This window comes from Balaenoptera physalus, assembly GCF_965194825.1.
Source record: "Balaenoptera physalus genome assembly, chromosome: 7".
NCBI classification, from domain to species: domain Eukaryota; kingdom Metazoa; phylum Chordata; class Mammalia; order Artiodactyla; family Balaenopteridae; genus Balaenoptera; species Balaenoptera physalus.
This window is the reverse complement of record NC_138886.1, coordinates 120,470,705-120,526,202: the sequence shown is the minus strand read 5'-3', so window position 1 is coordinate 120,526,202 and position 55,498 is coordinate 120,470,705. Positions and strand designations below refer to the sequence as shown.

The following is a 55,498-nucleotide window of genomic DNA, read 5'->3' as shown; positions in this document are numbered from 1 at the left end:
ATATACAATTAGTGACAGGCCTCACATAGGAAGACAAAATATGTTAAATATCTTAATGGGAAAATCAATGTTTAAATATATTACTTCTCCCCGCTATGACTTAGAATGGCCTAGACATTATGCATTACATGGAGTGTGCAGAAATGTCTTGACAGTTAATTCACTTAATACCTACATGTATTATCTTGTATTCTTACAGTTAATTGAATGAACAGATTCAGACATTAGTCATGAAACTCAAGGCCATAGTATGATTAAACAGTGCTGCGTTCATAATTCCTGCTAAATATGAGATATATTTGGATTTTTGTGATGGTATCACTCAGAATCAAAAATTTACTGTCATCCTTTCTGTAAGCTTTTGAAGTCATCATGAGGCAAGCCTGCCACCTGCTGGTCAAGGCTTGTTACTTCAGTCTACATTTCAGATAACCTGGGCATTTTCCACTACAGCCAAAGAATGTAATGTGGGACTTACCGGGTGGCGCAGTGGTTAAGAATCCGCCTGTCAATGCAGGAGACATGGGTTCGAGCCCTGGTTCAGGAAGATCCCACATGCCACGGAGCAACTAAGCCCGTGCGCCACAACTACTGAGCCTGTGCTCTAGAGCCCGTGAGCCACAGCTACTGAGCCCACGTGCCACAACTACTGAAGCCCATGCGTCTAGAGCCCGTGCTCCGCAACAAGAGAAGCCACCGCAATGAGAAGAAGCCTGCACACCTCAACGAAGACCCAACGCAGCCAAAAATAAATAAATATAATTTAAGAAAAAAAAGAATGTGATACAATTTGAAGCAATCCTACATATGGGCTTCTGAGATTTCCCAGGCTGTCATGAATTATTGAAGCTTGAACATCCTAACCATTGTCATTCCCACAAGCCTTTCATGTTTATTCTTCCCTTCTGATGACCACTGATGATAAATCTAGGTCTGTATGTTTCTGGGCCTTTGACACAGTCCACGTTCCAATCAGGCTTCTTTCTCTTGAGCAGTTGTGTGCCAAGTCGGCCCGTAAGTGTGGCCAACCCTCCGGCAGAGTCTCACTCCTCTGCCTTTTCTTTCCTGACCACATCGCACACACACACTGGTGCAGCCGCCGTGTCCCCGTGGAGGACCCCAGCCGGACTTCCCCGACTCCTCTGTCTGGCCCTGAGCCCAGCCCAGGGTCGTGCATCCCCCAGGTGTCCCAGAACCTCAGCTTCTTCATCTGTGAAGTAGGGCCGATGACTCCTCCGGGTTGCCTTGAGCATTAAGTCAGGTAATGTGGGAAAGCACTTAGCCTCCTGACTGTAAGACTCTCCTGTGCGTGTCCATCATCAGCAGGTTCAAAGACTCGCCAAGATACAGCCCTGTGACTTTTCACCTCATCTGTGTCACCCAACCCGGCTTTTAGTCCTCTTTTTCTTCCCTGTTGTACTTTGAAGACCCGCTTCGTGGGAGGCAGACTGCGGTCCCAGGGACTGGATGTTTAGGGCCTCACCATGAGCAGCACAGAAACCGCCTTGAGGCTGGAGAGAGACGTCGGTGGGTCCTGCGAGCATCTGAAGCTTCTCCATGTTGTTTCGGCTGTTGATTCGTCTGCACTCATTAAACCTGACTTTGTATTTGCTAGAAAGAGGGGTAATTGTTATGACTCAGGAGAGAGAGCAAGGGAGATAATTAGTGCAATAAGTGTTAATTAAGTGATAGCCATACACAGTGACCGGGGGAGGTGCTGGGAGCACGAGGTCAGGACAGGACCCTGTCCAGAGCCCTGTGAGAAAGTCCCCTGACCGTGTCAACCCCAGGAATAAGGTCCCTTCCGCGGCTGTTTTATGTGTTGTGTTACAGCTGGATTTCCCCAGGTTTTTTACCTTTTTAGGTCTTCTGAGCTTCAGGTGCCTGCAATTTCTGCTTTGCCTGCTTCTCAGTGGCGCTGACGGGCGTGGGTGTGGCTGGCGCCGTGCTCATCCTGGGTAAACGTGGCCACAGTGTAGAGTAAGCATTCGGCGACCCCGTTCATCTCCTTAAATGTGGCGTTTAGCGCGTTCTTGCCGCGTGGAAAAAGGGTTCTATAAACGTCTGTTTGAATTACTGAAAAGAATCTTCAAGTTGTCAGGGGCCTCATTAATTTCACAGTGCTCCATCACTGGAGTTAGGGAACAGTAGACCGGGTGTGCGTCTTCTGGTCTTCTTGGGAATCAGGAGAAGGTGGGCACCGCCTGGGGACTGTTACTTTGCAACAGTTGAACTGTTATGTACTGGACTGTCCTATGTACCGTTGAATTTGACCTACACTTTCTACAGCTCAGACCTGAGCCCCCGGGACTCAGGCCAGCGCGGGCTGCTGGTGGTTGAAGCATGTAGAGGGGCATGTTGATCATTGTATTTTCATTTATTATAGACGGATTTGCATGATCATTTTAGCTCCCCAGTAAAGAGATACAGCGGACGGGACCTCACCTGGAACCTCCTGACAAGGGCACACTGCCTGCTCACATTTTCCTGCACGTCGCCAGGTGTTTACAGTGAACACAGCCGTGTGGAGTCTTCCCCTCCCACTCTGTCCCAAGCCCCCTCCAATCAGCTGTTCACGCCGCCTCTACGCCATGGAGCTGCCTTTGTCCAGGTCACCAGGAACCCTACCCTGCATGACCCACGGGTCGGTCCTCGGCCGCGGCGCCACCTGACCTCAGCAGCGCCGGGCACAGCGGGTGTTCTCTCCTCACCTCTGCCCTTTGTCCTCTGGCTTCCAGAGCGCACACTGGCCTGGCTCTTTGCCTCATTACTCCTCCTGATCTGACTTGGTCGCCCCCTCACTGCAGCTGTCTGTGTTGGCTTCCCCAGGCTCAGTTCCTATCTTTCCTCTCTATCTGGTAGTCATTCAAGTTCAAGGCTGTTTAGATGCTGCCATTTGCTGACGGCTCCCACTGTAAGCAGCTCTTTGTAGGAAACCGCCCTCAGCAGGAAGCCCCTTTCCTTGTCACTTTAGCAGAGCTGTACTGTGACTTTTCACCAGGCTCCCCATGCTCTACTCATCTCCGGCCCAAGCACACCTTTCAGGTCTTCTCATCACACAATACTTTGCCTGAAGTTGTCCGTTCTTTCTGTAGATCAAAGATGTAGCAATGAAGAATCAGTAATTAATAGGTGGCCGGATCTCTTCCCTAGCGTCCCCTCCAGTAATCTCCTGAATGAACTGTGTGACCAAATTTGTGAACAAGAGAACATCTAGAGGAAGATCACGAGGAGTCCACGAGCCTGCACACAGTGGGGGACGGCGGTGACCCTGACCCCCCATCTCAGTGATTCACTGAGATTACTCCCCTCCTTCCCTTTACAACTTCCATGGCCGAGCAGAATCTCAGATGTGGTTTTTGGGAGACATGGAGTCCACCATCTCCCCACGTTGCCAGCATCCTGATTAAAGGAACTCTTTTTTCTAGCAACATTTCTCTCTCTCGAGTGTTGATGTTTGAGTGGTAAGCAGCCGGACCTGATTGGGTAACCCCACGTCTCACCTCCAGCCCCAACGTCTCTCCAGACTCCAGGTGGACACTTCCAGCCGCCTCCTCCGTGCCTCCATCTGGGTGTTCTGTCAGGAAAGGAGACGGTGCTCTCTGCGTTCTGAGTACGTAGAGTTTGTTCAAGGGATTGGGACTTGAGACAATGGGGAGAAGGCCTCGCGGAGGGACGGTCAGCCAAGCTGTCACTCTGTTTCACCTGCAGCAAGCACACATTGGAAGCCACCAGGTATCAGGGCCCTCCCGCCAGCTCCCTCAGGCTCCCGCAGTATACTGTCCTGAAGGTGATGTGAGTATTCGAGCCCTGGTACGGGAAGATCCCACATGCCACGGAGCAACTAAGCCCGTGCGCCACAACTACTGAGCCTGCGCTCTAGAGCCCGCAAGCCACAACTACTGAGCCCACCTACCACAACTACTGAAGCCCACGTGCATAGAGCCCGTGCTGTCTGCCCTCTGCTGGGTCCGAGCCGCCATCCTCCCGGGCCTGGGTTACTGTAGTAGCCTTTGGACAGGCCTCCCTGCCTGTTCCCCTCAATTCCACAGCCAGAGCCACCCACTCAGACTGGAGGTCCCCTCTGTCTTGTGGTCGAAATCCCACCATGGTTCTCCCCCTCGGAGAGTGAAAGCCACCGTCTTCACCTCGGCAACAAGATGCTCCGGCCACCCCACCCTCCTCTCCCAGTGGGTCCCTCTTGTTTGCTCTGCTGCCGCCACACTGGTCCCCTGGCTGTCCCCTGAACCGAAGAGGCTCAAACCTGGGGTCTTGCTGCCCCCTCAGGCACCCGCTTGGCTAATGCTCACTTGAGTCTTTGCTCACCTTCTCAAGGACCAGGCTAGCATCTTAATTTCAGGCTGCACCTCGCCAGCACCCCAAACCTCTCTGCCAGGTGACCCCCCGTGGCCCGTTGTCCCATCTAACAGGCTATATGATGTACTTGTGTATTGTGCTTATTATTTGTGGTAAATCTCCTGTGCTAGAATGTAAGCCCCATGATAACAAGTGTCTTTATTCACTGATGGGTCACAAACACTTATAACTGTGCCCACAAATATGGGCATTCAAAAATACTGGTTAAATATGTGGATATATCCTTTTGTTGAGCAAAAAAACCCCCAAAAAGCAAACAAACAAAAAACACCGGGGTCATATTGTATAAATAAACTGCTTTAGCAAAACTCTTTTGCATGGTGTTTCTTGAATATTTTCCCATGTCAATAGACATGCAACTCAAACTCTTTTTCTAACTACATTAAATGCCATCCTATGGTAATTCTCTTTAGTGTTTAATGAGTTTACTTGTTTTAATGGTAGTGTCTTTTTTTAATAGCTTTGTTGAGACGTAATTCACACACCACAAACTTCCCCATTAAAAGTACACAATCCAGCGGCAACGCATATTTACTGGAGGCCTGCCCTCAGCCAGGCTCTGTTGCGGGCCCCGAGGACACAGCCGTGAGGAGCATGGCATAGCTCCTTCCTCAGAGATGAGGGCTTGGGAGGAGAACATCAATTAACAAGTGCACAGAGAATTACTTCTTACCGTGGGAGGAGCTACAAAGGAAAAGAGATCAGGCTGTATGGTGCCTGCCAGAGGCCCTGGCCTGGCTGGGGGGTGTCCGGGCCTCCTCTCCAAGTGTGTGGGACCCAAGTCCTCAGGGTGAGTGGGGATGGGGGGGCGGGGCAGGGCGGGGGGGCACTAGAAGGAACTCGAACCCCTCGAGTTTGGGTTTTTCTTTTTTTTTTTTTTTAACATCTTTATTGGAGTATAATTGCTTTACAGTGGTGTGTTAGCTTCTGCTTTATAACAAAGTGAATCAGTTATACATATACATATGTTCCCATATCTCTTCCCTCTTGTGTCTCCCTCCCTCCCACCCTCCCTATCCCACCCCTCTAGGTGGCCACAAAGCACCGAGCTGATCTCCCTGTGCTATGCGGCTGCTTCCCACTAGCTATCTATTTTACATTTGGTAGTGTATATATGTCCATGCCACTCTCTCACTTTATCACAGCTTACCCTTCCCCTCCCCATATCCTCAAGTCCATTCTCTAGTAGGTCTGTGTCTTTATTTCCGTCTTACCCCTAGGTTCTTCATGACCTTTTTTTTTTTTCTTACATTCCATATATATGTGTTAGCAAACAGTATTTGTTTTTCTCTTTCTTACTTCACTCTGTATGACAGACTCTAGGTCCATCCACCTCACTACAAATAACTCAATTTCGTTTCTTTTTATGGCTGAGTAATATTCCATTGTATATATGTGCCACATCTTCTTTATCCATTCCCCTGTCGATGGACACTTAGGTTGCTTCCATGTCCTGGCTATTGTAAATAGACCTGCAATGAACATTTTGGTACATGACTCTTTTTGAATTATGGTTTTCTCAGGGTATATGCCCAGTAGTGGGATTGCTGGGTAGTATGGTAATTCTATTTTTAGTTTTTTAAGGAACCTCCATACTGTTCTCCATAGTGGCTGTGTCAGTTTACATTCCCACCAACAGTGCAAGAGTGTTCCCTTTTCTCCACACCCTCTCCAGCAGTTATTGTTTGGAGATTTTTTGATGATGACCATTCTGACCGGTGTGAGATGATATCTCATTGTAGTTTTGATTTGCATTTCTCTAATGATTAGTGATGTTGAGCATTCTTTCATGTGTTTGTTGGCAATCTGTATATCTTCTTTAGAGAAATGTCTATTTAGGTCTTCTGCCCATTTTTGGATAGGGTTGTTTGTTTTATTGTTGTTGAGCTGCATGATCTGCTTGTAAATTTTGGAGATTAATCCTTTGTCAGTTGCTTCATTTGCAAATATTTTCTCCCATTCTGAGGGTTGTCTTTTGGTCTTGTTTATGGTTTCCTTTGCTGTGCAAAAGCTTTTAAGTTTCATTAGGTCCCATTTGTTTATTTTTGTTTTTATCTCCATTTCTCTAAGATGTGGGTCAAAAAGGATCTTGCTGTGATTTATGTCATAGAGTGTTCTGCCTATGTTTTCCTCTAAGAGTTTCATAATGTCTGGCCTTACATTTAGGTCTTTAATCCATTTTGAGTTTATTTTTGTGTATGGTGTTAGGGAGTGCTCTAATTTCATACTTTTACAGGTACCTGTCCAGTTTTCCTGGCACCACTTATTGAAGAGGCTACCTTTTCTCCATTGTATATTCTTGCCTCCTTTATCAAAGATAAGGTGACCATATGTGCGTGGGTTTATCTCTGGGCTTTCTATCCTGTTCCATTGATCTATATTTCTGTTTTTGTGTCAGTACCATACTGTATTGATTACTGTAGCTTTGTAGTACAGTCTGAAGTCAGGGAGCCTGATTCCTCCAGCTCCATTTTTCTTTCTCAAGATTACTTTGGCTATTCGGGGTCTTTTGTGTTTCCATACAAATTGTGAAATTTTTTGTTCTAGTTCTGTGAAAAATGCCAGTGGTAGTTTCATAAGGATTGCATTGAATCTGTAGACTGCTTTGGGTAGTAGAGTCATTTTCATGATGTTGATTCTTCCAATCCAAGAACATGGTATATCTCTCCATCTGTTTGTATCATCTTTAATTTCGTTCATCAGTGTCTTATAATTTTCTGCATACAGGTCTTTTTTTTTGTTTCCTTAAGTAGGTTTATTCCTAGATATTTTATTCTTTTTGTTGAAATGGTAAACGGGAGTGTTTTCTTAATTTCACTTTCAGATTTTTCATCATTAGTGTATAGGAATGCCAGAGATTTCTGTGCATTAATTTTGTATCCTGCTACTTTACCAAATTCATTGATTAGCTCTAGTAGTTTTCTGGTAGCATCTTTAGGATCCTCTATGTATAGTATCATGTCATCTGCAAATAGTGACAGCTTTACTTCTTCTTTTCCGATTTGGATTCCTTTTATTTCTTTTTCTTCTCTGATTGCTGTGGCGAAAGCTTCCAAAACTATGTTGAATAATACTGGTGAGAGTGGGCAACCTTACCTTGTTCCTGATCTTAGTGGAAATGGTTTCAGTTTTTCACCATTGAGGATGATGTTGGCTGTGGGTTTGTCATATATGGCCTTTATTATGTTGAGGGAAGTTCCCTCTATGCCTACCTTCTGCAGGGTTTTTATCATAAATGGGTGTTGAATTTTGTCGAAAGCTTTCTCTGCATCTATTGAGATGATCATATGGTTTTTCTCCTTCAATTTGTTAATATGGTATATCACATTGATTGATTTGCGTATATTGAAGAATCCTTGCATTCCTGGGATAAAACCCACTTAATCATGGTGTATGATCCTTTTAATGTGCTGTTGGATTCTGTGTGCTAGTATTTCGTTGAGGATTTTTACATCTATGTTCATCAGTGATAATGGCGTGTAGTTTTCTTTCTTTGTGACATATTTGTCTGGTTTTGGTATCAGGGTGATTGTGGCCTCGTAGAATGAGTTTGGAAGTGTTCTTCCCTCTGCTATATTTTGGAAGAGTTTGAGAAGGATAGGTGTTAGCTCTTCTCTAAATGTTTGATAGAATTCACCTGTGAAGCCATCTGGTCCTGGGCTTTTGTTTGTTGGAAGATTTTTAATCACAGTTTCAATTTCAGTGCTTGTGATTGGTCTGTTCATATTTTCTATTTCTTCCTGGTTCAGTCTCGGAAGGTTGTGCATTTCTAAGAATTTGTCCATTTCTTCCAGGTTGTCCATTTTATTGGCATATAGTTGCTTGTAGTAATCTCTCATGATCCTTTGTATTTGTGCAGTGTCAGTTGTTACTTCTCCTTTTTCATTTCTAATTCTATTGATTTGAGTCTTCTCCCTTTTTTTCTTCATGAGTCTGGCTAATGGTTTATCAATTTTGTTTATCTTCTCAAAGAACCAGCTTTTAGTTTTATTGATCTTTGCTATCGTTTCCTTCATTTCTTTTTCATTTATTTCTGATCTGATCTTTATGATTTCTTTCCTTCTGCTAACTTTGGGGTTTTTTTGTTCTTCTTTCTCTAATTGCTTTAGGTGTAAGGTTAGGTTGTTTATTTGAGATGTTTCTTGTTTCTTAAGGTAGGCTTGTATAGCTATAAACTTCCTTCTTAGAACTGCTTTTGCTGCATCCCATAGGTTTAGGGTCATTGTGTTTTCATTGTCATTTGTTTCTAGGTATTTTTTGATTTCCTCTTTGATTTCTTCAGTGATCTCTTGGTTATTAAGTAGTGTGTTGTTTATCTTCCATGTGTTTGTAGTTTTTACAGATCTTTTCCTGTAATTGATATCTAGTCTCATAGCATTGTGTTTGGAAAAGATACTTGATACGATTTCAATTTTCTTAAATTTACCAAAGCTTGATTTGTGACCCAAGATATGATGTATCCTGGAGAATGTTCCATGAGCACTTGAGAAAAATGTGTATTCTGTTGTTTTTGGATGGAATGTCCTATAAATATCAATTAAGTCCATCTTGTTTAATGTATCATATAAAGATTGTGTTTCCTTATTTATTTTCATTTTGGATGATCTGTCCATTGGTGAAAGTGGGGTGTTAAAGTCCCCTACTACGATTGTGTTACTGTTGATTTCCCCTTTTATGGCTATTAGTATTTGCCTTATGTATTGAGGTGCTCCTATGTTGGGTGCATAAATATTTACAATTATTATATCTTCGTCTTGGATCGATCCCTTGATCATTATATAGTGTCCTTCTTTGTCTCTTGTAATAGTCTTTATTTTAAAGTCAATTTTATCTGATATGAGTATAGCTACTCCAGCTTTCTTTTGATTTCCATTTGCATGGAATATCTTTTTCCATCCCCTCACTTTCAGTCTGTATGTGTTCCTAGGTCTAAGTGGGTCTCTTGTAGACAGCATATATACCGGTCTTGTTTTTGTATCCATTCAGCCAGTCTGTGTCTTTTGGTGGGAGCATTTAATCCATTTACATTTAAGGTAATTATCGATATGTATGTTCCTATTTCCATTTTCTTAAATGTTTTGGGTTTGTTATTGTAGATCTTTTACTTCTCTTGTGTTTCTTGCCTAGAGAATTTCCTTTAGCATTTGTTGTAAAGCTGGTTTGGTGGTGCTGAACTCTCTCAGCTTTTGCTTGTCTGTAAAGGTTTTAATTTCTCCATCAAATCTGAATGAGATCCTTGCTGGGTAGAGTAATCTTGGTTGTAGGTTTTTCTCCTTTATCACTTTAAATATGTCCTGCCACTCCCTTCTGGCTGAGTTTCTGCTGAAAGATCAGCTGTTAACATTATGGGGATTCCCTTGTGTGTTATTTGTTGTTTTTCCCTTGCTGCTTTTAATATGTTTTCTTTGTATTTAATTTTGGATAGTTGATTAATATGTGTCTTGGAGTGTTTCTCCTTAGATTTATCCTGTATGGGACTCTCTGTGCTTCCTGGATTTGATTAACTATTTCCTTTCCCATATTAGGGAAGTTTTCAACTATAATCTTTTCAAATATTTTCTCAGTCCCTTTCTTTTTCTCTTCTTCTGGGACCCCTATAATTTGAATGTTGGTGCGTTTAATGTTGTCCCATAGGTCTCTGAGACTGTGCTCAGTTCTTTTCATTCTTTTTTCTTTATTCTGCTCTGCAGTAGTTATTTCCACTATTTTATCTTCCAGGTCACGTATCCGTTCTTCTGCTTCAGTTATTCTGCTATTGATGCCTTCTAGAGTATTTTAAATTTCATTTATTGTGTTGTTCATCATTGCTTGTTTCCTCTTTAGTTCTTCTAGGTCCTTGTTAAATGTTTCTTGCTTTTTCTCTATTCTATTTCCAAGATTTTGGATCATCTTTACTATCATTATTCTGAATTCTCTTTCAGGTAGACTGCCTATTTCCTCTTCATTTGTTAGGTCTGGTGAGTTTTTACGTTGCTCCTTCATCTGCTGTGTGTTTTTCTGTCTTCTCATTTTGCTTATCTTACTGTGTTTGGGGTCTCCTTTTCGCAGGCTGCAGGTTCATAGTTCCCGTTGTTTTTGGTGTCTGTCCCCAGTGGCTAAGGTTGGTTCAGTGGGTTGTGTAGGCTTCCAGGTGGAGGGGACTAGTGCCTGTGTTCTGGTAGATGAGGCTGGATCTTGTCTTTCTGGTGGGCAGGTCCATGTCTGGTGGTGTGTTTTGGGGTGTCTGTGGCCTTATTATGATTTTAGGCAGCCTCTCTGGTAATGGATGGGGCTGTGTTCCTGTCTTACTAGTTGTTTGGCATAGGGTGTCCAGCACTGTAGCTTGCTGGTCGTTGAGTGAAGCTGGGTCTTGGTGTTGAGATGGAGATCTCTGGGAGATTTTTGCCATTTGATATTATGTGGAGCTGGGAGGTGTCTTGTCGACCAGTGTCCTGAAGTTGGCTCTCCCACCTCAGAGGCACAGCACTGACTCCTGGCTAGGGCACCATTATTATGAAAAAAATTTTAAAAAGTAAAAAAAAAAAAAAAAGAAAAAAAGAACGGATGGACAGAATCCTAGGACAAATGGTGAAAGCAAAGCTATACAGACAAAATCTCACACAGAAGCATACACATACACACTCACAAAAAGAGGAAAAGGGGAAAAAATAATATATCTTGCTCCCAAAGTCCACCTCCTCAATTTGGGATGATTCGTTGTCTGTTCAGGTATTCCACAGAGGCAGGTACATCAAGGTGATTGTGGAGCTTTAATCCGCTGCTTCTGAGGCTGCTGGGAGAGATTTCCCTTTCTCTTCTTTATTCGCACAGCTCCCGGGGTTCAGCTTTGGATTTGGCCCCGCCTCTGCGTGTAGGTCGTCTGAGGGCGTCTGTTCTTCACTCAGACAGGACAGGGTTAAAGGAGCAGCTGATTCGGGAGCTCTGGCTCACTCAGGTTGGGGGGAGGGAGGGGTACAGAGTGCGGGGCGAGCCTGCAGCGGCAGAGGCCGGCGTGATGTTGCACCAGCCTGAGGTGCACCGTGTGTTCTCCCGGGGAAGTTGTCCCTGGATCACGGGACCCTGGCAGTGGCGGGCTGCACAGGCTCCCGGGAGGGTCGGTGTGGATAGTGACCTGTGCTTGCACACTGGCTTCTTGGTGGCTGCAGCAGCAGCCTTAGCGTGTCATGCCCGTCTCTGGGGTCCGCGCTGATGGCTGCGGCTCCCACCCATCTCTGGAGCTCCTTTAAGCAGTGCTCTTTATCCCCTTTCCTCGCGCACCAGGAAACGAAGAGGGAAGAAAAAGTCTCTTGCCTCTTCGGCAGGTCCAGACTTTTTGCCGGACTCCCTCCCAGCTCCCCGTGGCGCACTAACCCCTTCAGGCTGTGTTCACGCCGCCAACCCCAGTCCTCTCCCTGCGATCCGACCGAAGCCCGAGCCTCAGCTCCCAGCCCCGCCCACCCCGGTGGGGGAGCAGACAAGCCTCTTGGGCTGATGAGTGCTGGTCAGCACCGATCCTCCGTGCAGGAATCTCTCCTCTTTGCCCTCCGCACCCCTGTGGCTGCGCTCTCCTCCGTGGCTCTGAAGCTTACCCCCTTTGCCACCCGCAGTCTCCGCCCACGAAGGGGCTTCCTAGTGTGCGGATACCTTTCCTCCTTCACGGCTCCCTCCCGCTGGTGCAGGTCCCATCCCTATTCTTTTGTCTCTGTTTTTTCTTTTTCCTTTTGCCCTACCCAGGTACATGGGGAGTTTCTTGCCTTTTGGGAGGTCTGAGGTCTTCTGCCAGCGTTCAGTGGATGTTCTATAGGAGCAGTTCCACGTGTAGATGTATTTCTGATGTATCTGTGGGGAGGAAGGTGATCTCCATGTCTTACTCTTCCACCGTCTTCTCCTCGAGCTCGAGTTTGGGGTTTTTAAGGCATAAGCCACCCATCTCCTTGCATGGCCCTGCAATAAACCTTTCTCTGTTCTAGACTCTGACGTTTCAGTATTGTTTGGCCTGTCTTGTGTATCAGGCACATGGACTTGCGTTTCAGTAACAATTATGGCGAGCCACCCAGGAGGTCTGTGCCAGGGGCAGGTGGACCCCAGCCAGGGGCAGCCCCCTTCCTGAGTTCCCAGCAGCTGCTGGAGCTCATTTTGCTCCAGGGAACTGGGAGGGCCTCTTCCTGATAGAGGTCGGCCGCCCCAGTGCACGAGGCTGTTGGGAGCAGAGAAACGTACGGAGCTGTGGTCCACATTTGGTGTAGCTTGGGGGTAAGTCACTCCAGCTTGCGCAGGCTGGGAATTCTCTCCACTCCGTTTGGGCTGCTTCTGTTGCAGCAAATGAGCCACTTTGGGTCTGTTCTCTTGAGAGCTGGCCTACTCTATTTGGAGGCCTTCGTCTGGGAGTGGAAGTGGAATTTTAGACTACACTTCCTCTGATTTTCTGTCTATGCGACTGTAGCTTATTTGTTGTTTGTGTTTTTGTATATGTCATTTTGGGTGAGCCACTCTGGCTTGTGCTTTTGTTTGTGGGACCATGTTTGTTATTTGTATATTGTATGTGTGTGAATCAGTACTTGCATTGGCTAGTTGAGATGTCTTTGGTGAAAAACGGAGCTCAACTGTGATGACACCAGGTATCCTTCCCCATTGTGTTGGGTTTTGCCTGTGGTGGAGCTTTGGTTGGGATTTTCCCTTTGCAATGGGTGGGAATCTCCTTTTTGGTGCTAGGGAACTGTGATCCTGAGAGACCGTTTTGCACTGCATTTGTTTGTTTGGTATTTGATAACACCTGCCGTGATAATCAGAGCTCTATTCCATCTTATAGTCCCCCTAGGGTAAAAGAAAGATTTTTTTTAACACTGCATGGCCACTATATTCTTTAGACTCTAAAGAAAAATTGGTTAAGATGAAACTCTTTTGGAATTCCAAAACTGTTTTTTTTGCATATGCAGTTAGAGAAAGCTGGCTTGATGAAATATATTTTTTCAGAATTCTGACCCTGAGAAAATAAAAATATTTCTAGGAAAAAGCTTGAAGTTAACTAAGTAAACTTAACTTATTCCAACTGTTATTTTTGGTTTTGCATTTGCCAGGTGAATTGCCATGACACTTGTAGTCACGATTCCCTATCTTTCCATTTGCTTGTTGTTTGTTGTTAAAAAGAGGGATCTTTGTTTGAAAAAGTTGAGGAAATTGTTGAACTTCACCCTTTTGTTTTTGTCCTGCAGGAAGTAGACTTTGTTCTTTGTGTGTACGTTTGATTTGGTCTTGTGTGTACGTTTGATTTAGTCTTGTGTTTAAGTGTGCTGGCTATGGGAAACTCAGATTTGTTTCCCAAATGCAGCCCCTTGAGGGGCATTCTCCAGATTTGGACCATTTTTGGTTATGATACTGCTGAATTAACTTGTGAATGAGCTCTATTTAACTGACTCTAAAGTAAGTGCTTACAAATTAAATACTTCCTAATACTTAGAAAATTGGCCAAAATGAATTTCAGGTCCTCATGATCTGCGTTGATATGTGGTATTGAAGCTAGCTTAAGCTTGTTGGTTTGTTAGGTTAAGCTTAAGCTTGTTGGTTTGTTAAGTTGTTAACACTTCTGTTGTACTTAGGTTTATTAGAAATCAAATAAGCCCTTATATCTGTTGCAAATTTGTCAGCAAGGAAAATAACTTGATATGATGAAACTTTAAGTCTATCTAGAATAGCCTCTCTAGATTTTGGTAACTTGAAACTGAACTAAGTTAAATGACAAGAATTCATTGACTGTCTGGGTCATTTCAAATAGGATAAAGTATTTGAACGCTGGTTGCTGGGTAAATCTAACTTTATCTACCTTTGCCTTCTTAGGAGAGGAAAACTAAAGCATAAATTTCCAATCAGAAAATGCTGGAATGACAAGCAGTTCACAATTACTTGCCTCTTGGTTTTCACTAAAAATTAAGGTGTTTAAGAGTTGAGGATTCTAATCTAAATATGTACTAAAAGCTACTAAAAATAATCGAATGAAAAAAATTTTCAGTATAAAGTGAGAAAGTAGGATCTATGTTTTGAGTAAAAACGGAGTTTTATGCACGGTTGGGCTGAGATTAGATTAAATTTAGGTAAATGGATTTTGTTATTAAAAGTAAGCTGGTGCAAGACTAGATTTGGTTCCTCTCTGCTAAGAGAACAAGTTTACTTAGAATGCTGCTTTTGATAAGAGGTCATATGAACTTCCTTGCCTTTAAGTGATCTGTATTTGCTTTTAAGATCTCTTCTCACTTTGGATAAGAAACAAGTATTGTCTTACAGTGACCGATGATCTTATTTGACCAAGTGTTTTGAAACTTTTTGACAAACTTCCCAAATATCAAATTTTAATTAAGGTTCCTTTGACCTCCAGCTAACTTTGGGATTCGTTAGGGGGCCCTTAAGTCATGTCAAGGAGGAATATTTAATAAGTATTATTTGGTGTATTGAATTACATGGGAAGCATTGTCAAAGGAGTGATAAGCCTTCTAAGATTATCCAGTATGGATAAACGTTACTACTGTAGATATTCTAGAAATTATATAAAGTGTCAGAAATGTAGATATGCCCTGGTATAATCTATCAGCCATAAGTCTGGTTATATCACTGCAACTTGATTAAGCTTCTTTGTCAATCCATTGTAATCAGATCTTTAACTTTGCTTTTTTAAGTCTTTAATAGACAGTTAAGCTGATGCTTTGCAAAAGTGCTTCATCTTCAGAAGATATAACAATTGTAACTATTTATGCACCCAACATAGGAGCACCTTAAGACATAAGGCAAATACTAACAGCCATAAAAGGGGAAATTGACAGTAACACAATCGTAGTAGGTGATTTAACACCCCACTTTCACCAATGGACAGATCATCCAAAATGAAAATAAATAAGGAAACACAAGCTTTAAATGATACATTAAACAAGATGGACTTAATTGATATTTATAGGACATTCCATCCAAAAACAACAGAATACACATTCTTCTCAAGTGCTCATGGAACATTCTCCAGGATACATCATATCTTGGGTCACAAATCAAGCCTTGGTAAATTTAAGAAAATTGAAATCGTATCTAGTATCGTTTCCGACCACAGCGCTATGAGACTAGATATCAATTACAGGAAAAAATCTGTAAGAAGTACAAACACATGGAGGCTAAACAACACACTAATAACCAAGAGATCACTGAAGAAATCAAAGAGGAAATCAAAAAATACCTAGACACAAATGACAATGAAAACACAATGACCCTAAACTTATGGGATGCAGCAAAAGCCGTTCTAAGAGGAAAGTTTAAAGCTATACAAGACTACCTTAAGAAACAAGAAACAGGGGCTTCCCTGGTGGCGCAGTGGTTAAGAATCTGCCTGCCAATGCAGGGGACTCGGGTTCGAGCCCTGGTCTGGGAAGATCCCACATGCCGTGGAGCGACTAAGCCCGTGAGCCACAACTACTGAGCCTGCGCGTCTGGAGCCTGTGCTCCGCAATGGGAGAGGTCGCGATGGTGAGAGGCCCGCGCACCGTGATGAAGAGTGGCCCCCGCTCGCCGCAACTGGAGAAAGCCCTCGCACAGAAACGAAGACCCAACACAGTCAAAAATAAATATAAATAAATTAAAAAAAAAAAGGAAACAAGAAACATCTCAAATGAACAACCTAACCTTACACCTAAAGCAATTAGAGAAAGAAGAACAAAAAAACCCCAAAGTTAGCAGAAGGAAAGAAATCATAAAGATCAGATCAGCAATAAATGAAAAAGAAATGAAGGAAACAGTAACAAAGATCAATAAAACTAAAAGCTGGTTCTTTGAGAAGATAAACAAAATTGATAAACCATTAGCCAGACTCATCAAGAAAAAAAGGGAGAAGACTCAAATCAACAGAATTAGAAAGGAAAAAGGAGAAGTAACAACTGACACTGCAGAAATACAAAGGATCATGAGAGATTACTACAAGCAACTATATGCCAATAAAATGGACAACCTGGAAGAAATGGACAAATTCTTAGAAATGTACAACCTTCTGAGACTGAACCAGGAAGAAATAGAAAATATGAACAGACCAATCACAAGCAGTGAAATTGAAACTGATTAAAAATCTTCCAACAGGGCTTCCCTGGTGGTGCAGTGGTTGGGAGTCTGCCTGCCAATGCAGGGGACATGGGTTCAAGCCCTGGTCTGGGAGGATCCCACATGCCGCGGAGCAACTGGGCCCGTGAGCCACAGCTGCAGAACCTGTGCGTCTGGAGCTTGTGCTCTGCAACAGGAGAGGCCACGATAATGAGAGGCCCACGCACTGCGGTGAAGAGTGGCCCCCGCTCGCCGCAGCTGCAGAGGGCCCTCGCGCAGAAACGAAGACCCAACGCAGCTAAGAATAAATAAATCTGGAAAGAAAAAAATCTTCCAACAAGCAAAAGCCCAGGACAAGATGGCTCCACAGGCGAATTCTATCAAACATTTAGAGAAGAGATAACACCTATCCTTCTCAAACTCTTCCAAAATATAGCAGACGGAGGAACACTCCCAAACTCATTCTACAAGACCACCATCACCCTGATACCAAAACCAGACAAATATGTCACAAAGAAAGAAAACTACAGACCAATATCACTGATGAACATAGATGCAAAAATCCTCAACAAAATACTAGCAAACAGAATCCAACAACACATTAAAAGGATCATACACCATGATCAAGTGGGGTTTATCCCAGGAATGCAAGGATTCTTCAATATACGCAAGTCAATCAATGTGATATACCATATTAACAAATTGAAAGAGAAAAACCATATGATCATCTCAATAGATGCAGAGAAAGCTTTTGACAAAATTCAACACCCATTTATGATAAAAACCCTGCAGAAAGTAGGCATAGAGGGAACTTTCCTCAACATAATAAAGGCCATATATGACAAACCCACAGCCAACATCGTCCTCAATGGTGAAAAACTGAAACCATTTCCACTATGATCTCGAACAAGGTAAGGTTGCCCACTCTCACCAGTATTATTCAACATAGTTTTGGAAGTTTTTGCCACAGCAATCAGAGAAGAAAAAGAAATAAAAGGAATCCCAATCGGAAAAGAAGAAGTAAAGCTGTCACTATTTGCAGATGACATGAGGCTATACATAGAGAATCCTAAAGATGCTACCAGAAAACTACTAGAGCTAATCAATGAATTTGGTAAAGTAGCAGGATACAAAATTAATGACAGAAATCTCTTGCATTCCTATACACTAATGATGAAAAATCTGAAAGTGAAATTAAGAAAACACTCCCGTTCACCATTGCAACCAAAAGAATAAAATATCTAGGAATAAACCTACCTAAGGAGACAAAAGACCTGTATGCAGAAAATTATAAGACACTGATGAAAGAAATTAAAGATGATACAAACAGATGGAGAGATATACCATGTTCTTGGATTGGAAGAATCAACATTGTGAAAATGACTCTACTACCCAAAGTAATCTACAGATTCAATGCAATCCCTATGAAACTACCACTGGCATTTTTCACAGAACTAGAACAAAAAATTTCACAATTTGTATGGAAACACAAAAGACCCCGAATAGCCAAAGCAATCTTGAGAAAGAAAAATGGAGCTGGAGGAATCAGGCTCCGTGACTTCAGACTGTACTACAAAGCTACAGTAATCAATACAGTATGGTACTGACACAAAAACAGAAATATAGATCAATGGAACAGGATAGAAAGCCCAGAGATAAACCCACGCACATATGGTCACCTTATCTTTGATAAGGAGGCAAGCATATACAGTGGAGAAAAGACAGCCTCTTCAATAAGTGGTGCTGGGAAAACTGGACAGCTACATGTAAAAGAATGAAATTAGAACACTCCCTAACACCAGACCCAAAAATAAACTCAAAATGGATTAAAGACTTAAATGTAAGGCCAGACACCATCAAACTCTTAGAGGAAAACATAGGCAGAACACTCTATGACATAAATCACAGCAAGATCCTTTTTGACCCACCTCCTAGAGAAATAGAAATAAAAAGAAAAATAAACAAATGGGACCTAATGAAACTTAAAAGCTTTTGCACAGCAAAGGAAACCATAGACAAGATGAAAAGACAACCCTCAGAATGGGAGAAATATTTGCAAATGAAGCAACTGACCAAGGATTAATCTCCAAAGCTTACAAGCAACTCATGTAGCTCAATTTCAAAAAAACAAACAACCCAATCCAAAAATGAGCAGAAGACCTAAATAGACATTTCTCTAAAGAAGATGTACAGATTGCCAACAAACACATGAAAGAATGCTCAACATCATTAATCATTAGAGAAATGCAAATCAAAACTACAATGCGATATCATCTCACATCGGTCAGAATGGCCATCATCAAAAAATCTCCAAACAGTAACTGCTGGAGAGGGTGTGGAGAAAAGGGAACCCTCTTGCACTGTCAGTGGGAATGTAAACTGATACAGCCACTATGGAGAACAGTATGGAGGTTCCTTAAAAAACTAAAAATAGAACTACCATACCACCCAGCAATCCCACTACTGGGCATATACCCTGAGAAAACCATAATTCAAAAAGAGTCATGTACCAAAATGTTCACTGCAGGTCTATTTACAATAGCCAGGACATGGAAACAACCTAAGTGTCCATCGACAGATGAATGGATAAAGAAGACGTGGCACATATATACAATGGAATATTACTTAGCCATAAAAAGGAACGAAACTGAGTTATTTGTAGTGAGGTGGATGGACCTAGAGACTGTCATACAGAGAGAAGTAAGAAAGAGAAAAACAAATACCATATGGTAACACATATATATGGAATCTAAAAAAAGAAAAAAGAATGGTCAGAAGAACTTAGGGGCAAGATGGGAATAAAGATCCAGACCTACTAGAGAAAGGACTTGAGGATACGGGGAGGGGCAAGGGTAATCTGGGACAACGTGAGAGAGTGGCATGGACATATATACACTACCAAATGTAAAATAGATAGCTAGTGGGAAGCAGCTGCATAGCACAGGGAGATCAGCTCGGTGCTTTGTGACCACCTAGAAGGGTGGGATAAGGAGGGTATAAGGGATGGAGATGCAAGAGGGAAGAGATTTGGGGACATACGTATATGTATAACTGATTCACTTTGTTATAAAGCAGAAACTAACACACTATTATAAAGCAATTATACTCTAATAAAGATGTTAAAAAACAAAAAGTGCTTCATCTTCAAGAAGATTCATAGGAAGGACTTTTTGGCAAACACAGATCTTGAGTAAATTTCAGATTATACCGCTGAACTGGGTAAGAAATTTAAAATCCTAATGGAAGACCTGATGGCTTCATAAAAAGTAAAAGGATTGGTTACTGAGTAAACTGGTGTATATGGTTATGTTTATGGGTTTTGTCTGGAATATTACTGATTTTGATCTGTGTTCTCCAGATATAGGGAAGCCCTTCCCCTCAAGTTACTCATGACTTACAGCAATTTGGTAAATTATACTTATGTGAGTCTGGCTATCTGGCAACAAGTCTCCCCCAGAGTGCAAGATCCAGACTGGTTTTCAGTCTTATTTTCCTGAATCCCTTATGTAAGGTCTTTCTTATACAAGACTTGGATCCAGGACTTGGAACTTGGGAATATTTCCAACTTGGTATCCATTCCCCACATCAAGGTAGGACTACACCCCATTTCAGCAGGAATTAGCTAGAGCAGTCATCGTCCGATTCCCTGAAAGACTTGGGGAAGGATGAAACAGGATTGGAAGTGGAGACCAAGTCCCCCAGAAACCGAGTTCCTCTGCCGAGTTTATGATTAGCCACTCTGTCCAAAACATACCCACGTGTTCTCCTCAAGACTGAGGAGTATCAAAGAAAACGGGGGAATTGTAGTAGAGCACAGCAGCGTGAAGCCCTTAGCACAGCCATTGCTGCATGCTGTTATCACCCACGCCCCCACCCTGTCACCAGGCAGTGGTTACCGGGAGACCACAAACACCATGGCTAGAGCTGTGTCAGAGGTCCCACTCAACCACTGGTCGGCACCGCAGTGGGCACCTCCCCCAAGTGACCAACTGTCAATGAGCCACTGTTAGTGGGCCCATTCAGCCAGTGGTCCATGGAGTGGTGGTCCTCAGGCGAGAGTGAGGTAAGAGGCGGATCCTGGCCTTCTCCCCGGGGCCCTCCAGCTACCCGGCCTCGGGCCTGGCAGGTGAGCTGGGGGGCCCAGGGAACAGACTGGGGGTGTGTCCTGCAGGGCTCCAGAGCCCTCACCAAGGCCACCCACTGGCTGGGCCCAGGCCCTGAGGCGGCAGTGACCCTCTTCCCCATCCCCGCCACTGTGACCCAATGGCAGCGGCAGTTTGGATGGGACACAGTCTGTAGGACCTGACCCTGCCATCTGGGTGGCCTGAGGAGCCTGAGGGCCAGTTGGGTCCTGGGCGCCTGGCTCCCTCAGTGATGATGGCTGGGCAGGGTCTGGGGACCCGGCCCTGAGCGTGCCGCCAACTGAGATCTGCCTATTCAGCAGAGCCTGGGCACTGGCGGGAGGGCCCAGACCTGTTGCTGGACGAAGGCTCCGGGGCAGGGTACACACGACCCCCCCAAGCCCCCCGCAGGGACCCCTTCCTCTTAGCCAGGGCCTGGACCTCGGAGGGCGAAAGTCGAGCCTTGGGACCTTGCCCTTTCTTATCAGAACAGAGATAACATTTGTTTAGGGGGAGTTTTACAGGAACATTGTGACTTGACCATGACCCGACCTCAACAACAGCGGATCTGACACCAAGAAGTCTGCAGCAACTAACCACGCCCCTCCCTCACCTTTCCTGTAAGGGGGCTTTGCTGAAAGCTTTCAGGGACATAAGGGTTTTTAAGGCTTGAGCCATCCATCTCCTTGCGGTGCCCTGCAGTAAACCTTTGTCTGCTCCGAAGTCCAACGTTTTGGTATTGTTTGGCCTCACTGTACATCGGGCAGTGAGGTTGTGTACACTTTTATACCCTGACTTTTCATCCCATATAATCATTTTACCATACTGGTGTTTAGTGGGGGCCTAAAGCTTAGTTAAGTGGGTGAACCATAATTGACGTACCATCTTCCTATCGTGAGACCTCTAGTCACCAAACCTCTACTCCCACCCCCAGCTTTTGGCTGTTTTAAATTACAATTACTATCTTTGTAGTCTTTAGTGTCTTGCATATTTTGGGTAACTCTTTACCTGTCCAGAAGTGGGATTCCTGGTGGGCAGGAGAGGGTTAAGGCAGCAGCTCTGGGTCCCTGGGACCGTGCACATTCCCAGGAACGGGCTGCTTCCATGTCTGCCCTTGGCTGGCTCCTGGGGACCGAGCTCTCGGGGTGCACGTACTGGAGGAGTGTTCTGCATGCCCGGGGGCTGATGCCTGCTGTCATGGTTTCTCCAGGTGGTTTATGCTGAACACCTGCTCTCCCTCTGCGGCAAGTGGGGCAGTCTTGCAGCCATGGCGTCACCCATCATTGCTGAAGGAATTGAGTCCCGTGGCGCTGCTGGGAGGGGACTCTCGGAAGCTTGTGTCTGGTTTCCCCCAGACTTTGCCCACGTGACTTTCCCTTTGCGATGTTGCTCTATCCTTCTGCTATAATAACCTGTAACTGTGAATAGAACAACTTCTGGTCCTCTGAGTCCTTCCAGTGACCCATGAAGCCCAAGGGTGGTCTTAGAGACCCCGACACACCTGGCCTGGTGGGCATTCAGTTGCAGATAATGGAAACTACTCTGGCTGGCTTAAGCAAAGAACATTTTTATCACGTATCCCGTGGTTTCCAAATGGTTGGCATGACTGAAAATGTGGATGGAGCATTTTCCAGAGAGCTGGGGACAATTTCTAGCCCCACATTTCCCTGTTTCTGCCAGAAGAAGCAGACCCACCCAGCCGGGCAGCGGCCTGCTGTGAGGTCCTGCTGCCTTAGCTGTGCCAGGAGACGGGAGCCCCATATCCTGCCCGCTCGCCTCCTGACTCAGTTCTGAAGCCAGGCGTCTGGGGGACAGAGCTCACACCTGGGGCTGTGTCTGCAAGGCCATCTGGAAATGTGGCATTTCACCTTCCAGAGCTCAAAGACACAGGAAGGAGCTCAAGACTCTGAGCCAAGGGAGCCAAGCCACAGCATCTGATATGCTGTGTCAAAGACTACAAACCTGTTAGTGTCTCTGGATCCTGCCAGACAGCTTTCCCAGCTTGGAAAGAAGCTTGGAAAGACGCACAAGGGCAAAGGCATCAGGCGAGGCTCCTGTTTGTGGTGCTTTAACGTTTGAGAGGCAGGAAATCTCTGGAAATGAAAGTGAACCCTGAGTGATAAGGGGCAGCCTGCCCATCTCCTGTGCGTCGTGTCTCTGCCTTTCTGTTTTCCTATGAAGAAGCAGATTCCCATAGACTGTCGTTAGATTGCACGTTTCCCGGCTTGAAAGGGGGCTGTACATCAACTCCCCTATGTCGGGGACTTAACAAGAAAAACTAGGCCCTCCTGTATATAGCCCAGGCTGAGCAGTTTGGCTCTTGTTGGAAACTACTGAATAAAATACATGGAAGGCCGGTTTTACTTTTACGAATTAATCTGCACTTTCCTCTCTCTTGTCCCACTTCACAGGCTTGTCAGCTCCCCCATCTCAGCTGTCTTCTGCTGCCTGCGTGTCTCCAGTCTCCCAAAGAACCACCACCGCTTGTCCTAGAAGGGGATCCAGGCTTGGAGCCAGCTGATTGGATTTGAGCTTTAAGGTAAGATTTTCGTTCAAGAACTTTAGCTGCCAGTGGTATAACATGTCATTCAGATGCTGGGAAAATAATAATCGTGATGGAGATGTTTATATACACAAGGATGGTGGAAATGATAAAGAGGTAAATTTCCTAATTCCTCAAAGGACCAGATAACTTTACAAGGACTGGGTCTTGGAATGCTGGTAAACTGTTCTACAGCAATAGAAAACGGATACAGGGTATTTATGATACTGTCCTAATGAGATCACATTCTTGCACATATTACATGTACATGCATAGAAAACATCTAAATGGATAGATATAAATGCTGGGGGTGAGATACCCAGTGGCTTTTACTTTCTTCCTTACACTTACTGGGTTGTTTGAAAAAAAAATTAAGTGAGCATATATTTAATAATCAGATGAGAAAAATAAAGACGTTAAAGGTGAGAAAAAAAAGCATTAAAAAGTATATCCTAAGTACCTCAAAGGAGTCTAGTAGATTGAAATTACAAAACTGATAAGAATGCATTTTGAAAGTTGTGTAGTTTCATAAAAATACAATGTAGTACATTTTTCTCAGTCCTTAATCTCTCCTCCTTACTTAGAATTAATAGGGAGACTTTATGTATGTTTAGATTCAGAATTTTATTTTAAATGGATTTCTGTGCCATAACATAATATCTGTGATACTCTTACTAAAAATTATGTATAACAGTCAAATTCTAACAATTTTTGCAACAAGCTCTCATTACATTTTCTTCAAAATAGGAAAAGTTCACATTACATACCATTTTGAACATGATTGTTTGTTTACAAATAATTTACTGTAAAAATGTTATTTTCAAAGAAAATTTATGGGAAATGATAAAGCAACTACAAAAATCTTTACAAGAAAATCCAGGATAAAAATACTTTTCGGGGGTTGAAAATTTATCAACATGTACAGGTGGATTATAAATATATTTTGGCAATCTGATGGGTTCAAGGGCACTTTAAAAGTTGTCTAGTTAAATTACTACAGATATGACGTGTTTGGTGAAACCCAATCTGTAAGTCTAACACCAACAATCATTTCTTCCTGGTAAAACATAGAAATAATTTATCTGAAAACCGTGAGTGCTATGAAGAGCTCGATTTCTTCATAAAGATTCCTTTATAAATTGGGCTAATCCCTGGAAAGCCTAAAAGCGAACAGAGAGAAGAATTAATAAAATTAGAATGCTGCTTAGGAAAAGTCTGTCATAACTTTAGAAATTTAAACAAAGAGTATCCGTCTTAGGTTGAGATCAGACAGTGAAAGGTCAGGATTAACCTCAGTTTTATCTGGGTCAGAGGCCATCATGTCCACTAATATAAGTAGACGGAAGCATATCAGAGCCCCAGGAAAATTTTCAAATCCTTATTCCCTCAAGATCATCATATTCTCCCAGAACTCGAATTATTTTTTTCATATACTCTCTCACCTGCACGTGCCTTCTGTATAGTTTCAGTTGTCCAGCTCTACGCATATATAACTTATGAAAAGCATATTTAGTGACATGAGAAAGCAAGTCAATCAAGAACACGCCCGGAGACAACCCATCTCCAAGGATAAGTATACACTCTTCTTACACTTACTGGACTCTTCAGTTTATGGCTCTTCTGTGGGTTCCCGACACACAGTTCTTAGGAACTTGCTTCTTGGTTTCCTGTAATCCTGGTTAAAGCTGGACTTTGTGATTAAGCAATTACTTAACTCTAATCATTAATATTATTCTATTTGACCCTTCCCCCAGAGATAGAGATGGATGGCTTCATGAATTTGTACTATGGCTCATGTTAATTCCATGAAGGAGCGAAAGAGGTTCTCTCTGTAACGTGTTGATAATCTGCCAACACTGTTGAGCAGGTCTGAAATCTATTCAACTCCAATTTGGTCGCATCATTTGTCTATAGAAGCCTGGCAACTTCTTTGAATGGTAGTTTGTGACTTTCCAACTAATACCCATTTTGCAGAAACCCAAGAAGATATCAAATAATGTTGTAACTCCCAAAATGAACACAAAAAATAAATGGATATCTAGTTTTACTCTAAAGAGAATATTGTACTCACCATGTCCATCTGCTCTGGAGAAGCTAAAGAGAAGGATGCTCTGAAGTAGGGGCAAGGAGCTGAACTATCAAGGTAGAAGTTATATCCAGGAAGCATGAATATCTAAGAGAGTTTATGGAAAACACGTGATGTACCATTAAAGAAAACTAAAAGGAAATATAGGTGAATCTAAGCTCAGAGTGGAGGATGACTTTTAAACTTAGAAAGCAATGAAAGAAATCACAAGAGAAAAATCAATTTATATAAAATTACTGCATGTCGTACAATAAAACTAAAAGCATAGAAACCAGTGTTTACAATAAATACAGCAATTCTACCTCTTCTCCATATATTATAAAGAATGCACAGAAACAGAGGAAAAACTTTAAAATGGACAAGGACAGCTTATTCAAGAAATAGAAATGGTAATAAACACGAATAAATGTTTAACATAACTAGAACAGTAAAATAAATCCAATGAAATATCATTTTAAAAAATATTTTATTTCATTTTTTTAAGTTAAACTATAGCTGATTTACAATGTTGTGTTAGTTTTGGGTATACAGAATAGTGATTCAGTTATACATATGTGTATATGTATATGTATATCTATCGATCGATCTATCTTTTCTTTTTCATATTCTTTTCCCTTATAGGTTATTATAAAATATTGAGTATAGTTTCCTGTGCTATACAGTAGGTCCTTGTTGATTATCTATTTTATACATAATAGTGTATGTATGTTAATCCCAAACTCCTAATTTATCCCTTCCCCCCTTTCCCCTTTGGTAACCATAAGTTTGTTTTCTATGTTTGTGGGTCTATTTTCATTTTGTAAATAAATTCATTTGTATCATTTTTTTAGATTCCACATAAGTGATATCATATGATATTTGTCTTTCTCTGTCTGACTTACTTAGTATGATCATCTCTAGGTTGATCCATGTTGCTGCAAATGGCATTATTTCATTCTGAGTAATTCTGGCTGAGTAATATTCCACTGTATATATGTACCACATCTTCTCTATCTGTTCCTCTGTTGATGGACATTTAAGTTGCTTCCATGTACTGGCTATTGTAAATAGTGCTGCAATGAACATTGGGGTGTATGTATCTTTTTGAATTATACTTTTCTCCATATATATTCCCAGGAGTGGGATAACTGGATCATATGGTAACTCTACTTTTAGTTTCCTTATGAACCTCCATACTCTTCTCCATAGTGGCGGCACCATTGTACATTCCCACCAACAGTGTAGGAGGGTCCTGTTTTCTCCACACCCTCTCCAGCCTTTATTATTTGTAGACATTTTGATGATGGGCTTTCTGACCGGTATGAAGTGATACTTCATTGTAGTTTCTATTTGCATTTCTCTAATAATTAGTGATATTGAGCATCTTTTCATGTGCCTGTTGGCCATCTGTATGTATTCTTTGGAGAAATGTCTTTTTAGGTCTTCTGCCCAATTTTGGATTGGGTTGTTTGTTTTTTTGATATTGAGCTGTATGAGCTGTTTGTATACTTTGGAAATTAATCCCTTGTTGGTCGCAACATTTGCAAATATTTGTTCCCATTCTATAGGTTGCCTTTTTGTTTTTTTATGCTTTCCTTTGCTGTGCAAAAGCTTTTAAGTAGGTCCCATGTATTTATTTTTGTTTTTATTTCCATTAATCTAGGAGACAGAACGAAAAAGATATAGCTGTGATTTATGTCAAAGAATGTTCTTCCTGTTTTGCTGTAGGAGTTTTGTATTATCCAGTCTTACATTTAGGTCTGTAAGCCATTTTCAATTTATTTTTGTTTATCGTGTTAGAGAATGTTCTAATTTCATTCTTTTACATGTAGCTGTCCAGTTCTCCCAGCAACACTTACTGAAGAGACTGTCTTTTCTCCACTGTATTTTCTTGCTTCCTTTGTTGTAGATTAATTGGCCATAGGTGCGTGGGTTTATTTCTGGGCTTTCTCTCCTGTTCCAGTGGTCTATATTTCTGTTTTTGTTCCAGTACCATACTGCTTTGATTACTGCAGCTTTGTAGTATAGTCTGAAGTCAGGGAACGTGACTCCTCCAGCTCCATTCTTCTTTCTCAAGACTGCTTTGGCTGCTAGGGGTCTTTTGTGTTTCCATACAAATGTTAAAATTATTTTAGTTCTGTGAAAAATGCCGTTGGTAATTTGATACAGGGATTGCATTGAACCTGTAGTTGGCCTTGGATAGTAAAGTCATTTTGACAATATTGATTCTTCCAATCCAAGAACACGCTATATCTTTCCATCTGTTTGTGTTGTCTTCAATTTCTTTCATCAGCATCTTACAGTTTTCCAAGTACAGGTCTTCTGCCTTTTTAGGTAGGTTTATTCCTAGGTATTTTATTCTTTTTGATACGATGGCAAATGGGATTTTTTTCCCTTAATTTCTCTTTCTGCTCTTTTGTTGTTAGTGTATAGAAATGCAACAAATTTCTGTGTATTTATTTTGTATCATGCAACTTTACCAAATTCATTGATGAGCTCTAGTAGTTTTCTGGTAGTGTCTTTAGGATTTTCTATGTATAGCATCATCTCATCTGCAAACAGTGACAGTTTTACTTCTTCTTTTCCACTTTGGATTCCTTCTATTTCTTTTTCTTCTCTGATTGCTGTGTCTAGGTCTTCCAAAACTTTGTTGAATAAAAGTGGCGAGTGGGGCATCCTTGTCTTGTTCCTCACCTTAGAAGAAATGCTTTCAGATTTTCACCGTTGAGTATGATGTTAGCTGTGGGTTTTTCATATACAGCCTTTATTATGTTAACGTGTGTTCCCTCTATATCCACTTTCTGGAGAGGTTTTATCATAAATGGATGTTGCATTTTTATCAGAAGCTTTTCTTGCCTCTATTGAAATGATTGTATGGTTTTTATTCTTCAATTTGTTAATGTGGTATATCACATGGATTGATTTGTGGCTATTGAAAAAAACTCAAAAAACACAAACGTGGAGGCTAAACAATATGCTACTAAACAACCAATGGATCATTGAAGAAATTAAAGAGAAAATCAAAAATACCTAGAGATAAATGAAAATGAAAACACAAGTATCTAAAACCTATGGGATGCAGCAGAAGCAGTTCTAAGAGGGAAGTTTATATCAATACAATCAATACCTCAGGAAACAACAAAAATCCCAAATGAACAACCTAACCTTACACCTAAAGCAACTAGAGAAAGAAGAACAAACCAAACCCATAGTTAGTAGAAGGAAAGAAATCATAAAGATCAGGGCAGAAATAAATTAGAGACTAAGAAGACAGTAGAAAAGATCAATGAAACTAAAAGCTGGTTCTTTGGAAAGATAAGCAAAATTGATAAACCTTGAGGCAGACTCATCAAGAAAAAAAGGGAGAGGGCCCAACTCAATAAAATCAGAAATGAAAAGGAGAAGTTACAACCAACACCACAGAAATATAAAGGACCATAAGGGACTACTACAAGCAAGTATATACTAATAAAATGGACAACCTAGAAGAAATGTCCAAATTCTGAGAAAGGTACAACCTCCCAAACCTGAAGCAGGAAGAAATAGAAAATATGAACAGAGCAGTTACCAGTACTGAAATTGAACCAGTAAGTTAAAAACTCCCAACAAGCAAAAGTCCAGGACCAGATGGCTTCACAGGTAAATTCTATCAAACATTTAGAGAAGAGTTAACACCTATCCTTCTGAAACTATTCCAAAAAATTGCAGAGAAAGGAACACTTCCAAACTCATTCTATGAGGCCACTGTCACCCTACTACCAAAATCAGACAAAGACACCACAAAAAAAGAAAATTACAGGCCAATATCACTAATGAACATAGATGCAAAAATCCTCAACAAAATAGTAGCAAACTGAATACAGTAACACATCAGAAGGATCATACACCATGATCAAGTGGGATTTATCCCAGGGATGCAAGGATTTTTCAACATCTGCAAATCAATCAGTGTAAAATACCCTTTTTGAGTTATCAAATTTGGGGGTGATCTTTCAGCTGGGAGTTGAAAGGTAAGTAGGCATAGGCCAAGCAAAAAGTAGGGGAAGAGTCTCTCAGGGAGAAGATACAGAGTGTAGTGTCCCCGAGGTGCAAAGAAAATTGGTCACTCAAAGAGGTGGAAACACTTAATACATAGAGTGAAGGAATAAAAATGATAGGTAATGGTGTCAAAACGGTGGGACACCTGCTCTTCTTGGTGACTTCTGTGGCCAACAGCTCGCTGCCCCAAAGCATGTGTCCTCTGCTTCCTGCGCATGGAAACACACTGTTCCCAGCCTCTTTCTAGATGCCTGTGGCTGCGTGAGTGAATCCCAGCCAGGAGAGGGGAAGTTTTGGTGCTACTTCTCGGCCTGGCCCCGAACGTCTCCCTGTGTGACCCACCATGCCCTCTCAATGCTGCGGTCATCATGGATCCATGTGTTGAAAAACTCAGAGCAAGAAGGTGGCAGGAACCTGGGTCTCTGACTCACGGCAGGAGCAGAGGAGCCTGTAGACCACGTCTTTGAAAATTGTGCGTGAGTCAGAACTAAGCTGGGTTGTGTTAAGTCTTTGAGATTGTTGTCTAGTAAAATCATGACATTCAGAACTTTAAGAAACTGCTTGTATTTTCATGGTGTAAATCTGGCCCCTGGATGTTGAAGTTAGGTGAGCTGGGAATGAAATGATTTGGGGGTATTCTGGGGAGAAAATTTCAAGGCTGAAGATGAGTTTTTTTTTTTTTTTTTCCCTGATTAACAATGAAATGAAAACTGTCATTTCTACCAATATTGGGGAACAGTTTAGGGATGTGCCAGAAACAAGTTTCTGTGGAGAAGGAGGGCGTGGTAATAATCTTGCAAGGTGACCAAAATCTGGGTTAAGAGAGTGGTGTTAAAGTTAGAGATTTAGAAAAGTTGAAGGTCCATGCAACAGGGTGTATGGAATAAATAAAAGGGACTGAAAAAACTATAATAAAATATGAAGCCTGTGTCCTTATCTCCTAGCTCAGGGATACAAACAAATAGCCACTTATCAAATATTGTGAATAATAATGGCATTGATAACAAAGCAAAGAAAATGTAATAAAATTGATTTATTGTACTAAAATGCACTTATATGAGTTAAGTCATTTAAGTATTTATTAAGCACTTTCTATGTGCTGTTATTAACATTAAAACAGTTCATAAAGCATGAGTCCTGCGGTCAAGTACGATGATTACAGGGAATGAGTGACTTTCCCAGGGCAGTGGATTGGCTCTCGGGTCCAGGCAGCCAGTTCCCAGCTCTGACCTCTAGACTGTCTCTTATGCTCTAGCACAGGAGTGTGCCAACAACAACACCATCTGTTCTTTGTACTCACTGCCTCAAGACAAAAGTGACACTAGAAACAGAACTTGGTGTTTACAAAAGAGTGACGAACATGATAAAGGAATTAATTAATGGAGAATGGTTGATTGACTTGGTAAATTGGAAAGCTACACAGAAGCATATTTAGATGTCTCAGCTTAATTAGTGCCTCTGAATGAAATCTAAGTAGACCTGATTTAAGTACAAAAGGAGAAAAAAACCTAGAAATCCTTGTGGGCTAATTTTAAGTGAAAAAAGCAGGATATAAACTTTTCTGTGTAATTTTAATCATGTAAAATAATTGCACAGCCATATCAAACAAACAAACCACCCGATTAAAAAATGGGCACAAGACCTGAATGTACATTTTTCCAGAGAAGACATACAGATGGCTAAAAGGCACATGAAAAGATGCTCAGCATCATTAATCATCAGGTTAATGCCAATCATTAACCATTCATCATCAATGCAAATCAAAACCACAATGAGATATCACGTCACACTTATCAAAATGGCAATCATCAAATGGACAACAAATAACAAATGCTGGTGAGGATGTAGAGAAAAGGGAGCACTTGTAAACTGTCGGTGGGAATGTAAATTGGTGAAGCATTATGGAAAATAGTATGGAGGTTCCTCAAAAAACGAAAACTAGAACTACCATATGACCTAGCAATTCCACTTGTGGGTATATGTCCAAAGAAAATGAAAACACCGCTTAAAAAAGATACATGCACCCCAGTGTTCATTTCAGCATTATGTATAATTGCCAAGATATGGAAACAACCTAAGTGCCCATCAACAGATGAATGGATAAAGAATATGTGAGATATATATATATATATGTAGTGATGTGATACACAAAGTCATAAAATGAATGAAATAATGCCATTTGTGACAACATGGATGGACTTGGAGGGTATTATGCTTAGTGAAATAAGTCAGAGAAAGACAAATATGCACTTCTACGCAGAATCTAAAAAAATAAAATGAATAAATACAACAAAAAGAAAGAGACTCGGGCTCCCCTGGTGGCGCAGTGGTTGAGAATCTGCCTGCCAATGCAGGGGAGACGGGTTCGAGCCCTGGTCTGGGAAGATCCCACATGCCACGGAGCAGCTGGGCCCGTGAGCCACAATTACTGAGCCTGCGTGTCTGGAGCCTGTGCTCCGCATGCAACAAGAGAGGCCGCGATAGTGAGAGGCCCGCGCACCGCGATGAAGAGTGGTCCCCGCTTGCCACAACTAGAGAAAGCCCTCGCACAGAAACGAAGACCCAACACAGCTAAAAATAAATAAATAAATAAATAAATAATTTAAAAAAAAAAAAAAAAAGCTCATAGAAACCTTTAAAAAAAAAAAAAGAAAGAGACTCACACATAATAGAGACAAACTGGTACTTACCAGTGGGAAGGGGGAAGGGGGAAGGGGGAAGGGCACGATAGGGGTAGAGGATTAAGAGGTACAAACTATTATGTATAAAATAAAGAAGATACAGTGACATATTGTACAGCACAGGGAATATAACCAATTTTTTATAATAACTTTAAGTGGAGTCTTATTGTTAAAAATATTGAATCACTATGTTGTACACCTGAAACGAATGTAATATTGTAAAGCATTATACTTTAATAAAAAAATAATTTCATAGGCAAACTACTAGATATATATAAGCTGTTCAAGAAAATATTTCACAAATGGTCATAAAATCTGGGTGGTAAAATTATGGGCTATTTAAAAAATTTTCATTATGCTTTAATGAAGTATAATGTTACCATGAGTATGCTTTACTTTCATAATCAGGAAAAAAATCCTTTTATTTTAATACTAATGGCTTATGGTTACCAGTGGGTAAGGGGAGGAGGGTTAAATTGGGAGTTTGGGATTGACATATACAACTACTATATATAAAACAGATAACTAATAAGGCCCTACTGTATAGCACAGGGAACTCTACTCAATACTCTGTAATGGCCTATATGGGAAAAGAATCTAAAAAAGAGTGGATATATGTATATGTATAACTGATTCACTTTGCTGTACACCTGAAACTAACACAACATTGTAAATCAACTATACTCCAATAAAAATTTTTAAAAAATAATAAAAAATATTACTGGCTAATACTTATCAAGCATTTACTATGTGCCAGGTATTAGTCTAAGTACTTTATCCATATTTATTGCTTTCATCATCATAGCAACCCTAACAGGGAGAGGTTCTTATTATCTGCATTTTACCCAACGCCATGTATAAGGGCAGGGCTGGAGCTGGGATTCACACCCAAGGACGTGACTCCAGAGAGTGTGCTCTTAGCCACTAAGCTAATCAGTAGCTAAGCTGAATGACTATTTCCCCTAGTTTAGACCAGGAGACTAGTTCTGTAACCCAAACTCTATTATGTTCTTAGTAAGGAGATAATGTATCTGATAGGCAAACATTATGCCTTGGGTTGGTGGGCAACGATAGATATCTCTCGCCATTTTATTAAGATATTACTTTAAAGAAAAAATACAGCTTTTCTTCCTGTTTTACCTCTTTCTTAAAGGCTTTCTCCTCGATCAGTTTTCTTACATCATGAAGGCCCTTAATTTTAACCCATAAAAACATTCCAGCAGTAGGAACCTGCCATTCTGCCAAACCTACAAACAAAAGAAGAGAAGAAATATTTCCCGAGACCATTTTTGATGATGTCAGCTATATCGCTGAAATGACAAATTGCAGTAACTGTAAACTAGTATTTCCAAAAAAGTTCCTTCAGGGATAGCATTTTTAAAAATATAGTTTTATGAGTCCTGAAAGTTGATGCTCTGAGTTTTATTTTAAAAAGTAAGGGGAGGGTTTGAAAGGGAGAGAGGAGACTCGTGTTTATTTACGATTTTAGTGGGTCTCAGGGCAGTGCGGGAAATCCAGTGCCATGCCCACCTCCCTCCCTTAGAACTGTCCCTAAGCCAAACACGGCTCTTTCAGTTTTAGGAGCGGATTCCTCAACTCTTTCTAGAGCCTTCTAGTGTTTCAACAAATCCTATCATTTATGTAATTGTTCATAAGTCTAATGAATTGAAGTTTTTATCAGAATGTAATTAATTATGAAAGGAGTACATAAAATTAAGAAATTCTGGTCATTTGTAGACTTTATGCTTCATTGAATATAAGGGTACAGAAACCAAGAAGGAAGAATAATTATTTTGATTTTGATTATTACCCTTTAAAAAAAAAATCCTTGATGTTGACTAAAGCCTTTTTTTCAACTTCACTATAGGAAGTGGTAGAATAGTACTCTTATCAAAAAGATAGTAATTGTGTTTTTACCAGGACTACATAGGGAACAAGATATGAGGGAAATAAGAAGTGAATACTTTGTATTTACTATTATTCTTGCCGAAGGCATTTTTAGTGGTGTAATTAAAGCCATGCAATTCATTTTACTTTCTTCCTTAATAGAAAATTAAATCTAAACCATTCTGAAATCAAATTAGCAATAGAAAATATTAGATAAATGAGGTTAATTATTAAAAGGCAAATTGTCTGTAATGAGAAACCTGCCTTAGATTGTACTATTTTGTCTTTATAGAGTCAGAAAAGGAGTATGTTGTTGATTTCACAATTCCTCTTCTATTTGGAGCAAAATTTTGAAAACCTTTTGAGTACAGATGTTATTTAACTTTAAGTAGGTTATTGCTGGTTGATTGTTAGACTAATTGGTCTTTTTTCTTCAAACCACAGATACTTTGCAGCAGTCAGGTATAGTAGAAATGCGTAGAATTGTGCCAGGGTTTGTGCTGTTACTTCTGAGATCATTCATAGGGTAACATTTTCTTGACAAGAATACTCCTGGGCCCTGTTTCCTTCCCCAGGGTTATTAACAATACTCTGTGGTGTGTATCACTCACTCATATAAGGGCTACTGTTCATCCCAGGACAGGATGTAAGTTCCACTCACCACTTAACCACTTGTCTGCGGCTGCCAATAATGCATCCCTTTGCTTTCTATAGAAATCAATAATCCTAGAAGAAGAAAACAATGAAAAGGATGTGTTTGCTACATTGATTGCAGACACTAAAAGGCTCTGGAGTCCAGTCTATAAGAATCTATTTTCTATCTTGATGAAAATGTTGAATTCTTGATGAGGGAATAGAGCATATTTATTTGACCTGTCTGGTGGTAAACTTTTTTACCATTGTGGTCTTTCCATTATTTTGGAATAATTCAAAAATGAAAATTAATAGAGTGAAGTCCATTTCTATATAAAGTATGGAACCTAAAATACAGTACCTCTCTACATGAGCCAGGAAGCCCTCTTCTCCCCATTGGTGGAGAAGCTGTGATACCAGGAGCTAAAAGGGATGAGAGAGTTATAAGGTTCATCCTCTAAGATGTTTTTTTTGCCAAAGATCACAGCAAATCACTCTTGATTATGTGCAAACGACCCTAAGAAGAGGCAACAACCTGCACGCAGCCTTATAGGCTCAGCGACTTATAACAACGTTGATTAATAACAATGACAACAATAATAGTAAAAATAACAAATATTGATATGGTCCTTGCTATGTGCTGGAAACTGCTGTACCATACGAATATAGTTCAGCTAAGTTGATCTTTGTAATACCCTTATTGGGCAGGTCATTATTTCCACTCTACTGATAAAGAGAATGAGGCACAAGGTGAAATTAACGTTCCTGCAGTCACTGCGCATCACAGAGCCTGGACTTAGGGCAGACTGTCCAGCCCCAGATCCACCCAATAACTGCCGCCCTAGATGGCCTCTCTAAATATAAAACACATACAGGCTATATAAGAAGTTATACAATATATTTAGAGATTTTTGTATCCAGAATGAAAGTTCTAAATGTTCTAAATGGATAGTGAAATTTGGTTGATAACAGATACAGAAAATATAGAAAAAGCCCCCAACTTGATAAAACATGGGATATCTGCACTTTGTGGAATGTATAATGTCAAAGAAATGTCCATTCTACATGAACTACCCCTTTTGCGTTCTTAGGTAGCCGTTCTGTCCTTAAGGTCTGATTCTCAAGGTTGCCTTAGGGATGGGTCCAATAATTTCTCAAAGCTTGTAAAGAAATTTATACATTCTCCAAAAATAATTTTACTGTATTTTAGTTAAAATACATTCCATCTGGTGTCTGTAGGGAGGTTAGCACATGGGCAGTGAAGGCAGACGTCGGGCCACCACACGGGTTTGAACCCGTGCTCTCAGATTCCAGGACAACGAAGCTAACGGTGTGTTACTTCACCAAACCTCTTCCGCCCTGTCGAGTCCAACACAGTTTTTATGGGATTCCTAGGCTAGATGCCAGGACACAGATGAATAAGATCTCTGACCCTCAAGGAGCTTGATCTACACTGTGAAACAGCACCAGGTCCATTCAAATCTCTTTTGCCTTTTAAAGCAAACATCTGCTGTATGTGGTCTCCTAATTCAGTTCATGAGGAACTAGAGTTGCAATCAGTGATTTCTCTCTCTGCCACCTACACGCAGTCATATTTGCCAACATCTTTTTTATTTTATGATCTGATTCAAAAAATTCCTACCTGGGTGAAAGTGCTGGTGTGCATTGTTGAAACTTCTGTGTGTAAAACAATTCTCTCGATCAAGGGCTTTGGACCAGTTATAAACCCTATTCGCAACCTGCACAAAGAGAGAAAAGGCACAATACCAACCCTGCATTAACAATTAATACCTTGTTACTGATCTCACGGGGAAGAAAGTTGTGACCTGGGGACAAATGGACCTAGACAGTTAACACATTCTAATAAAACAACTTCTTATTTAAAATACACATTTAAATTAAATTGTACAGTTAAAATAGAATGCATATCTGACCAGGTATTTCTAAATGTGCTCTATCATATATGCAAGCAAAAACCTGACCAGTCCCCATTAAGCTATAGGTTAATGGCCAAGTATCTTTGACCACTCGGAAGGATTGGTAGAAAAGCCTGTTATTAATAGATAAAATCAAACAGGAATACAAGTATCTTAAATGAGAAGAACTGTTTGCACTAAGAGATGCTGAGGTGCAGCCTCTGTCACCTGTAGATGCAGCCTGAAGGCACAGCCAGGGCCTTACCCAGAGGACAGGACTTTGGAAAAGGAGTCAGCTCGGATGACACGCCCATCAACGTCCATGGAGAGAAAAGTCGGTGCCCAGGGCTTGAAATGGAAGAAAAATACTGTTGGTTTGGGAAGTCTGTTAGAGACCGTATCCCTACTTTGTGCAGAGAGTGGGGAGGAATGGATTTGGAGAACAGTAGGACAAACATCCTTTTTCTTGTCTTCGTCTCAGCCCTTTGAGATGGAGTAAGAACCAGAGATGCATGTTCTTCTATTCGTATCTGCCGATCTTCACGGCTTTTCTGCCAAACACACACACACACGTCCTCTCACTTGCTCACGATGCCACTCCCGTGAGTTTAGGGAAACCTCACACCGGACCTCCTTGTCCCAAGGCTTGAGATCCAGGATGAACAGATTTCGAGGAAGGATTCAAGAAAAAGTAGTTTGGAAAAGACCAAAACGAAGAGGGCCATCAGCATTCAGGGCTGTTTAGAAAGAGAATGCTGACCCTTAGACCAACTAGAAACACAAAAAAGGTGCAAATGAAGACGAGCAGTGTAGTCGGTGTGCAATGCTGAAACTTCCATATTTACTTCACAAGTAAATGCCAACGAGAAAGGGGGCCATGGTCGTGTTGAAGGTGGGCGGCAGGCAGACATGGTATTCAGGCCAACTAGATAAAAAGCCAAGAGTTCTGTTTCTTCTCCGTTGATATAAAGTGGGGACTGAGTCCATGTGTTTGTTCTGTGCAGCCCTGAGAGCAAATACAGTGTTGGATTTTGAGGAATTGGGCATTGGGAGTCTGTACCACTACCGTTGTCTCCTAGGAAACCATGCTCGTCCACAGTGGTGTACGTATATAGTAGGAAGGGATCTAAAAGTCCATCATTCTGCAGGTAAGTCCCCGGCCCTAAGTGACAGGGATGGCGAGTGGGCAGCACGATGCTAGGAACGCCCCTCCTCTGCCCACCGCCACCTCACTGACTGAGCGCGGCCCTCCTTCTCCTTCAGCCTGGACACGCTCCCAAGTCCTCGGTCCATCAGCCACCCCCGAGAGACCGAGGTTGACACCCAAGGAGACGCCCACTGCATAACCCTGGTACGATGTCGAAGGAGCCACGATCTGGATTTGGGTTCCAGACGACCCTCACCCTTGACTCACTCGACCTTCCACATGCCTGGCACGGAGAGCCAGCCACTGTTCTAAAGGTAAGGAATTTCTGGAAAGAGCAGTAATACCAGAGATGAAAATACTCAGCAGCCCGGCTAAACTCAAATCAGCACAGTAACTTACAGCCACTTACCTACTGATTGTGGGCTGAGTTGACACTGCACTTACCTTGCTGAACTGCATAAAATAGTAAGGATCGTCTTCTATGATGAGGAAGTCGTATTTTCTTGCGAGCTAAAAAAAGTTAAAGGAGCATATTTATTGCTTCAGATCGCTCGAAGATGAAAATCACTTGGAATCATAGTTCTTTGTACTCATTTCTGTGTAGCTTAACATATGATTTTAGAACAATGTTTATAGTGAAAATCTTAGGCATCCTGTTCAGCTACCTAGAGGAGACTTTACAAAAGGAGCCTGCCTCCTATTTTAAAGGAATTTCTTTGTAACCTGAAATGACAAGAAGTAGGAAAGGGAAGGGACAGGTTGAAAGTACAAACATAAAATAATGAAAATCAAACTTGGGGCCAGTTATTAAATAACCTCACAGAGTTTAACTTCACACCAAGAATAACATTTCTTTCAATGAAAATATCAATTAAAGGGAAAGAAAAATCTCATAGTCAACAAGAGTGTAATAGTTTCTTGAATTTAAAGTCATGGCGACCCTGGCATAGATGACTTCCTTTAATTAAAAATCATCTTCCTTGAGAGCAAGGGGTCATGAGAAGGAACCTGCAGAGCGCTCTTCGGAAGAGTCAGAACAAAACAAGAACACAGCCACATAGCACATGCTTTGAAAATACCTCGTAGATTTCCTTTTTGCGGTTAGTTGTTAGTGAGTTCCCGGCAGGGTTGTTGCCATTTGGGACAGTATAAAGAAATTTGGGGGTGTTTTTCTCGGGGTTCTTTGAATCTTCTGGTTTCCATCTGGAAAGTATTTCTCTGAGGGAGTCTGGAATAATCCCGTGCTCATCACTGGAAACATTAATCATGTTGCAGCCCAGAGGTTGCAGCTGTCCAGTACAAAGAGAAAAGAAAGCCCAAGACTCAGACTTGACACAAAATATCAGTGTCACTGGTTCTTACACTAAGGAGAATGTTACCATTTATACCCTGAAACACAAACCTGCACTCAGCTCTTCGCCCACAGTGCATTATCTTCATAATCATGCTTAGAACTGGTTCATAAAATAGGTGTTTATTAAGGCATGTTTTTTGACAAAGTAAATTAACCTTATAAAGCATCTATGATGCTAATACGTAAAATAGTTATAAGCAGAGGTGATATTCAAAATATCGGACAAGTGGTGTAGCATGGGCACATCAGATACAGAGCAGGCTGGAATGGGGTCCTGGAGGCCCCCTACCATGCCAGCATTGGCTCTGTACTATGGGGTGTTCAGGTTGGTCTTAGGAGAGGGACAGGGGAGCCAGGGTGGTGCTGGGGCACCAAGGAGCATCAGGGCAGTGGCTCACCAAGGCATGTGGATACTATACTGTACCGATTGCAAAGGCTGAAGTCACAAGTAGTGGCCTTGTTTATAGACATTGTTCTATGAAAGTTTTGTGTTTTTATGTTTTATGTTTGTGGACGAACATAAAGAAAAAAATCGGAACTTAATAAGTAACAAGCAAAGGAAATCATCAACGAATGGAAAGACAACCTACAGAATGGGAGAAGCTATTTGCAAACAATGGAACTGACAAGGGATTAATTTCCAAAATATACAGACAGCTCATACAGCTCAATATCAAAAAAACAAACAACCCAGTCCAAAATTGGGCAGAAGATCTAAATGGACATTTCTCCAAAGAAGACATGCAGATGGCCAACAGGCACATGAAAAGATGCTCAATGTTACTAATTATTAGAGAAATGCAAATGAAAACTGCAATGATGTACCACCTCACACCGGTCAGAATGGACATCATTAAAAAGTCTACAAATAATAAATGCTGGAGAGGGTGTGGAGAAAAGGGAACTCTCCTACACTGTTGGTGGGAATGTAAATTGGTGCAGCCACTATGGAGAACAGTATGGAGGTTCCTTAAAAAACTAAAAACAGAATTACCTTATGATCCAGCAATCCCCTTCCTCATCATATATCTGGAGAAAACCATACTTCTAAAAGACACATGCACCCCAATGTTCATTGCAGCATTATTTACAATAGCCAAGACATGGAAGCAACCTAAGTGTCCATTGACAGATGAATGGATAAAGATGTGGTATGTGTATGTATGTATGTATACACATATATATATACACACACACACACACACACACACACACATATAAACACAATGGAATATTACTCAGCCATAAAAAGATTGAAATAATGCCATTTTCTGCAACATGGATGGATCTAGAGATTATCATAGTAAGTGAAGTAAGTCAGATGGCGAAATACAAATATCATATAATATTGCCTATATATGGAATCTAATAAAATGATACAAATGAACCTATTTATAAAACAAATAGACACACACAGACATAGAAAACAAACTTCTGGCTACAAAAGGGAAAGAGAAGAGGAGGGATAAATTAGGAGTTAGGAATTAACATATACACACTACTATATATAAAATAGATAACCAACAAGAACCTATTGTATAGCACAGGGAACTATACTCAATATCTTGTAATAACCTATAATGGAAAAGGATCTGGAAGTTATACATATATATGTATAACTGAATCACTTTGGTGTACATCTGAAATGAACACAACATTGTAAATCAAGTACAATATATTTCAATAAAAATTTTAAAAAATAGCAATAACTGAGCGAGGTTCTCAGAAAAAATATTTTCAAAGGATAAGCAAACGCTTTTTTAGCAGTCAAATGTAGAATTATGCACTGAGAATAATCCAGACCCCACTTATGGTAAATTTAAAAGGTCTTAGACTTAGAAATCACATAAACATGAATAAAAGAAGTCAATATTGGACCGTGAGATAAACACACATGGACCGTAAGCATATTCCCTCACAGCCTGGCATTGGTCTCTGTTTGGGTGTGTGCAAACGTGTGTGCATGTGTGCTGTTTACATGGACAAAAGTTTTATATTTATAGGCATCGTGTAATCTTATGACGTAGTAGTTTAGGAAAATAATTAACAATTAGTATCCAGTCACTAAGAAAAGGTAATTATTTTATTTTAGTTTTTTAAATTAGGGCAAAATATGTAAATAACAAAAATTTGCCATTTTAAAGTGTGCGACTCAGTGGCATTAATTACATTCACAATGTGTGCATCCATCGTCACTATTAATTTCCAAAATCTTTTCATCACTCCAAACAGACCCCCTGTATCATTAAGCAATAACTCCCCACTTCCCCCACCCTCAGCCCCTGGTAACCACTAAGCAACTTTCTGTCTCTATGAGTTTGCCTATTTCAGATATTTTGTACAAGTGTAATCATACAATATGTGTCCTTTGGTGTCTGGCTTCTTTCACTTGGCATAGTGCTTTCAAGGTTTATCCATGTTGTAGCAGGTGTCAGAACTTCCTTCCTTTTTCTGGCTGAATAATATTCCATTGTGTGGATGGACCACATTTTATTCATGCCCTGATGTAAACTTGGGCTGCTCCATGTTTTGGCTGTTGTGAATAATGCTGCTATGAACGTTTATGTTTCTGTTTGAGCCCCAGTTTTCAAATCTTTTTGGGTACATACTAGGAGTGGAATTTGTGTGTCCATGGTAATTCTATGTTTAATTTTTTGAGGCACTGATAAACCGTTTTCCACAGGGGCTGCACCATTTTACATTTCCACCAGCAATGTACTGTGGTTCCAATTTCTCTACATATTCACCATTACTTGCTATATTCCATTAAAAAAATAATAGCCATCCTAGTAGGTGTGAAGTAGTATCTCACTATGGTTTTGACTTTCGTTTCTCTAATGACTAGTGATGTTGAGCATCTTTTCATGTACTTATTGGCCATTTATATATCTTCTTTGGAGAAATGTCTATTCAAGTCCTTTGTCTATTTTTAAATTAATTTCTTTGTCTTTTGTTTTTTAGTTGTAGGAGGTCTTTATGTACTCTGGATATTGAACTCTTACCATATATATGATTTGCATGTATTTTCTCCCACCCTGTAGGCTGATTATTCACTTTCTTCATAATGTCCTTTGATGCTCAAAAGATTTTAATTTTTGATGAAGTCCAATTTATCTATATTTTTGTTGTTGCTTGTATTTTTGTTGTTTATATCTAAGAATAGTGCCAAATCCAAGGTCAAGAAGATTTGCCCTTATGTTTTCTTCTAAGAGTTTATAGTTTTCGCTCTTATATTTAAATGTTTGATCCATTTTGAGCTAAATTTTTATATGGCATGAGGTGAGGGTCCAATTTCTTTCTTTTGCACGTGGAAATACAGTTATCCCACCACAATTTGTTGAAGAGACTTTTTTTTTCCTGTTGAATGGTTTTGGTACCCTTGTCAAAATCAGTTGGTCACAGCTGTATGGTTTATTTCTGAACTCTCAATTCTATTCCATTGGCGTATGTATCTATCCTTAATGCCAGTACCAGCCGGTTTTGATTACTACAGATTAAGGCAGTTGGTTTTGAAATTGGGAACTGAGAATCTTCTAACTTTGCACTTTTTCAAGATTGGTTTGCCTATTTGGACCCTTTCCAATCCCAAATGAATTTGAGGATTGGCTTTTCTATTTCTGCAAAAAAGGCTATTGGAATTTTGATAGGGATTGCATGGAATCTGTAAATTGCTGTGGTAGTATTGACACCTGAACAGTATTAAGTCTTCCAACCCAGGAGAAGGTGATGCCTTTCGGTTTATTGGCATCTTCTTTAATTTTTTTCAGCAATGTTTTTTAGTTTTTAATGTGGAAGTCTTTCACCCATTTTGTTAGATTTATTCCCAGATATTTTATTCTTTTGGATGCTATTACAAATGGAATTTTCTTAATTTCCTTTTCAGATTGTTCATTAGAAAAGCAATGTTTATAATATATTTTTACCCCTACTTGGGAGTGTTGAGGAAATATGCCTTTCATCAAGACTAGCTAATTGCTTTCTATATATATTCATTTTTCACAAAGATAATATTAAATTCAAAAAAAAAAAAGATAATCCATGAAGTTAGATTCAGTAGAGCATAAGGGCCATCTCATTAAATCCCCTACTCTAAGCTAGAATTACTTTGCTAGCATTCATGTCAGGTGGCCATTGAGAGTTACTCTGAGCCCCTGCAGTGATGGGCAGTGCTTTACTCCTCAGAGAGCTGGTAAGGCTGATGGTTAGACAGTTGTTACATTGAGTTGAAACTGTTTTCCTGTAGTTTCCATCCTTTGATTCCAGTTGTATGAACCTGAGGACATGCACAGACAAATCTAACTCCTCTGTCACATGGCTAGCTTTAATGTACTTGAGGACAATTCTCATGCCCCCGTGGAGTCTTCTCTTTCTGCAGAAAAGAGCATAGTTCCTAAAACAATTCAACCTATGGTATTATTTCCATTTGTTTGTTCACTCTGGTCGTTCTTCTCCGACTGTGCTCCAGTCTGTATTCACATCGACCCAAAATTATTGTGCCCGCGACAGTGGTGTGTTCTGACCAGGGCACAGCAGAGCAGGTGATCCGATTCCTCGTTCTGGATATCAGAGTCCCATTAACACTGGAGAGGAAAGTCCTAATCATACCATGTTACTGTACAGTTATTCTCCATTGACATATGATCATCCTTAGGCGTGTGGTAATATAGACGGTAGTGAAAAAACGTCTTTGTAAATTAAGTCACATTTCAGGTGAAATATTAAGAAATCTGGACATGATTTTGCACAACCCAATTCTAGCACCTCTACATTTAGACTTTGTAAGGAGAAATGTATAAAGCAGAGGGTACATTTCACATATTTTACATATATTAATGATTCTCCTGTTTAAGAATAAAGGTGCTATTTTATGTTTCAGTGGACAGATAATTCTTAAGGTGCAGTGGTTTCTTCTTATTTGTTATAAGAAAGAGAGTTGCCTTTTGTAGAAGTGTGTACTCACAGCATGAATTGTTCCTGAGTAAATAGGTTCATTTACGAGGATATTATCTCCAGGATTAATGATCATTTCAAATACCTAACAAAAGAAGCATAGGTTAGCTTGGTTAGTTTGGTTTCCAATCTTAGAAACCACCCCCCCCCCCATTTTTTTTTTTTAGTTTGGGCTCACTAGGATTCTAGAGAAGGAGTTGGCGAGTTTTCTGTAAATGCCAGATGGGATGTATTTTGTGAGCCCTGGTGTCTCCATTGCAACTACTCATCTCTGCCTCAAGGTGAGAAAGCAGCCGTAGACAATACGTCAGCCGATGGTGTGGCTGAGTTCCAGTGAAGCTCTACTTACAGAATCAGACAATGGCTGGCTTGGCTCTCAAGCCACAGTTTGCAAACCTCCATTCTAGGTTGAAAAAAAAAAAAACATAACTGCTTTGGCTCCTAAAATTTATTTATTCCTTTTATTCCTTTTCTGAAAAATTTAAAAATATTTGCTATAAGCCAGGCCTGTGTAAAGGATGGAGATAAAGGGACGAGCATAAAGGCATGGTTTTTACCCTCACGGAGATACTGGTCCACCATTCTGACTAAATCTTATACGAGTCACAGAATCATTCCTTCCTGCCCTGTGATGTTTCACAATCCCCAGGTCAAGCCTCTCCTCCCTATTATTTTAACAACCTAGAGCTCTTCATAAACAGCACGGCCATTATACATTGGGACAGAAGATTTGACTTTTGTTTCCTGATTTGGTCTAGGATGTTCCATTTACTTTTCCTTAGGAGCTTTTGGCGTTTTATAACAGTGTCATCCTCTGACAAGTTTCTAATTGATTCAGGATTTACAGGACCTCCTAGGACCAAACAAATCACTGGGTGGCTTGTGTATCATCCGTGGATCAGATGAAAACCTCATCACATACATTTCCCATGTCAATTAGGGGACATGAGAAAGTCAAATATCCTAAATGAGGAGGGAGGGCTGTTTATTATCTGAGACAGGGACACCTAAAATAATATCCATCCTGGAGAACAAAGTGGGAGAAATATTAAACCATATTCCCAGGAGGCCTCTGTAATAAGCATGGCTCTAAGCCAGTGAGTTACTGATGCATTTGGCCATCTATGCTATCTTCCTCTTTGATATGACCGATGCTGCAACAGGCAAAGAAGAAACTTTCTTGTGCATCTTTCTGGAAAAAAAAAAAGGCACATAATGTCCCTTCCTAAGAAAAGAATTTCACTGAAAAGAACTTTTTTTTCCTACTAGTTTGGAGCATCACAAATGTTTCTCTTCAAGAAAAAAAATCAAACAGCAGCTAATCCTTTTATTTTTCCTAATTCAGGACAAAAAGGGGGAGGAAAATTATAAAGTCTTATTACTTTAATACCTTATTCTGTAAAAATAATTTAATTGAACTTCAATAAAACTAACCAGATTATAACTTTTACATTTACATAAGAAAGAAGAGCAAGGGGCTTCCCTGGTGGCGCAGTGGTTGAGAATCTGCCTGCCAATGCAGGGCACACGGGTTCGAGCCCTGGTCTGGGAAGATCCCACATGCCGCAGAGCAACTGGGCCCGTGAGCCACGATTGCTGACCCTGTGCGTCTGGAGCCTGTGCTCCACAACAAGAGAGGCCGCGACGGTGAGAGGCCTGCGCACCGCGATGAAGAGTGGCCCCCGCTTGCCACAACTAGAGAAAGCCCTCGCACAGAAACGAAGACCCAACACAGCCAAAAATAAATAAATAAATAAATTAAAAAAAAAAAAAAAAAAGAAAGAAGAGCAAGAAAGCTACTCTGGTTTGAGATAAACAAGAGTCATACTTTAATCTAGATGTGAGGACTGAATGTAGAGCCTCCTTATCCAGGACTAATTATTCATGAAAAAGAAAAGAAAAAAATAGATGAAACTTTAACCATATATGCAGTCTCTTTATCCGGGGACCCCCCAGTGGTGGTTACCTCTGTGGAGTTCCTGGAACCCAGGAGAGAGGCAGACAGAGAGAGAGAGAGAGAGAGAGGGAAAGAGAGAGAAAGTAACCCAGAGGAGAAGTCAGCCACAGACACAGACATATACATAGACCTGGAGAAGCACAGCCAAGAGGGAATCAGGGTACAAGAGGCAGCCGGCACAGACGATAACACCAGCAGACACACAAAGGAATGACGTTTCCACTCAGGAGTATCAGGATACACCCTCAAAGAATTTAAAAGTCATACACTGAAATGTTATAGCCACAAGCAAAACTGAAATTTAGCCTGAATCTCTGAGTCAGATGAAAGTAAGCAGCGCTCACTAAGCTGCAGGTAGGGGTTGAGTTCTCCCTGAATGGGAATCTTGTCCTAAGGACTCAGAGCTCTGGGTCAATGATGATGGGATCTCTGTTTAAGAGAAATCAGGTTGCAAATGAAGCAACTGACAAAGGATTAATCTCCAAAATATACAAGCAGCTCATGCAGCTCAATATCAAAAAAACAAACAATCCAAAAATGGGCAGAAGACGTAAATAGACATTTCTCCAAAGAACACATACAGATTGCCAACAAACACATGAAAGGATGCTCAGCATCACTAATCATTAGAGAAAAGCAAATGAAAACCACAATGAGGTATCACCTCACACCATTCAGAATGGCCATCATCAAAAAATCTACAAACAATAAATGCCGGAGAGGGTGTGGAGAAAAGGGAACCCTCTTGCACTGTTGGTGGGAATGTAAATTGATACAGTCACTATGGAGAACAGTATGGAGGTTCCTTAAAAAACTAAAAATAGAACTACCATATGACCCAGCAATCCCACTACTGGGCATATACCCTGAGAAAACCATAATTCAAAAAGGAACATGTACCACAATGTTCATTGCAGCACTGTTTACAATAGCCAGGACATGGAAGCAACCTAAGTGTCCATCGACGGATGGATAAAGAAGATGTGGCACATATATACAATGGAATATTACTCAGCCATAAAAAGGAACAAAATTGAGTTATTTGTAGTGAGGTGGGTGGACCTACAGTCTGTCATACAGAGTGAAGTAAGTCAGAAAGAGAAAAATAAATACCGTATGCTAATGCATATATATGGAATCTAAAAAAACCGGTACTGATGAACCTAGTGGCAGGGCAGGAATAAAGATGCAGACGTGGAGAATGGACTTGAGGACACAGGGAGGGGGAAGGGTAAGCTGGGACAAAGTGAGAGAGTGGCATGGACATATACACACTACCAAATGTGAAATAAATAGCTAGTAGGAAGCTGCTGCATAGCACAGGGAGAGCAGCTGGGTGTTTTGTGACCACTTAGAGGGGTGGGATAGGGAGGGTGGGAGGGAGGCTCAAGAGGGAGGGGATATGAGGATGTATGTATGCATATGGCTGACTGACTGTTGTACAACAGAAACTAACACAACATTGTAAAGCAATTATACTCCAATAAAGATGTGAAAAAAAGAAAGAGAAGTCAGGTTGGTGAATGTCTTTAAGTTCCGTTTATGATTCTAGGTGAAGACAAGGAAGCCTTCGTAACCCACAGAACACGATGCTCTGTGGCTAAGGGAGAGATGGCCGTATGGGTGAACGTAGTATTTGATTCTTCCCGCGGGCGCCCTTCCTTCCAGCCTTACCTTACAGAGACCTTCTTGGCTGCCACATGTGACACACATGTCCATTTGTCCTTGGCTGGGTGGATAATGGATGGTGGGAGGATTATGCAATTTTACTTGTAACTGTTTCAGCCAGGATAACAGCTCTGGGAGTCTAAAGCATAAAATGCATTTAAAAATTGACAGTAGTGAAAGTCATAATAGTAGATAGGGACTAAATGGTGGCTTTATAGCAGGCACTTTAAAGGTCCTCAAATGCTTTTTGCCAATGTTAATATCTTTACTTAAAAGACAAGGCAACAGACTTAGAGATTAAGAAATCCACATAAAGTTAATCAGCTGGTGATTAAAAGAGCTGAGATTTGAATCTACAGCTTTCTCATTCCAAAGCCTGTACTTTTTCTTTTACATTAGAGCACTCACTGCGTAATTAATTTTTTGTTTCCCTTAGGGAGATTTCTGTAGGATACCTAAAGTGCAGGTTCAGTAAGTTCTTTCCATCACGGAAAGAAAAGCCTAGGTATACATTGTATACAATACAATTCTTATGCACCCAACATGCATTATTCTTCAATCACAGAGCAAACAGGCTTTAATAAAGTATAATTCATAGACACTCTCTAAGTTACCCTTTATCACTGGAAGAAGACCAGCTAAGGAAAGCTTTAGAATATGTGTTCCAGTTGCCGTTATGAGATTAAACACATCTGAACTGAGGGCAACACGCTTACATAGCTGCCTGTTTAGAAAGGGAACATAATCATTAAAAAATTTCCCCAGGACCTAAACTGGCTGCTTCCTGGGTCATCCTTTTCCTCCTTTCTCCTACCCTTCTTCTTTACCTAGCTATATTCTCTCTTTTTCTTTTCCCATCTCAGCTCAAATGGAACCACCTTCCAAAAACTTCTCCCTCTCCTAGTCATATAAGGTTGAGAAGCAGTCACTGGGGGTCTTAAGCATTCAGTATCATTCCTGCAATTATTTTTTTTTCTAAAACTCTTCCCCAAACCTTCCTCACTGCTGAATACCCAGTTAAAAACCACACAGGTCACTTTATCAGCGAGCTGTAGAATATTGCTCATGAAAATGAACCAAGGTTACATTATCTACTGATCAGTACCCAGCACTCTGAGAATACTGCAGTGCTCTCTTCATCATCTCTTCATCAAATTGGATGGTCTCTCCGTTGTCTATGGTGATAACCGCAGTCTTGAAAGGGAACGTGTTGGGGTTTGGTGCTCCAGTCGCCAGGGAGAGGACAGATTTCGATGACTTGCCCAATATCTCAGCTACAACAAATAAGGAGGAGAAGAAGAAACACTTTCAGTGAAGACTTTCCTAAACAGATGGTTCAGCATGTTGCATTAAAGTCAGTAAAACTTTAAAGTGTAACGATTTCTAGTGATAGAATGCTAGTCCGAAAGAAACATAGAAGATGCCTTTTTTTGTGGACCGACCTCACCGGTGGAGGAACTAAGGAAGAGACACGTGCATCTATGAAGGCAGAGTGATCAGGCAGACAAGCCAAGGGCCACAGTAACAGAAAACGGTCTTCCACTCGGCCCGTCCCTGCCCGGCTCCGCGCGCACCCCGCTCTGTCCCGCGAACCCGCCCTCCCCACTCCGCACGCGCCCGCACGCTGAGCCGAACCCCGACTCCTGTGCCCGGAAGCGGCCACAGCGTGTCCACAGCGGCCTGCCCTGTCTCTACTGCTGATGGCCCGCCCTCGTGCCCGTTCCAGCGCGGCTTCTGTGCCAGGTCTGCGCAGAGCCGGGCTCAGGCCGCCCCGAGCAGCTCTGCGGGGACCGCCCCCTCCGGTGGGAGAGCAGGGCCCGGACTCACCCATGAGTCGAATGGCAGAAGGCTTCCTGGCCGCGCTCGCAGCCGTGATGAACCGTGTGTAATTCATTCTCGGATTCCAAGCGGCAAGCCCCGCCTTAGGTGGTTGAAGACTAGGAAAACCAAGGATCCGCGTCAATCCTGCCCCCTAACCCCTGCAAGGCCGCCTCTGCTGTCCCCCGCGTGTGGTCCGGCGCGCGGAGCCAGGAGAGGCCGCCGAAGGCCCGGCTGGTGGCTGCGCGAGAGCCTGGTTAGGATCCGGCCTGGCGCGTAGCAGGACTGGCAAAGTCCACGGGCAGGTTAGGATGCGGGCCCCTCCCGCCTCACTCCCTTTGGTACCTCCCCCTGCCGCGCGCCCCTCCATCCCGGCCCCGCCCTTCCATCCAGGCCCCGCTCCTGCCACGCCCTCCTCCGGCCCCGCCCTGCCACGCCCCTCCATCCCTCCCCCGCCCCGGGCCGCGACTCCAGACCCGCCCCCGCCCTCGTATGCGTCTACCCTGTCCCGCCCGTGACCGCCTGTCCTGCTGGGGACCTGACCACGCGCCTGCAGCGTGCTCTCTTTGTTGGCGCAGGCAGTGCGGGAGGCCGCATTTAATGATTTACCACTGGGTGTTTTGCACAAGGTACTTAATCTTTCTGGGCATTAGTTTGCTCACAGGGCTGTGGGCAGGATGAAATCAGGGAATCTCAGGCACTCCTCGGCACAGTGACCTGATCTTACAAAAGCCTTCAGTAACTGTTAGCTATTATTTTGACTAGTAACAACGTTCTTAGCAAAACTAAGGACTCAAGTCTCCTAATGGTTTTTGCTAGAGAAACTGGCAACTTTTAAGGCAGATTATGTCCTTAGTTCATTCATGTACGCAATTAAGGGTCTTTGTGAGGTTACCTATTTAAAGAAGTGTTGCCTCTGCATTTTTCTAGAAGTTAGCTCAAGAAGCTCTAACTAACCTCTAAATTATAAACCATAGTTAATTATGAAATAAAAGTGGAGATTTTGATGTTACTAGAGATTCAGGATTCCCCCTCACCCCATTAGTGTGGTTCCCTTGGATACTTAGATACCTTAGATACACAAACTTAAACTTCTTCCCTTTGGTTGTAGGAACCTGTTTGTGAAAGGTCTTTGGTGTTCTCAGGTCTATGCTGCTTATAATATTTATTACATAGAGACTTTTTTTTTTTTAAGTACGGAACTAATGCCCGCCCATATTTCCAATCAATGGCAATAAAACTAAAGGAGCCAAAACTAAAGAGATTTCAGGCCAGCTCGTCATAAGATGCAGGCTCTCAAGCTTCAAGGGTTTGCTGAATTTTCTACTTGGCTGCTGGAGTTGGACAGGTGAGAGGCTGAGGGTGCTGATTCGTTATGAGGTGGTGATGATTTAGGTCAGGTAGGGAGGCAGAGAAGTGGCCCAGCAGGGCGGCTACTGGAACACAGGGGACCTGAGGGTTGTGCTTAGAAAATGCAGGCAGAGAATGGCCAGAGTGGTGGGAAAGGGTAGGCAAGGGCTAAGTCGGGGACAGCTTACCTGACAATCAGAAGCTGAAAACTGAAGAGACAGTTGATTGCCAGAGAAATCCAACAGACCAGACTTTGAAATCGTCAGGAGCAACCGCAGAAGGAGTTCTTTGCCGGGTGTGGGGTGAGTGAGCAAGGTCACAGCTCAGGCTGCCTTTTAAAGACTTGGCTTAGGACTCCTGGGGACAGAATGTATTAAAGGGCCAGGGCTTGTGGACCCAGTCATCCTCTAAACATTTATTGAGTGCTTCCTCTGTGCTGGGAGCTGTAACACGTCTAAAGAGATGGTGGAGACCAGCCACCAGTCTGGAGGCTGGAAGTGCAGGATGAAGGTGTCAGCAGGGGTGGTTCTCCCTGAGATCTGTGACCAGGAATCTGTTCCAGGCCTCTCGGGTAGATACTGGTGGTTTGCTGGTAATTTTTAATGTTCCTTGGCTTGTGGTTGCATCTTCATCTTCACATGGTGTCTCCCTGTTGTGTGCATGTCTCTGTGTTCAAACTTCCCTGTTTTATATGGACACCAGTCACATTAGACTAGGGCTCACCTTCATCACCTCATGTTAACTTGGTTACCTCTGTAAGGACTGTATCTTCAAAGAAGGTCACATTTCTAGGTACTAGGGGTTAAGACTCCAAAGTACCTTTTTTTTTTTTTTTTTAATTGCAGTATAGTTAATTTGCAGCGTTCTGTTAGTTTCAAGTGTACAACAAAGTGATTCAGTTATACATATGTATCTATTCTTTTTCAGATTCTTTTCCATTATAGGTTATTACAAGATTTCAAATATAGTTCCCTGTGCTATACAGTAGGACCTTGTTGTTTATCTGTTTTAGATATAGTAGTGTGTACATTTTAATCCCAAACTCCTAATGTAACCTCCCCCTCCCTCTGCCCCGACCCCTCGGGATCCCCTTTGGTAACCACAAGTTTGTGTTCTATGTCTGTGAGTCTGTTTCTGTTTTGTAAATAAGTTCATTTGTATCTTTTTTTTTTTTAAGATACTGCATATAAGTGATATCATATGATATTTGTCTTTGTCTGACTTACTTAACTTAATATGATAATCTCTAGGTCTCCCCATGTTGCTGCAAATGGTGTTATTTCATTCTTTTTTTTATGACTGAGTAATATGTACCACATCTTCTTTATCCAGTCATCTGTCATGGGATAGCTAGGTTGCTTCCATGTCTTGACTATTGTAAATAGTGATGGTATGAACATTGGGGTTCATGTATCTATTTGAATTAGAGTTTTCTCCAGATATATACCCAGGAGTGGGATTGCATGACCATATGTTAACTCCATTTTAGTGTTTAAAGTAACCTCCATACTGCTCTCCTTAGTGGCTGCACCAGTTTACATTCCCACCAAAGTGTAGGAGGGTTGATTTTTCTCCACACCCTCTCCAAAATTTATTATTTGTAGACTTTTTAATGATGGCCATTCTTATTGGTGTGACATCGTACCTCGTAGTTTTGATTTGCACCTCTGTAATCATTAGCGATGTCGAGCATCTTTTCATGTGCCTGTTGGCCATCTGTAGGTCTTCTTTGGAGCAGTATCTATTTAGGTCTTCTGTCCATTTTTTGATCAAGTTGTTTGTTTTGTTGATATTAAGCTGTATGAGCTCTTTGTATATTTTGGAAATTAATCCCTTGTCAGTAGCATCTTCTGCAAATATTTTCTCCCATTCTGTAGGTTGTCTTTTCGTTTTGTTCATGGTTTTCTTTGCTCTGCAAAAGCTTTTAAGTTTAATTAGGTCCCACCTGTTTATTTTTGTTTTTATTTCCATTACTCTAGGAGACGATCCAAAAAGATATTGCTGCCATTTATGTCAAAGAATGTTCTGCCTATGTTTTACTCTAGGTGTTTAATAGTATCCAGTATTACATTTAGGTCTGTATGCCATTTTCAATTTATTGTTGTTTATGGTGTTAGAGAGTGTTCTGATTTCATTCTTTTACATGTAGCTGTCCAGTTTTCCAAGCACCACTTACCGAAGAGACTGTCTTTTCTCCATTGTATATTCTTGCCTTGTTTGTCGTAGATTAATTGACCATAAGTTTGTGTGTTTATTTCTGGGCTTTCTATCCTGTTCCATTGATCTATATTTCTGTTTTTGTGCCAATACCATACTGTTTTGATGACTGTAGCTTTGTAGTAAAACCTGAAGTCAGGTAGCGTGATTCCTCTGCCTCTGTTCTTATTTCTCAAGATTGCTTTGGCTCTTAGGGGTCTTTTGTGTTTCCATACAAATTTTAAAATTATGTGTTCTAGTTCTGTGAAAAATGCCATTGGTAATTTGATAGGTATTGTGTTGAATCTGTAGATTGTCTTGCATAGTATGGTCATCTTAACAATATAGATTCTTCCAGTCCAAAACACAGTATATCTTTCCATCTGTTTGTGTTGTCTTCTATATCTTTTATCAGCATCTTATAGTTTTCAGAGTACAGGTCTTTGCCTCCTTAGGTAGGTTTATTCTTAGGTAGTTTATTCTTTTCGGTGCTGTAGTTAATGGGATTGTTTCTTTAATTTCTCTTCCGATATTTCCTTGTTCATGTATAGAAATGCAACAGATTTCTGTAAAGTAATTTACCCTGCAAATTTATGGAATTCATTAATGAACTCTAGTAGTTTTCTGGTGGTGTCTTTAGGATTTTCTATGTGTACTTCATGTCATCTGCAAACAGTGAGAGTTTTACATCTTCTTTTCCAATTTGGATTCCTTTAGTTTCTTTTTCCTGTCTGGTTGGTGTGGCTAGGACTTCCAAAACTATGTTGAATAAAAGTGGTGAGAGTGGGCATTCTTGTCTTGTTTCTGAACTTAGTGGAAATGCTTTCAGCTTTTCACTGTTGAGAATGATGTTAGCTGTGAGTTTGTCATATATGGCCTTATTATGTTGAGATATGGTCCCTCTATGCCCACTTTCTGAAGACTTTTTATCATAAATCGATGTTGAATTTTATCAAAAGCTTTTTCTGCATCTGTTGAGCTGATCATATGGTTTTTATTCTTCAGTTTGTTAATGTGACGTATCACATTGACTGATTTCCGAATATTGAAAAATCCTAGCATCCCTGGGATAAATCCCCTTGATCATGGTGTATGATCATTTTAATGTATTGTTGGAGTTGATTTGCTAGTATTTTGTTGAGGAATTTTGCATCTGTGTTCATCAGTGATATTGGCATGTAAATTTCTTTCTTTTTTTTTTTTAATGATATCTTTGTCTGGTTTTGGTGTCAGGGTGATGGTGGCCCCATAGAATGAGTTTGGAAGTGTTCCTTCCCCTGCAATTTTTTCTGGAATAGTTTCAGAGAACGGGTGTTAACTCTCCTCTAAATGTTTGGTCGAATTCACCTGTGAGGCCATCAGGTCCCGGACTTTAAAGTTTTAAAGTTTCTGATTCAGTTTCAGTACTGGTAATGGGTCTGTTCATATTTTCTATTTCCTCCTGGTACAGTCTTGGTACCTTCCTAAGAATTTGTCCATTTCTTCTAGATTGTCCATTTTATTGGTGTATAGTTGCTTGTAGTAGTCTCTTAGGAGGCTTTGTATTTCTCTGGTGTCAGTTGTAACTTCTCCTTTTTCATTTCTAATTTTATTGATTTGAGTCCTCTCCCTTTTTTTTTCTTGATGAGGCTGGCTAAAAGTTTGTCAATTTTGTTTATCTTTTCAAATAACCAGCTTTTAGTTTCATTGATCAATAGGGAAGCATTAAAGACTTTTTTACATGGGGGGGTGGTTTCCTAAAGTGGACAAGTCAATATTTAAATTTAATTCAGAAGGAAACCATGCCAAATGACAACTGTTTTCTATTTATGGCTGTTCCTATTTGCCTTATACATTGAGGTGCACCTATGTTGGGTGCATATATATTTACAACTGTGATATCTTCTTCTTGGATTTATCCCTTGATTGTTATGTAGTGTCTTCTTTGTCTTTTGTAACAGTCTTTATTTTAAAGTCTATTTGTCTGATATGAATATTGCTACTCCAGCTTTCTTTTGATTTCCATTTGCATGAAATACCTTTTTTCAACTTCTCACTTTCAGTCTGTGTGTGTCCCTATATCTGAAGTGGGTCTCTTGTAGACAGTGTATATAAGGGTCTTGTTTTTGTTTCCATTCAGCCAGTCAGTGTCTTTTGGTTGGAGCGTTTATTCTGTTTACGCTTAAGGTAATTATGGATATGTATGTTCTTATTGCCATTTTATTAATTGTTTGGGGTTTGTTTTTGTAGGTCGTTTTTCTTCCCTTCCTCTTTTTCTCTTCTCTTCTGATTCGATGACTAATTTTAATGTTGTGGTTGGATTCCTTTTTCGTTTTTGTGTTTGTATCTATTGTAGATTTTTGGTTTGAGGTTACCATAGGTTTTGATATAGCAGTCTGTATATAAACAAGATTGTTTTAAGTTGCTGGTCTTTTAATTTCAAATGCATTCCAATATCCTGCATTTGTGCTCTTTTCTTCTCATGATTGCTAGTTTTGATATCATACTTGTGTGTGGATCATTTCCTATGTTTACTGTATGTTTGCCTTTACCAGTGAGCTTTTCCATTCATCATTTTCTTGTTTCTAGTTGTGGCCTTTCCGTTTCTGCCTAGAGAAGTTCCTTTAGAATTTGTGGCAAAGCTGGTCTGGTGGTACTGAATTCTCTTAGCTTTTGCTTGTCTGTAAACTTTTGATTTCTCCATTGAATCTGCATAAGAGCCTCTGCTGGCTAGAGTATTCTTGGTTGTAGGTTCTTACCTTTCATCATGTTAAAGA

The 55,498-nt window shown here is 41.2% G+C and overlaps 1 protein-coding gene and 1 long non-coding RNA gene across 4 annotated transcripts; one reads left to right on the top strand and one right to left on the bottom strand.

Moving 5' to 3' along the window:
* Window positions 1–23,899: 23,899 nt before the first annotated feature.
* On the bottom strand, window positions 23,900–50,836 carry LOC309664023 (kynurenine/alpha-aminoadipate aminotransferase, mitochondrial-like). 3 transcript variants are annotated; one of them, XM_082468935.1, is made up of 14 exons: window positions 49,206–49,315; window positions 48,484–48,652; window positions 47,385–47,517; window positions 43,764–43,838; window positions 38,529–38,738; window positions 37,894–37,959; window positions 36,568–36,650; window positions 36,029–36,125; window positions 34,748–34,809; window positions 34,415–34,479; window positions 33,007–33,113; window positions 25,154–25,255; window positions 24,679–24,757; window positions 23,900–24,242 (listed from the first exon to the last, which is right to left on the bottom strand). In XM_082468935.1, the coding sequence occupies exons 1-13, from the start codon at window positions 49,270–49,272 to the stop codon at window positions 24,692–24,694; spliced, it is 1,302 nt and encodes a 433-aa protein (XP_082325061.1). In that variant the 5' UTR covers window positions 49,273–49,315; the 3' UTR covers window positions 23,900–24,242; window positions 24,679–24,691. The 3 variants fall into 3 exon arrangements, with proteins under 3 accessions (XP_082325061.1, XP_082325062.1, XP_082325063.1); XM_082468937.1 differs by lacking the exon at window positions 23,900–24,242 and adding an exon at window positions 50,735–50,836 and having other exon boundaries at window positions 24,249–24,757; XM_082468936.1 differs by lacking the exon at window positions 24,679–24,757.
* On the top strand, window positions 25,265–32,540 carry LOC309664136. Its single transcript, XR_014265647.1, has 2 exons — window positions 25,265–31,503; window positions 31,858–32,540. It is a non-coding gene; the product is annotated as an uncharacterized lncRNA (long non-coding RNA).
* Window positions 50,837–55,498: the final 4,662 nt, after the last annotated feature.

Bases quoted from the DNA above. Each gene is read 5' to 3' on its own strand.
- LOC309664023 (XM_082468937.1), bottom strand. From the start codon at position 49,272: ATGAATTACACACGGTTCATCACGGCTGCGAGCGCGGCCAGGAAGCCT. The intron at 38,739-43,763 runs GTGAGTACACAC...TGTACTGGACAG, and splicing joins ACTCAGGAACAATTCATGCT to CTGCAACCTCTGGGCTGCAA. The intron at 36,126-36,567 runs GTAAGGCCCTGG...CTCTTTGTGCAG, and splicing joins TCCAAAGTCCTGTCCTCTGG to GTTGCGAATAGGGTTTATAA.